At 34.7% G+C, this 72,089-nt stretch overlaps 1 protein-coding gene and 1 pseudogene across 1 annotated transcript; one reads left to right on the top strand and one right to left on the bottom strand.

Annotated features, from left to right (window-relative positions):
* Positions 1 to 29,538: 29,538 nt before the first annotated feature.
* LOC143861418 (uncharacterized) lies at positions 29,539 to 34,048 on the top strand (annotated as a pseudogene).
* Positions 34,049 to 39,506: 5,458 nt separating this feature from the next.
* On the bottom strand, positions 39,507 to 41,041 carry LOC143861417 (uncharacterized). The gene is made up of 2 exons (XM_077372345.1): positions 40,909 to 41,041; positions 39,507 to 40,846 (listed from the first exon to the last, which is right to left on the bottom strand). Exons 1-2 carry the CDS (start codon positions 41,039 to 41,041, stop codon positions 39,507 to 39,509), a joined length of 1,473 nt encoding a protein of 490 aa, XP_077228460.1.
* Positions 41,042 to 72,089: the final 31,048 nt, after the last annotated feature.

The raw sequence follows: 72,089 nt of genomic DNA, 5'->3' as shown, positions 1-72,089 counted from the left end.
TTAGTGTAAATAATTAGAAACAAAAAGAAAATGTCAAACCAAAAGTTAATAATGGAAATGCAAGACAAGAAAGAACACACCGATGTATAGTGGTTCGGGCAAAGCCCTACTCCACTCTTCTTAAGATCGTCCTTAAGGATTTCCACTATTGGAGACCTCCACGATGCCCGGCTCCGAGGCGGTTACACTTCCAAGGGATATTAAATGAGGATGCCCTTACACCTTTACAAAGACTCTCCTTCTCCGCCGAGTTCTAAGCGGTTGCTCTCTAGGGAATTAAAATAAGGAATGCCCTAGCCACCTATACAAGAAATGAAGATTGAATAGCTTGGCTTCTTCTTGAAAGCTTGATGCTCTTTGTAGATCCTTGATTGCTTTTCAATGATGGTTGCAAGTGAAAGCTCTAAAATCCCAACTCAAATAGATTTCCAAGTTGCAAGGCAAGTTTGGGGAAAACAAAATCTCAAGCAATAATAGGTTGCAAGTTTTCTTTGATGCTCAAAGATGTTTTCAAATGATCAAGAGAGAGAGAAAAACTTCTCTACATATTGTATTTATAGCCTCTCCAAAGAATATGACCGTTTGGGGGTGGAAATATCAAAAAAACAAGAATTAATTCAAATCCCAACGGCTATATTCTGAGCTGTCGCAGGGTTCTTGGAGTTCCGAGACAACGGCCAGAAAATGGAATTTTTCTACTGGACCTTTTCTCGGAGTTCCGAGAAAATGTCCGGACACTACTGGACCTTTTCTCGGAGTTCCGAGCTCGGAGCTCCGAGAAAAATCTCGGAGTTCCGAGAAGCCTAAAAATCCACATATTTTGAGATTTTATTTCTTGTGTGATTTTTGGCTTTTGGAACTCATCTCCTATGATTATTTTGGAATGTTTATGAGGGTCCCAACATGTTGGTCCACCACATAACCATTCACTAATCCATTTTAAGTTCTTAAGTGTTCTTTGAAAAACATTTTGAAAACACTTTGCCTTGACTTGGAAATCTAAAGAGAAAGGATGTACAATGATACCTATGTAGCTTTCAACTTCTCTTTAGTCTTGGTCTTCAATTGATCTTCCATCTTGTGTATGCTTGCTTGAGAGATGAGGTGAGCTTCACTTAGCTCCTTTGACTCTTGTATGGGATATCTCCAAGCATGACCCATGTTGTGTGTTGGTTTCTTCAATGATCAATCCTATCTCAAACACAACACTTCAAAGCAAATTGATTAGTATTCAAAAACACAATCAATTATGTTTAGAATCATCAAAACAAGATAGGAGAGTAGACCCTTGGGCTTACATATACAATTGCTATTTGGCGGATCTTCGATCTATTGGTCACTCTCTTTCCTGGAATAATCGCGCCACTAAGAGTGAAAGAAAATATGCAAGATTAAATAGAGCCCTTGTCAATGACCTATGGCTGCAAGACTTCCCTCTTGGCTTTGCTGAGTATAGGCCTCCTGGAATCTCGGACCATAGCCCCTTTATTGTGAGTCTAAAAAATCACACTAGTTTGGGCCCAAAACCGTTCAAATTCATGAACATGTGGTTCGATGATGTCTCTGTTTATCCTGTTGTTGAAAGAGCTTGGGCTATCAAGTGCATCGGGAATCCTATGTATAGGTTAGTGCACAAACTTAAAGAAGTTAAAAGACAGCTTGTTTCATGGAACAAGGACATTTTTGGTAGAATTGATGTGATGCTTCCTTTAGCTCGCCTCAAACTGGACGACATTCAGATCAAACTTGCAAATAACCCTGCGGATCAGAGAATCAATGAGGCCGAAATTGAAGCCAGAAATGAATTTTGTACGGTCGCTAGGAGGGAAGGGGCGCTTTACAAGCAGAAATCAAGAATTGAGTGGCTGTGCCATGGTGATTCTAATACAAAATTCTTTCATGCTGCTGTTAGAACCAGAAATCATTCCAATCACATTATGGCTATGGAAAGAGAAGACAAATCCATCTCTTATGATCCTGATGAGATATCTAGTATCTTGGTCAATTTCTATCACAAGCTCTTAAACAGGACCCAAGATCAGAATTCCCACACCCCCAGGCCTAATAAAATTCTTACCTTGGAGGAAGCAAATCATTTATCCCGTGAGGTGACCAAGGAGGAGGTTAGAGAGGCTGTGTTTATGGCCGATGGAGACAAAGCGCCTGGACCTGATGGGTTTAATGGCTCCTTCTTTCAAAAGTTTTGGTATCTTGTTGAAAAAGATTTCACAGATGTGATTCTCAATTTCTTTTCGAAAGCAAAGCTCTTGAAGGAAATCAATAACACCTTCATTTCTCTCATTCCTAAGGTCCCTGACGCGTCTTCGCCCTCCAAGTTCAGACCTATACCCTTGTGCAACTTCATCTACAAGACGATTACCAAGATTCTTGCGCAGAGATTGAAATTGGTGATAGACAAATTGGTTAACCCTGCCCAATCTGCTTTCATCAGAGGTAGGGAGATACAAGATAATATCTTGTTAACTCATGACATCCTACACAAATTCCACCTCCCCTCTGCAAATGCGGCTATGTGTCTTAAAATTGATCTTGCAAAGGCCTTTGACAATGTTAAGAGAGAAGCACTTCTTCAATTTATGGTGGATCAGGGATTCAGTAAACTTTGATGTAAGTGGGTGGGAGAATGTATTCAGTCTCCCTCCTTTTCTGTTTTGATAAATGGGTCTCCCTCTTCATCCAACGGAATTCGCCAAGGAGATCCCCTATCCCCTTTGCTGTTCTGTTTAACTATGGAAATGCTCTCCAGGACCCTTGAAGATTCTCAGTTGAAAGGTAATCTCCAATCCCCCTTTACTCATGGAAATGTCTCCATAACACACTTACTTTTTGCGGATGATCTTATGATCTTCGTGGAAGGTTCTGTCAAGTCAGCAAAAGAAATTCTAGCTTGTTTACAAGAATTCTACAGATTCTCTGGCCTCCAACCAAATTTTTCGAAATGTGAGGTCTTCTTTTCTGGAATTAGTTGCAGAGAAAGAAAGGCAATCTCAAAAATTCTGCTCATCCCTGAAGGAAAACTGCCAATCAAATACCTTGGCCTCCCCTTGACCTCTTCAAGACTTTCTTCAAATGATTGTTCCCGATCATCTCGAAGGTCACTCAAAAAATAAATGGATGGAGTAGTCGTTTTCTCTCCGCTGCTGGAAGGATTGAGTTGGTGAAATCTGTCCTTCACTCTTATCAAGTCTTTTGGTCCTCCTCTTTTAATCTCAACTATAGACAAGCTTGAACGGCTTTGTAGAGATTTTGTTTGGGCTGGAAGTGAAAATTCTAAGAAAGTTCATACGGTGGCTTGGGAATCTATATGCAAGCCTAAGAAAGAAGGTGGCCTGGGTATCTGTAATCTGAGAGACATTAACTCGGCTCTCCAATGCAAATTACTGTGGAGACTAATTCAGGGAAATAATTCTTTGTGGCGCCAATGGATATTTGCCAAATACATTCAAAACAAGAACATTTGGTCCATGAAGGTTCCCTCCAGACCGTCTTGGGCTTTCCGGAGCATTCTTCGAGCTCGAGATACCCTCAAAGATAAGATTTGTTACTTAGTTGGGATCGAAGCTGAAATTGATCTATGGACTCAACCTTGGCATCCGGATGGAGTCCTGAATCAAATCATTTCGAAATCAGTGACTGATTATTCCCTCTCCTCGATGAAAAGTCTGGCTGAGATACATTCAAAGGAAGGCTGGAATCCAATCATAAATAAAACATCTCTCATACAGGAAAAAGCTATTTTGCAAAAGTCTCTCTTTCAGGAGGACGATGAAAACAGAGTAATCTGGAAGCCTATTACTGATGGCTATTTCTCTGTTAATAGTGCTTGGAACGCTATCAGGAAGCATCAGGTGGATATCCCATGGGCTCCTTCAGTATGGTTTACAGGTCACATACCAAGGCAAGCGTTATCTGCTTGGAAAGCTCTTCACAAGAAACTGCTTACTAGAGATCACCAGATATTCAGGAATAGAGTGATGGATGAAGGGTGTCCTCTCTGTAAATCAGAAAAGGAGACAATTAATCACTTATTCTTCAGGTGTGGATTCTCAGCTTGGGTATGGAGGTCCATTTTGTGGCGGTATGGATCTCGAAGAAAACCGAAGAAAACTATCCAGGAAGAAGAAGAGTGGTTACAAACTCATTGTAGAGGTAAGTCTCAAAGTTCCACGGCCATGAAAATTGCATTTGCTTCTGCCATCTACAGGTTATGGGGGGAGAGAAACCTGAGAATTTTTGAAAATAAATCAAATCATAAGATCAAAATCCTCCGTATGATTCTTGATGATGTAAAGGCAAGAGTTAACAGCCTCAATCTCAGGGACAGTAAAGAAGTGCACACGGCTGCTGTCGCACACCACTTTGGCTACACGATTTCTGTTCAGCAGAAAGATCTAAAATTCTGCTGTTGGGTTCCCCCTGCTGTGGGAGAATTCAAACTTAACACTGATGCTTCTTTAACTGATGATGGAGGAGGGATTGGAGGAATAATTAGAAACAATGATGGAGAAATAATCTAATTTTTCTCTAAAAATACTGATGGGGAAGAGATTTTCGCCTTGGAGATTCAAGCTATATGCGAAGGAGTGGCTGTTGCAAAAAGTCTGGGTATCACTTCTCCTTGGATAGAAGCTGACTCTACCTTTGCTGTAAACTCTTTTAACAAAATTTCCTCTCCTCCGTGGAGAAAAATCCCAGCTATCAATAGAGCCTGAAGTGAGCTGGCAGGAATGTCGTGGAGAATATACCACATCTGGAGAGAGGGAAATATGGCAGCGGACTTATTATGCAAGAGAGAATGCCCCTTTAAAGGACATTCCACCTTTCAGACGAGAGTTCCTGATGATCTCCTTGCTGTTGTCAAATCTGACAGAGAGCAAACCATGTACCAGAGAATGAAACACTGAACCCTGTTTCCAATGTTTGCCTGTTTAGGTTGTTTTTCTTGTTTTCCTTTTGCCATTATGTGGATAGCCTTTTGGGAGAATGTTCCCCCCTGGCTGGACTTTTGGCCCCCTTGATGTATCTTTTCCTTATTTTTAATGATATCTGGTAGGGGTCTTGCCTAACCCCAGCTTAACCAAAAAAAAAAAAAAAAAAAAAAAGCTATGTCTAAACGATGGATGTTATATAAACTTTCTATTTTTTCAATCTCCATCCTTTATCAACAAAATTCAAGATCCAATACCATCACATCCTCATATCAAAACTTGATTGAAAGCTCCTTAACACCATCTCTAGGATTTGCTATGTCTAAAAGATGGATATTTTATAAATTTCTAAAACAAGAAACTTTCTACTTTTTCAATCTCCATCTTCCATCAACTAAATCTAAGATTTAAAACCATCTCATCATCATCCCAAAACTTGGCTAAAAGCTCTTTGACACCATCTCCAGGGTCTCTTATGTCTAAAAGATGGATGTTTTAGAGTTTCTAAAATAAGAAACTTTCAATTTTTTAATTCAATATCCTCTATCAACTAAATCTAAGATTCAATACCATCTCATCCTCTTCTACAAACTTCGCTAAAAGCTTCTTTACACCACATCTAGGGTTTTCTATGTCTAAAAGATGGATGTTTTATAAAGTTTCTAAAATAAGAAACTTTGTAATTTTTCAATCTCCAACCTTCATCAACTAAATCTATGATTCAATACCATCTAATCCTCATCTCAAAACTTAGCTAAAAGCACTCCGACACCATATCTAGGGTTTACAAAAAGTAAAAGATTGATATTTATAAAGTTTCTAAAATAAGAAACTTTTAATTTCTTCAATCTCTATCCTTCAGTAACTAAATCTAAGATTCAATACCCTCTCATCCTAATCTTAAAACTTGGCAAAAAACTCCTTGACACCATCTCTAGGGTTTCTTATGTCCAAAAGATGGATGTTTTCTAAAGTTTCTAAAATAAGAGGCTTTCTATTTTTTCAATCTCCATCCTTCATCAGCTAAATCTAAGATTCAATACCCTCTGATTCTCAACCCAAAACATGGCTAGAAGTTGGTTGGCATCATCTCTAGGGTTTCAATACCATAAAAGGTGGTCATTCATCAACTAAATCTAAGTTTCAATACCATCTCATCCTCACCTCAAAACATGGCTGAAAGCTCCTTGACACCATCCATAGGGTCTCTTATGGCTAAAAATTGATGTTTTGAAAAGTTTCTGAAATAAGAAACTTTCTATTTTTTCAATCTTCTTACCTTATCAACTAAATCTAAGATTCAATACCATCTCGTCCTGATATCAAAACTTGGCAAAAAGCTTAATAACACTATCTCGAGGATTTCCCACGTCTAAAAGATTGATGTTTTATAAAGTTCCTAAAATAATAAACTTTCTATTTCTTTAATCTCCATCCTTCATCAACTAAATCTAAGATTCAATACCATCTAATCCTCATCTCAAAATGTTGCTAAAAAGCTCTTTGACAACATCTCTAGGGTTTACTAAGTATAAAAGTTTGATGTTTTATAAAGTTTCTAAAATAGGAAACTTTTTTTTCTTCTAATCTCCATCATTCAGCAACTAAATCTAAGATTCAGTACCCTCTCATTCTCATCTCAAAACTTTGCTAAAAGCTCCTTGACAGCATCTCTCGAGTTTCCAATGTCTAAAAGATGGATGTTTTTTAAAGTTTCTAAAATAAGAAACTTTCTGTTTTTTCAATCTCCATCCTTCATCAGCTAAATCTAAGATTCAATACCATCTCATAATCAATCCAAAACTTGGCTAAAAGCTCATTGACACCATCTCTAGGGTCAGCTATGTCTAAACGATGGATGTTATATAAACTTTCTATTTTTTCAATCTCCATCATTTATCAAAAAATCCAAGATCCAATACCATCACATCCTCATCTTAAAACTTAACTGAAAGCTCCTTAACACCATCTCTAGGATTTCCTTTATAAAGTTTGTAAAAAGAGAAACTCTCTATTTTTTCAATCTCCATCTTCCATCAACTAAATCTAAGATTTAAAACCATCTCATCATCATCCCAAAACTTGGCTAAAAGCTCTTGGACACCATCTTCAGGGTCTCTTATGTCTAAAAGATGGATGTTTTAGAGTTTCTAAAATAAGAAACTTTCAATTTTTTAATTCAATATCCTCTATCAACTAAATCTAAGATTCAATACCATCTCATCCTCTTCTACAAACGTGGCTAAAAGCTTCTTTACACCACATCTAGGGTTTTCTAAAAGATGGATGTTTTATAAACTTTCTAAAATAAGAAACTTTGTAATTTTTTAATCTCCATCCATCAACAACTAAATCTATAATTCAATACCACCTAATCCTCATCTAAAAACATAGCTGAAAGCACTTCGATACCATATGTAGGGTTTTGAAAAAGTAAAAGATTGATATTTATAAAGTTTCTAAAATAAGAAACTCTTTATTTCTTCAATCTCTATCCTTCAGCAACTAAATCTAAGATTCAATACCCTCGCATCCTAATCTTAAAACTTGGCAAAAAACTCCTTGACACCATCTCTACGGTTTCTTATGTCCAAAAGATGGATGTTTTATAAAGTTTCTAAAATAAGAAGCTTTCTATATTTTCAATCTCCATCCTTCGTCAGCTCAATCTAAGAATCAATACCCTCTGATTCTCAACCCGAAACGTCGCTAGAAGTTGGTTGACATCATCTCTAGGGTTTCAATACCGTAAAAGATGGTCCTTCATCAACTAAATCTAAGTTTCAATACCATCTCATCCTCACCTCAAAACATGGCTAAAAGATTCTTGACCCCATCTCTAGGGTCTCTTATTGCTAAAAATTGATGTTTTGAAATGTTTCTAAAATAAGAAACTTTCTATTTTTTCAATCTTCTTACTTTATCAACTAAATCTAAGATTCAATACCATCTCGTCCTGATTTAGAAACTTGGCAAAAAGCTTATTAACACTATCTCGAGGATTTCCCACGTCTAAAAGATGGATGTTTTATAAAGTTTCTAAAATAATAAACTTTCTATTTCTTCAATCTCCATCCTTCATCAACTAAATCTAAGATTCAATACCATCAAATCCTCATCTCAAAATGTTGCTAAAAAGCTCTTTGACACCATCTCTAGGGTTTACTAACTATAAAAGTTTGACGTTTTATAAAGTTTCTAAACTGGGAAACTTTTTTTTCTTTCAATCTCCGTCATTCAGCAACTAAATCTAAGATTCAGTACCCTCTCATTCTCATATCAAAACTTTGCTAAAAGCTCCTTGACACCATCTCTCGAGTTTCCAATGTCTCAAAGATGGATGTTTTATAAAGTTTCTAAAATAAGAAACTTTCTATTTTTTCAATCTCCATCCTTCATCAGCTAAATCTAAGATTCAATTCCATCTCATCATCAATCCAAAACTTGGCTGAAAGCTCATTGACACCATCTCTAGGGTCACCTATGTCTAAACGATGGATGTTATACAAACTTTCTATTTTTTCAATCTCCATCCTTTATCAACAAAATCCAAGATCCAATACCATCACATCCTCATCTCAAAACTTGACTGAAAGCTCCTTAACACCATCTCTAGGCTATGTCCAAAAGACGGATATTTTATAAAGTTTCTAAAACAAGAAACTTTCTACTTTTTCAATCTCCATCTTCCATCAACTAAATCTAAGATTTAAAACCATCTCATCATCATCCCAAAACTTGGCTAAAAGCCCTTTGACACCATCTCCGGGGTCTCTTATGTCTAAAAGATGGATGTTTTAGAGTTTCTAAAATAAGAAACTTTCTATTTTTTAATTCAATATCCTCTATCAACTAAATCTAAGATTCAATACCATCTCATCCTCTTCTACAAACTTGGCTAAAAGCTTCTTTACACCACATCTAGGGTTTTCTATTTCTAAAAGATATATGTTTTACAAAGTTTCTAAAATAAGAAACTTTGTAATTTTTCAATCTCCATCCTTCATCAACTAAATCTATGATTCAATCTCATCTCAAAACATAGCTAAAAGCACTTCGACACCATATTTAGGGTTTACAAAAAGTAAAATATTGATATTTATAAAGTTTCTAAAATAAGAAACTTTTTATTTCTTCAATCTCTATCCTTCAGCAACTAAATCTAAGATTCAATACCCTCTCATCCTAATCTTAAAACTTGGCAAAAAACACCTTGACACCATCTCTAGGTTTCTTATGTCCAAAAGATGGATGTTTTTTAAAGTTTTTAAAATAAGAAGCTTTCTATTTTTTCAATCTCCATCCTTCATCAGCTAAATCTAAGATTCAATACCCTATGATTCTCAACCCAAAACGTGGCTAGAAGTTGGTTGGCATCATCTCTAGAAGTTTCTAAAATAATAAAGTTTCTATTTCTTCAATCTCCATCTTTCATCAACTAAATCTAAGATTCAATACCATGTAATCCTCATCTCAAAATGTTGCTAAAAAGCTCTTTGACAACATCTCTAAGGTAAAACTAAGTATAAAAGTTTGATGTTTTATAAAGTTTCTAAAACAGGAAACTCTTTTTTCTTTCAATCTCCATCATTCAGCAACTAAATCTAAGATTCAGTACCCTCTCATTCTCATCTCAAAACTTTGCTAAAAGCTCCTTGACAGCATCTCTCGAGTTTCTAATGTCTAAAAGATGGATGTTTTATAAAGTTTCTAAAATAAGAAACTTTCTGTTTTTTCAATCTCCATCCTTCATAAGCTAAATCTAAGATTCAATAACATCTCATAATCAATCAAAAACTTGATTAAAAGGTCATTGACACCATCTCTAGGGTCAGCTATGTCTAAACGATGGATGTTATATAAACTTTCTATTTTTTCAATCTCCATCCTTTTATCAAAAAAATCCAAGATCCAATACCATCACATACTCATCTCAAAACTTAACTGAAAGCTCCTTAACACCATCTCTAGGATTTCCTTTATAAAGTTTCTAAAACAAGAAACTCTCTACTTTTTCAATCTCCATCTTTCATCAACTAAATCTAAGATTTAAAACCATCTCATCATCATCCCAAAACTTGGCTAAAAGCTCTTGGACACCATCTCCAGGGTCTCTTATGTCTAAAAGATGGATGTTTTAGAGTTTCTAAAATAAGAAACTTTCTATTTTTTAATCCAATATCCTCTATCAACTGAATCTAAGATTCAATGCCATCTCATCCTCTTCTACAAACTTGGCTAAAAGCTTCTTTACACCACATCTAGGGTTTTCTATGTCTAAAAGATAGATGTTTTATAAAGTTTCTAAAATAAGAAACTTTGTAATTTTTTAGTCTCCATCATTCAACAACTAAATCTATGATTCAATACCACCTAATCCTCATCTCAAAACGTAGCTGAAAGCACTTTGATACCATATCAAGGGTTTTGAAAAAGTAAAAGATTGATATTTATAAAGTTTCTAAAATAAGAAACTTTTTATTTCTTCAATCTCTATCCTTCAGCAACTAAATCTAAGATTCAATACCCTCTCATCCAAATCTTAAAACTTGGCAAAAAACTTCTCGACACCATCTCTAGGGTTTCTTATGTCCAAAAGATGGATGTTTTCTAAAGTTTCTAAAATAAGAAGCTTTCTATTTTTTCAATCTCCATCCTTCATCAGCTCAATCTAAGAATCAATACCCTCTGATTCTCAACCCGAAACGTGGCTAGAAGTTGGTTGACATCATCTCTGGGGTTTCAATACCGTAAAAGATGGTCCTTCATCAACTAAATCTAAGTTTCAATACCATCTCATCCTCACCTCAAAAGATGGCTAAAAGATTCTTGACCCCATCTCTTGGGTCTCTTATGGCTAAAAATTGATGTTTTGAAACGTTTCTAAAATAAGAAACTTTCTATTTTTTCAATCTTCTTACTTTATCAACTAAATCTAAGATTCAATACCATCTCGTCCTGATCTCAAAACTTGGCAAAAAGCTTATTAACACTATCTCGAGGATTTCCCACGTCTAAAAGATGGATGTTTTATAAAGTTTCTAAAATAATAAACTTTCTATTTCTTCAATCTCCATCTTTCATCAACTAAATCTAAGATTAAACACCATCTAATCCTCATCTAAAAATGTTGCTAAAAAGCTCTTTGACACCATCTCTAGGGTTTACTAACTATAAAAGTTTGATGTTTTATGAAGTTTCTAAAATGGGAAACTGTTTTTTCTTTCAATCTCCGTCATTCAGCAACTAAATCTAAGATTCAGTACCCTCTCATTCTCATATCAAAACTTTACTAAAAGCTCCTTGATACCATCTCTCGAGTTTCCAGTGTCTCAAAGATGGGTGTTTTATAAAGTTTCTAAAATAAGAAACTTTCTATTTTTTCAATCTGCATCCTTCATCAGCTAAATCTAAGATTCAATTCCATCTCATCATCAATCCAAAACTTGGCTAAAACCTCATTAACACCATCTCTAGGGTCAGCTATGTCTAAACGTTGGATGTTATATAAACTTTCTATTTTTTCAATATCCATCCTTTATCAACAAAATCCAAGATCCAATACCATCACATCCTCATCTCAAAACTTGACTGAAAGCTCCTTAACACCATCTCTAGGATTTCCTATGTCTAAAAGACGGATATTTTATAAAGTTTCTAAAACAAGAAACTTTCTACTTTTTCAATCTCCATCTTCCATCAACTAAATCTAAGATTTAAAACCATCTCATCATCATCCCAAAACTTGGCTAAAAGCCGTTTGACACCATCTCCAGGGTCTCTTATGTCTAAAAGATGGATGTTTTAGAGTTTCTAAAATAAGAAACTTTCTATTTTTTAATTCAATATCCTCTATCACCTATATCTAAGATTCAATACCATCTCATCCTCTTCTACAAACTTGGCTAAAAGCTTCTTTACCCCACATCTAAGGTTTTCTATGTCGATGTTTTATAAAGTTTCTAAAATAAGAAACTTTGTAATTTTTCAATCTCCATCCTTCATCAACTAAATCTATGATTCAATCTCATCTCAAAACATAGCTAAAAGCACATCGACACCATATTTAGGGTTTACAAAAAGTAAAAGATTGATATTTATAAAGTTTCTAAAATAAGAAACTTTTTATTTCTTCAATCTCTATCCTTCAGCAACTAAATCTAAGATTCAATACCCTCTCATCCTAATCTTAAAACTTGGCAAAAAACTCCTTGACACCATCTCTAGGGTTTCTTATGTCCAAAAGATGGATGTTTTCAAAAGTTTTTAAAATACGAAGCTTTCTATTTTGTCAATCTCCATCCTTCATCAGCTAAATCTAAGATTCAATACCCTCTGATTCTGAACCCAAAACGTGGCTAGAAGTTTGTTGGCATCATCTCTAGGGTTTCAATACCATAAAAGGTGGTCCTTCATCAACTAAATCTAAGTTTCAATACCATCTCATCCTCACCTCAAAACATGGCTAAAAGCTTCTTGACCCCATCTCTAGGGTCTCATATGGCTAAAAATTGATATTTTGAAACGTTTCTAAAATAAGAAACTTTCTATTTTTTCAATCTTCTTACTTTATCAACTAAGTCTAAGATTCAATACCATCTCGTCCTGATCTCAAAACTTGGCAAAAAGCTTATTAACACTATCTCGAGGATTTCCCACGTCTAAAAGATGGATGTTTTTTAAAGTTTCTAAAATAATAAAGTTTCTATTTCTTCAATCTCCATCTTTCATCAACTAAATCTAAGATTCAATACCATCTAATCCTTATCTCAAAATGTTGCTAAAAAGCACTTTGACACCATCTCTAGGGTTTACTAAGTATAAAAGTTTGATGTTTTATAAAGTTTCTAAAATAGGAAACTGTTTTTTCTTTCAATCTCCGTCATTCAGCAACTAAATCTAAGATTCAGTACCCTCTCATTCTCATCTCAAAACTTTGCTAAACGCTCCTTGACACCATCTCTCGAGTTTCCAATGTCTAAAAGATGGATGTTTTATAAAGTTTCTAAAATAAGAAACTTTTTATTTCTTCAATCTCTATCCTTCAGTAACTAAATCTATGATTCAATACCCTCTCAGCCTAATCTTAAAACTTGGCAAAAAACTCCTTTACACCATCTCTAGGGTTTCTTATGTCCGAAAGATGGATGTTTTCTAAAGTTTTCAAAATAAGAAGTTTTCTATTTTTTCAATCTCCATCCTTCATCAGCTAAATCTAAGATTCAATACCCTCTGATTCTCAACCCAAAACGTGGCTAGAAGTTGGTTGGCATCATCTCTAGCGTTTGAATAACATAAATGGCGGTCCTCCATCAACTAAATCTAAGTTTCAATACCATCTTATCCTCACCTCAAAACATGGCTAAAAGCTTCTTCACCCCATCTCTAGGGTCTCGTATGGCTAAAAATTGATATTTTGTAACGTTTCTAAAATAAGAAATTTTTATTTTTTCAATTTTCTTACTTTATCAACTAAATCTAAGATTCAATACCATCTCGTCCTGATCTCAAAACTTGGCAAAAAGCTTATTAACACTATCTCGAGGATTTCCCACGTCTAAAAGATAGATGTTTTATAAAGTTTCTAAAATAATAAATTTTCTATTTCTTCAATCTCCATCTTTCATCAACTAAATCTAAGATTCAATACCATCTAATCCTCATCTGAAAATGTTGCTAAAAAGCTCTTTGACACCATCTCTAGGGTTTACTAAGTATAAAAGTTTGATGTTTTATAAAGTTTCTAAAATAGGAAACTTTTTTTTCTTTCAATCTCCATCATTCAGCAACTAAATCTAAGATTAAGTACCTTCTCATTCTCATCTCAAAACTTTGGTAAAAGCTCCTTGACACCATCTCTCGAGTTTCCAATGTCTAAAAGATGGATGTTTTATAAAGTTTCTAAAATAAGAAACTTTCTATTTTTTCAATCTCCATCCTTCATCAGCTAAATATAAGATTCAATACCATCTCATCATCAATCCAAAACTTGGCTAAAAGCACATTGACACCATCTCTAGGGTCAGCTATGTCTAAACGATGGATGTTATATAAACTCTCTATTTTTTTCAATCTCCATCCTTTATCAACAAAATCCAAGCTCCAATACCATCACATCGTCGTCTCAAAACTTGACTGAATGCTCCTTAACACCATCTCTAGGATTTCCTATGTCTAAAAGATGGATATTTTATGAAGTTTCTAAAACAAGAAACTTTCTACTTTTTCAATCTCCATCTTCCATCAACAAAATCTAAGATTTAAAGCCATCTCATCATCATCCAAAACTTGGCTAAAAGCTCTTTGACACCATCTCCAGGGTCTCTTATGTCTAAAAGATGGATGTTTTAGAGTTTCTAAAATAAGAAACTTTCTATTTTTTAATTCAATATCCTCTATCAACTAAATCTAAGATTCATACCATCTCTTCCTCTTCTACAAACTTGGCTAAAAGCTTCTTTACACCACCTCTAGGGTTTTCTTCGTCTAAAAGATGTATGTTTTATAAAGTTTATAAAATAAGAAACTTTGTAATTTTTCAATCTCCATCCTTCATCAACTAAATCTATGATTCAATACCATCTAATCCTAATCTCAAAACTTAGCTAAAAGCACTTCGACACCATATCTAGGGTTCACAAAAAGTAAAAGACTGATATTTATAAAGTTTCTAAAATAAGAAACTTTTTATTTCTTCAATCTCTATCCTTCAGCAACTAAATCTAAGATTCAATCAATACCCTCTCATCCTAATCTTAAAACTTGGCAAAAAACTGCTTGACACAATCTCTAGGGTTTCTTATGTCCAAAAGATGGATGTTTTGTAAAGTTTCTAAAATAAGAAGCTTCCTATTTTTTCAATCTCCATCCTTCATCAGCTCAATCTAAGAATCAATACCCTCTGATTCTCAACCCGAAACGTGGCTAGAAGTTGGTTGACATCATCTCTGGGGTTTCAATACCGTAAAAGATGGTCCTTCATCAACTAAATCTAAGTTTCAATACCATCTCATCCTCACCTCAAAACATGGCTAAAAGATTCTTGACCCCATCTCTAGGCTCTCTTATGGCTAAAAATTGATGTTTTGAAACGTTTCTAAAATAAGAAACTTTCTATTTTTTCAATCTTCTTACTTTATCAACTAAATCTAAGATTCAATACCATCTCGTCCTGATCTCAAAACTTGGCAAAAAGCTTATTAACACTATCTCGAGGATTTCCCACGTCTAAAAGATGGATGTTTTATAAAGTTTCTAAAATAATAAACTTTAAAGTTCTTCAATCTCCATCCTTCATCAACTAAATCTAAGATTCAATACCTTCTAATCCTCATCTCAAAATATTGCTAAAAAGCTCTTTCACACCATCTCTAGGGTTTACTAACTATAAAAGTTTGATGTTTTATAGAGTTTCTAAAATGAGAAACTTTTTTTTCTTTCAATCTCCGTCATTCAGCAACTAAATCTTAGATTCAGTACCCTCTGATTCTCATATCAAAACTTTGCTAAAAGCTCCTTGACACCATCTCTCGAGTTTCCAGTGTCTCAAAGATGGATGTTTTATAAAATTTCTAAAATAAGAAACTTTCTATTTTTTCAATCTGCATCCTTCATTAGCTAAATATAAGATTCAATACCATCTCATCATCAACCCAAAACTTGGCTAAAAGCTCATTGACACCATCTCTAGGGTCAGCTATGTCTAAACGATGGATGTTATTTAAACTCTCTATTTTTTTCAATCTCCATCCTTTATCAACAAAATCCAAGATCCAATACCATCACATGCTCGTCTCAAAACTTGACTGAATGCTCCTTAACACCATCTCTAGGATTTCCTATGTCTAAAAGATGAATATTTTATAAAGTTTCTAAAACAAGAAACTTTCTACTTTTTCAATCTCCATCTTCCATCAACAAAATCTAAGATTTAAAGCCATCTCATCATCATCTCAAAGCTTGGCTAAAAGCTCTTTGACACCATCTCCAGGGGCTCTTAGGTCTAAAAGATGGATGTTTTAGAGTTTCTAAAATAAGAAAATTTAAATTTTTTAATTCAATATCCTCTATCAACTAAATCTAAGATTCAATACCATCTCTTCCTCTTCTAAAAACTTGGCTAAAAGCTTCTTTACACCACATCTAGGGTTTTCTATGTTTAAAAGATGTATGTTTTATAAAGTTTCTAAAATAAGAAACTTTGTAATTTTTCAATCTCCATCCTTCATCAACTAAATCTATGTTTCAATACCATCTAATCCTCATCTCAAAACTTAGCTAAAAGTACTTCGACACCATATCTAGGGTTTACAAAAAGTAAAAGACTGATATTTATAAAGTTTCTAAAATAAGAAACTTTTTATTTCTTCAATCTCTATCCTTCAGCAACTAAATCTAAGATTCAATCAATACCCTCTCATCCTAATCTTAAAACTTGGCAAAAAACTCCTTGACACAATCTCTAGGGTTTCTTATGTCCAAAAGATGGATATTTTGTAAAGTTTCTAAAATAAGAAGCTTTCTATTTTTTCAATCTCCATCCTTCATAAGCTCAATCTAAGAATCAATACCCTCTGATTCTCAACCCGAAACGTGGCTAGAAGTTGGTTGACATCATCTCTGGGGTTTCAATACCGTTAAAGATGGTCCTTCATCAACTAAATCTAAGTTTCATTACCATCTCATCCTCACCTCAAAACATGGCTAAAAGATTCTTGACCCCATCTCTAGGGTCTGTTATGGCTAAAAATTGATGTTTTGAAACATTTCTAAAATAAGAAACTTTCTATTTTTTCAATCTTCATACTTTATCAACTAAATCTAAGATTCAATACCATATCGTCCTAATCTCAAAACTTGGCAAAAAGCTTATTAACACTATCTCGAGGATTTTCCAAGTCTAAAAGATGGATGTTTTATAAAGTTTCTAAAATAATAAACTTTCAAGTTCTTAAATCTCCATCCTTCATCAACTAAATCTAAGATTCAATACCATCTAATCCTCATCTCAAAATATTGTTAAAAAGCTCTTTCACACCATCTCTAGGGTTTACTAACTATAAAAGTTTGATGTTTTATGAAGTTTCTAAAATGGGAAACTTTTTTTTCTTTCAATCTCCGTCATTCAGCAACTAAATCTAAGATTCAGTACCCTCTGATTCTCATATCAAAACTTTGCTAAAAGCTCCTTGACACCATCTCTCGAGTTTCCAGTGTCTCCAAGATGGATGTTTTATAAAGTTTCTAAAATAAGAAACTTTCTATTTTTTCAATCTGCATCCTTCATCAGCTAAATATAAGATTCAATACCATCTCATCATCAATCCAAAACTTGGCTAAAAGCACATTGACACCATCTCTAGGGTCTGCTATGTCTAAACGATGGATGTTATATAAACTCTCTATTTTTTTCAATCTCCATCCTTTATCAACAAAATCCAAGATCCAATACCATCACATCCTCGTCTCAAAACTAAACTGAATGCTCCTTAACACCATCTCTAAGATTTCCTATGACTAAAAGATGGATATTTAATAAAGTTTCTAAAACAAGAAACTTTCTACTTTTTCAATCTCCATCTTCCATCAACAAAATCTAAGATTTAAAGTCATCTCATCATCACCTCAAAGCTTGGCTAAAAGCTCTTTGACACCATCTCTAGGGTCTCTTAGGTCTAAAAGATGGATGTTTTAGAGTTTCTAAAATAAGAAACTTTCTATTTTTTAATTCAATATCCTCTATCAACTAAATCTAAGATTCAATACCATCTCTTCCTCTTTTACAAACTTGGCTAAAAGCTTCTTTACACCACATCTAGGGTTTTCAATGTCTAAAAGATGTATGTTTTATAAAGTTTCTAAAATAAGAAACTTTGTAATTTTTCAATCTCCATCCTTCATCAACTAAATCTATAATTCCATACCATCTAATCCTCATCTCAAAACTTAGTTTAAACCACTTCGACACCATATCTAGGGTTTACAAAAAGTAAAAGACTGATATTTATAAAGTTTCTAAAATAAGAAACTTCTTATTTCTTCAATCTCTATCTTTCAGCAACTAAATCTAAGATTCAATACCCTCTCATCCTAATCTTAAAACTTGGCAAAAAACTCCTTGACACCATCTCTAGGGTTTCTTATGTCCAAAAGATGGATGTTTTCTAAAGTTTCTAAAATAAGAAGCTTTCTATTTTTTCAATCTCAATCCTTCATAAGCTAAATCTAAGATTCAATACCCTCTGATTCTCAACCCAAAACGTGGATAGAAGTTGGTTGGCATCATCTCTAGGGATTCAATACCATAAAAGGTGGTCCTTCATCAACTAAATCTAAGTTTCAATACCATCTCATCCTCACCTCAAAACATGGCTAAAAGTGCCTTCACACCATCTCTAGGGTCTCCTATGGCTAAAAATTGTTGTTTTGAATAGTTTCTAAAGTAAGAAACTTTCTATTTTTTCAATCTTCATACTTTATCAACTAAATCTAAGATTCAATACCATCTCGTCCTGATCTCAAAACTTGGCAAAACGCTTATTAACACTATCTCGAGGATTTTCCACGTCTAAAAGATGGATGTTTTATAAAGTTTCTAAATTAATAAACTTTCTATTTCGTCAATCTCCATCCTTCACCAGCTAAATCTAAGATTCAATACCATCTAATCCTCATCCCAAAATGTTGCTAAAAAGCTATTTGACACCATCTCTAGTGTTTACTAAGTATAAAAGGTTGATGTTTTATAAAGTTTCTAAAATAGGAAACTTTTTTTTCTTTCAATCTCCATCATTCAGCAACTAAATCTAAGATTTAGTACCCTCTCATTCTCATCTCAAAACTTTACTAAAAGCTCTTTGACACCATCTCTCGAGTTTCTAATGTCTAAAAGATGGATGTTTTATAAACTTTCTAAAATAAGAAACTTTCTATTTTTTCAATCTCCATCCTTCATCAGCTAAATCTGAGATTCAATACCATCTCATCATCAATCCAAAACTTGGATAAAAGCTCATTGACACCATCTCTAGGGTCAGCTATGTCTAAACGATGGATGTTATATAAACTTTCTATTTTTCTCAATCTCCATCCTTTATCAACAAAATCCAAGATCCAATACCATCACTTCCTCATCTCAAAATTTGACTGAAAGCTCCTTAACACTATCTCTAGGATTTCCTATTTCTAAAAGATGGATATTTTATAAAGTTTCTAAAACAAGAAACTTTCTACTTTTTCAATCTCCATCTTCTATCAACAAAATCTAAGATTTAAAGCCATCTCATCATCATCCCAAAACTTGGCTAAAATCTCTTTGACACCATCTCCAGGGTCTCTTACGTCTAAAAGATGGATGTTTTAGAGTTTCTAAAATAAGAAACTTTCTATTTTTTAATTCAATATCCTCTATCAACTAAATCTAAGATTCAATACCATCTCTTTCTCTTTTTACAAACTTGGCTAAAAGCTTCTTTACACTACATCTAGAGTTTTCTATGTCTAAAAGATGTATGTTTTATAAAGTTTCTAAAATAAGAAACTTTGTAATTTTTCAATTTTTATACCACTTCGACACTTAGTTTAAACCACTTCGACACCATATCTGGGGTTTACAAAAAGTAAAAGACTAATATTTATAAAGTTTCTAAAATAAGAAACTTCTTATTTCTTCAATCTCTATCCTTCAGCAACTAAATCTAAGATACAATACCCTCTCATCCTAATCTTAAAACTTGGCAAAAAACTCCTTGACACCATCTCTAGGGTTTCTTATGTCCAAAAGATGGATGTTTTCTAAAGTTTCTAAAATAAGAAGCTTTCTATTTGTTCAATCTCAATCCTTCATCATCTAAATCTAAGATTCAATACCCTCTGATTCTCAACCCAAAACGTGGATAGAAGTTGGTTGGCACCATCTCTAGGGATTCAATACCATAAAAGGTGGTCCTTCATCAACTAAATCTAAGTTTAAATACCATCTCATCCTCACCACAAAATATGGCTAAAAGCGCCTTCACACCATCTCTAGGGTCTCTTATGGCTAAAAATTGTTGTCTTGAATAGTTTCTAAAATAAGAAACTTTCTATTTTTTCAATCTTCTTACTTTATCAACTAAATCTAAGATTCAATACCATCTCGTCCTGATCTCCAAACTTGGCAAAAAGCTTATTAACACTATCTCGAGGATTTCCCACGTCTAAAAGATGGATGTTTTATAAAGTTTCTAAAATAATAAACTTTCTATTTCTTCAATCTCCATCTTTCATCAACTAAATCTAAGATTCAATACCATCTAATCCTCATCTCAAAATGTTGCTAAAAAGCTCTTTGACACCATCTCTAGGGTTTACTAATTTTAAAAGTTTGATGTTTTATAAAGTTTCTAAAATAGGAAACTTTATTTTATTTCCATCTCCATCATTCAGCAACTAAATCTAAGATTTAGTACCCTCTCATTCTCATCTCAAAACTTTGCTAAAAGCTCATTGACACCATCTCTCGAGTTTCCAATTTCTAAAAGATGGATGTTTAATAAAGTTTCTAAAATAAGAAACTTTCTATTTTTTTAATCTCCATCCTTCATCATCTAAATCTAAGATTCAATACCATCTCATCATCAATCCAAAACTTGGCCAAAAGCTCATTGACACCATCTCTAGGGTCAGCTATGTCTAAACGATTGATGTTATATAAACTTTCTAATTTTTTCAATCTCCATCCTTTATCAACAAAATCCAAGATCCAATACCGTCACATCCTCATCTCAAAACTTGACTGAAAGCTCATTAACACCGTCTCTAGAATTTCCTATCTCTAAAAGATGGATATTTTATAAAGTTTCTAAAACAAGAAACTTTATACTTTTTCAATCTCCATCTTCCATCAACTAAATCTAATATTTAAAACCATCTCATCATCCCAAAACTTGGCTAAAAGCTCTTTGACACCATCTCCAGGGTCTCTAACGTCTAAAAGATGGATGCTTTAGAGTTTCTAAAATAAGAAACTTTCTATTTCTTAATTCAATATCCTCTATCAACTAAATCTAAGATTCAATACCATCTCATCCTCTTCTACACACTTGGCTAAAAGCTTCTTTACACCACATCTAGGGTTTTCTATGTCTAAAAGATGTATCTTTTATAAAGTTTCTAAAATAAGAAACTTTGTAATTTTTCAATCTTCATCCTTCATCAACTAAATCTATGATTCAATACCATCTAATCCTTATCTCAAAACATAGCTAAAAGCACTTCGACACCATATCTATGGTTTACAAAAAGTAAAAGACTGATATTTATAAAGTTTCTAAAATAAGAAACTTCTTATTTCTTCAATCTCTATCCTTCAGCAACTAAATCTAAGATTCAATACCCTCTCATCCTAATCTTAAAACTTGGCAAACAACTCCTTGACACCATCTCTAGGGTTTCTTATGTCCAAAAGATGGATGTTTTCTAAAGTTTCTAAAATAAGAAGCTTTCTATTTTTTCAATCTCAGTACTTCATCAGCTAAATCTAAGATTCAATACCCTCTGATTCTCAACCCAAAACGTGGATAGAAGTTGGTTGGCATCATCTCTAGGGATTCAATACCATAAAAGGTGGTCCTTCATCAACTAAATCTAAGTTTCAATACCATCTGATCCTCACCTCAAAACATGGCTAAAAGCGCCTTGACACCATCTCTAGGGTCTCCTATGGCTAAAAATTGTTGTTTTGAATAGTTTCTAAAATAAGAAACTTTCTATTTTTTCAATCTTCTTACTTTATCAACTAAATCTAAGATTCAATACCATCTAATCCTCATCTCAAAATGTTGCTAAAAAGCTCTTTGACACCATCTCTAGGGTTTACTAGGTATAAAAGGATGATGTTTTATAAAGTTTCTAAAATAGGAAACTTTTTTTTCTTTCAATCTCCATCATTCAGCAACTAAATCTAAGATTCAGTACCCTCTCATTCTCATCTCAAAACTTTGCTAAAAGCTCTTTGACACAATCTCTCGAGTTTCCAATGTCTAAAAGATGGATGTTTTATAAAGTTTCTAAAATAAGAAACTTTCTATTTTTTCAATCTCCATCCTTCATCAGCTAAATCTGAGATTCAATACCATCTCATCAACAATCCAAAACTTGGCTAAAAGCTCATTGACACCATCTCTAGGGTCAGCTATGTCTAAACGATGGATGTTATATAAACTTTGTATTTTATTCAATCTCCATCCTTTATCAACAAAATCCAAGATCCAATACCATCACATCCTCATCTCAAAACTTGACTGAAAGCTCCTTAACACCATCTCTAGGATTTCCTATGTCTAAAAGATGGATATTTTATAAAGTTTCTAAAACAAAAAACTTTCTACTATTTCAACCTCCATCTTCCTTCAACTAAATCTAAGATTTAAAGCCATCTCATTATCATCCCAAAACTTGGCTAAAAGGTCTTTGACACCATCTCCAGGGTCTCTAACGTCTAAAATATTGATGTCTTAGAGTTTCTAAAATAAGAAACTTTCTATTTTTTAATTCAATATCCTCTATCAACTAACAAATATTCAATATTATCTAATCCTCATCTCAAAAATTAGCTAGAAGCACTTCGACACCATATCTAGGGTTTATAAAAAGTAAAAGATTGATATTTAAAAAGTTTCTAAAATAAGAAAGTTTTTATTTCTTCAATCTCTATCCTTCAGCAACTAAATCTAAGATTCAATACCCTCTCATCCTAATCTTAAAACTTGGCAAAAAACTCCTCGACACCATCTCTAGGGTTTCTTAAGTCCAAAAGATAGATGTTTTCTAAAGTTTCTAAAATAAGAAGCTTTCTATTTTTTCAATCTCCATCCTTCATTAGCTAAATCTAAGATTCAATACCCTCTGATTCTGAACCCAAAACGTGGCTAGAAGTTGGTTGGAATCATCTCTAGAATTTCAATACCATAAAAGGTGGTCCTTCATCAACTAAATCTAAGTTTCAATACCACCTCATCCTCACCTCGAAACATGGCTAAAAGCTCCTTGACACCATCTCTAGGGTCTCCTATGGCTAAAAATTGATGTTTTGAAAAGTTTATAAAATAATAAACTTTCTATTTTTTCAATCTTCTTACTTTATCAACTTAATCTAAGATTTAATACCATCTCGTCTTGATATCAAAACTTGGCAAAAAGCTTATTAACACTATCTCGAGGATTTCCCACGTCTAAAAGATGGATGTTTTCTAAAGTTTCTAAAATAAGAAGCTTTCTATTTTTTCAATCTCAGTCCTTCATCAGCTAAATCTAAGATTCAATACCCTCTGATTCTCAACCCAAAACGTTGATAGAAGTTGGTTGGCATCATCTCTAGGGATTCAATACCATAAAAGGTGGTCCTTCATCAACTAAATCTAAGTTTCAATACCATCTGATCCTCACCTCAAAACATGGCTAAAAGCGCCTTGACACCATCTCTAAGGTCTCCTATGGCTAAAAATTGTTGTTTTGAATAGTTTCTAAAATAAGAAACTTTCTATTTTTTCAATCTTCTTACTTTATCAACTAAATCTAAGATTCAATACCATCTAATCCTCATCTCAAAATGTTGCTAAAAAGCTCTTTGACACCATCTCTAGGGTTTACTAGGTATAAAAGGATGATGTTTTATAAAGTTTCTAAAATAGGAAACTTTTTTTCTTTCAATCTCCATCATTCAGCAACTAAATCTAAGATTCAGTACCCTCTCATTCTCATCTCAAAACTTTGCTAAAAGCGCTTTGACACCATCTCTCGAGTTTCCAATGTCTAAAAGATGGATGTTTTATAAAGTTTCTAAAATAAGAAACTTTCTATTTTTTCAATCTCCATCCTTCATCAGCTAAATCTGAGATTCAATACCATCTCATCAACAATCCAAAACTTGGCTAAAAGCTCATTGACACCATCTCTAGGGTCAGCTATGTCTAAACGATGGATGTTATATAAACTTTGTATTTTATTCAATCTCCATCCTTTATCAACAAAATCCAAGATCCAATACCATCACATCCTCATCTCAAAACTTGACTGAAAGCTCCTTAACAGCATCTCTAGGATTTCCTATGTCTAAAAGATGGATATTTTATAAAGTTTCTAAAACAAAAAACTTTCTACTATTTCAACCTCCATCTTCCTTCAACTAAATCTAAGATTTAAAGCCATCTCATCATCATCCCAAAACTTGGCTAAAAGGTCTTTGACACCATCTCCAAGGTCTCTAACGTCTAAAATATTGATGTCTTAGAGTTTCTAAAATAAGAAACTTTCTATTTTTTAATTCAATATCCTCTATCAACTAACAAATATTCAATATCATCTAATCCTCATCTCAAAAATTAGTTAGAAGCACTTCGACACCATATCTAGGGTTTATAAAAAGTAAAAGATTGATATTTATAAAGATTCTAAAATAAGAAAGTTTTTATTTCTTCAATCTCTATCCTTCAGCAACTAAATCTAAGATTCAATACCCTCTCATCCTAATCTTAAAACTTGGCAAAAAACTCCTCGACACCATCTCTAGGGTTTCTTATGTTTAAAAGATAGATGTTTTCTAAAGTTTCTAAAATAAGAAGCTTTCTATTTTTTCAATCTCCATCCTTCATTAGCTAAATCTAAGATTCAATACCCTCTGATTCTGAACCCAAAACGTGGCTAGAAGTTGGTTGGAATCATCTCTAGGGTTTCAATACCATAAAAGGTGGTCCTTCATCAACTAAATCTAAGTTTCAATACCATCTCATCCTCACCTCGAAACATGGCTAAAAGCTCCTTGACACCATCTCTAGGGTCTCTTATGGCTAAAAATTGATGTTTTGAAAAGTTTATAAAATAATAAACTTTCTATTTTTTCAATCTTCTTACTTTATCAACTTAATCTAAGATTTAATACCATCTCGTCTTGATATCAAAACTTGGCAAAAAGCTTATTAACACTATCTCGAGGATTTCCCACGTCTAAAAGATGGATGTTTTATAAAGTTTCTAAAATAATAAACTTTCTATTTCATCAATCTCCATCCTTCATCAACTAAATCTAAGATTCAATACCATCTAATCCTCATCTCAAAATGTTGCTAAAAAGCTCTTTGACACCATCTCTAGGGTTTACTAGGTATAAAAGTTTGATGTTTTATAAAGTTTCTAAAATAGAAAACTCTTTTTTCTTTCAATCTCCATCATTCAGCAACTAAATCTAAGATTCAATACCCTCTCATCCTAATCTTAAAACTTGGCAAAAAACTCCATGACACCATCTCTAGGGTTTCTTATGTCCCATAGATTGATGTTTTATAAAGTTTCTAAAATAAGAAGCTTTCTATTTTTTCAATCTCCATCCTTCATTAGCTAAATCTAAGATTCAATACCTTCTGATTCTCAACCCAAAACGTAGCTAGAAGTTGGTTGGCATCATCTCTAGGGTTTCAATACCATAAAAGGTGGTCCTTCATCAACTAAATCTAAGTTTCAATACCATCTCATCCTCACCTCAAAACATGGCTAAATTCTCCTTGACACCATCTCTAGGGTCTCCTATTGCTAAAAATTGATGTTTTCAAAAGTTTCTAAAATAAGAAACTTTCTATTTTTTCAATTTTCTTACTTTATCAACTTAATCTAAGATTCAATACCATCTCGTCTTGATCTCAAAACTTGGCAAAAAACTTGTTAACACTATCTCGAGGATTTCCCACGTCTAAAAGATGGATGTTTTATAAAGTTTTAAAAATAATAAACTTTCTATTTCTTCAATCTCCATCCTTCATCAACTAAATCTAAGATTCAATACCATCTAATCCTCATCTCAAAATGTTGCTAAAAAGCTCTTTGACACCATCTTTAGGGTTTACTAAGTATAAAAGTTTGATGTTTTATAAAGTTTCTAAAATAGGAAACTTTTTTTCTTTCAATCTCCATCATTCAGCAACTAAATCTAAGATTCAGTACCCTCTCATTCTCATCTCAAAACTTTGCTAAAAGCTCCTTGACACCATCTCTCGAGTTTCCAATGTCTAAAAGATGGATGTTTTATAAAGTTTCTAAAATAAGAAACTTTCTATTTTTTTAATCTCCATCCTTCATCAGCTAAATCTAAGATTCAATACCATCTCATCATCAATCCAAAACTTGGCTAAAAGCTCATTAACACCATCTCTAGGGTCAGCTATGTCTAAACGATGGATGTTATATAAACTTTCTATTTTTTTCAATCTCCATCCTTTATCAACTAAATCCAAGATCCAATACCATCAAATCCTCATCTCAAAACTTGACTGAAAGCTCCTTAACACCATCTCTAGGATTTCCTATCTCTAAAAGATGGATATTTTATAAAGTTTCTAAAACAAGAAACTTTCTACTTTTTCAATCTCCATCTTCCATCAACTAAATCTAATATTTAAAACCATCTCATAATCCCAAAACTTGGCTAAAACACTTTGACACCATCTCCAGGGTCTCTTATGTCTAAAAGATGGATGTTTTAGAGTTTCTAAATAAGAAACTTTCAATTTTTTAATTCAATATCCTCTATCAACTAAATCTAAGATTCAATACCATCTCATCCTCTTCTACAAACTTGGCTAAAAGCTTCTTTACACCACATCTAGGGTTTTCTATGTCTAAAAGATGGATGTTTTATAAAGTTTCTAAAATAAGAAACTTTGTAATTTTTCAATCTCCATCCTTCATCAACTAAATCTATGATTCAATACCATCTAATCCTCATCTCAAAACTTAGCTAAAAGCACTTCGACACCATATCTAGGGTTTACAAAAAGTAAAAGATTGATATTTATAAAGTTTCTAAAATAAGAAACATTTTATTTCTTCAATCTCTATCCTTCAGCAACTAAATCTAAGATTCAATACCCTCTCATCCTAATCTTAAAACTTGGCAAAAAACTAATTGACACCATCTTTAGGGTTTCTTATGTCTAATAGATGGATGTTTTATAAAGTTTCTAAAATAAGAAGCTTTCTATTTTTTCAATCTCCATCCTTCATCAGCGAAATCTAATTTAGAAACTCTAAAACATCGAGCGAGTCCACCTCCGGTCCTGGTTCTGGAGATCTTCGAGCAAGCTTTCTTCCTCCTTGGGATCCTCTGGGTCCTGGTAAACCTCCGGTTGAAGAGATTAGAGGACGATTTTGGTCTTCGCCCTCCATTTCTCCCCTTTCTGAGATTTCCTCCTCCCTCCTTGGAAAAGTGCGCCTCGATCCTTTGGGCCTTGAGGAGGAATTTGGCTTTGATAAGCTTAAGGGTACGGATTCCCTGCAGGTAGTATCTGAAGGTTGGCCGATGCTAGCTTCTCCGGTTCCAAGCTTCCCTAAGTCTTCCGCTTCCTCTGGCGATTACCCGCCTCTTGCTGGTCGACATCTTGACATGGAGTTTTCCCCCTCCCGCTCGGCCCTCCCCCTTCTTCCTCCAGTTCCCCCCCCTGCAAAAAGACCTTCCCTTTTTTCCCCCTCAGACTTTGAGTTTGCCATCCCCACTCATGCCAAAAAGGGTACCCGCACTCACAAAATCTTTCCTAAATCTCCTCGCTTGGCCCCCCTAGCAGAAAAAAAGAAGAAAGTCTACCTGCTTCATTGGGAAAGCCTCCCATCCCTCATGATCCAAAACTTCTGATTGAATTCAAACCTCCCCCACCGCCTTCCCTAGGCCATTTCCTCCCCCCTGTTACCTCTCTCTGCCCCAATAGAGAAGAAGACTTCCCTTCTAATTTTCCTCTTTTGGAAATTCGAAATATCCCCTTTGAATCCGTAACTACAAATGGTAATCTCGGTTCGTCCTCCTACCCTTCGGTCCTTAACCAGGAAAAAGACTCTTCCTTTCCTATCCTGTCAGCTGAAAGGTCTCCATCAACTCTGAAAAGTCAGGACTTTCCCCTTCTACGTCTATCTTCTGCCCCCCTGCATCCTTTGGGTCATAGCCCGCCTCAAAGCCCGAGTCCCCCTCTTAATCTCAAACTTGCAGCAGCGGGAAAAGTTGAAAAATATCTTGGCCCCTCTCTGAAAATTCAAAATTCAAACTCCGTCTGTCTCAAACAAACGGGACCCGCCTCCTCTCTTGCAGTCTCTTCCTTGAAGCCCCCCTCATTTCAAATTTCAATTTCGGAATCTCCCGATCTTACTGCCCTCCACCCCATTGATGGCCCATTCTTATGCCCTCAACCCCTTCAAGAAGCTTCAACCCCTTCTCAGGCAATCCCGCCAACCACTTCCCAAAGCCCCTTTCCAGAAAACTGTGACAGCCTTAAGAGCTGGAGAGGTCTTTTCAATGAGAATAAATCCTCGAAATTAGCTGAAAGCACTGAGCTCGACCATTTTCCAGAATGTCTCTCTGAAGATCCTAATTACACGAAAGTTCACCTCCAGGAAGACGACCTTCAAGAAGCAAAATCAAAATGGACGAATTGCCTTCTAGGCTACCTCTTGAGAAAAAAACCGTACTTCAAAGCTCTCTATGATCATCTCGTCAGAAGCTGGAAAATAAAAGGCTTCCTCCACATCCTTCCCATGGCAAAAAATTTCTTCCTCATCAAGTTCTCCTCTGCAGAAGACTGTAAAAATGCTCTTGAAAGTCAGGTTATGAATGTAAGTGGTAGACCCCTAATCCTTCAGAAATGGGTTCCTGGATGTTCTCTGGAGAAGCTCAAACTCTCAAATATACCTCTCTGGATTAAGCTCCCAGGTCTCCAACTTCAATTCTGGTCCAGAAGAGGTCTCAGTAAAATCGTAAGTTCTATAGGGAAACCCCTCTACATGGATTCCAAAACAGCCGAAGGGACAAGACTGGGCTTTGCCAGAGTATGTGTGGAAGTTGATGCAGCGACGAAGCTCCCTGATTTTATCCATATTCACACCCCCCTAGATTCCTATCCCCAACTGGTGGAATACGATTGGAAGCCGATAGCCTGCCAAGCCTGCAAAGATTATTCTCACTCCCCTGATAGATGTCCGATTGTCCACCTAGCCCCTGGTCATATTCCGCCCCCATTGATCTCTCAGAAACCTCCGGCGAAAAGATGGGTTACTAAACTCACCCCTTCTGCAGTCCTTCCAGAAACCCAAGATAATCCCATTCCTTCTGAACCTGAAATCTTAGATCCCTCTTCAGTTGTTAATGCAACCTTATCCATTGATTCTTCATTTCCTCGAACCTCCGCCCCCTTCCCTGCTGCTAACTCAGATCCTCCCATAGTTGCCCTCTCTCCTTCATCACCTTTATCCCCCTCTCCATCAAATTCATCCAATTCAATTACCCTTGATCTTTCTTTGATTCCCACAAATAACAAATTTTCAGTCTTAGAATTTGACTCTGATCCCCCTCCTATAGAAGCTGATATAGATTCCATAACCATTGATACTTCTGATATTGATTCTGTTGCTTCATTATTATCCCCAGACCCTGGTCTCTCAGCTCGAAATTCAGATTCCCTTCCTCAGATTTTACTGGAATCCTTATCAGAAACCCATTCTAAACCCCTTCCTCTCCCTAGAACTACTGTGGATGTAGGCCCTGTTTCTCCTTCCATCTTGTCAAATGATTAAACTTGGTATGTGGAATATAAGAGGCCTTGGAACCTCAAACAAGAGAAAAGAGGTTCGAGAATTGATTCAAAAAGAAAATTTGCCTTTCTTAGGCCTCATTGAAACCCATGCCCCTGAGAACAAAATGCAGAAATATGTTAATGAGATCTGTGAAGGCTGGGAACATTTTTCCAACTATTCCTCTTCCATCAGAGGAAGAATTTGGATTCTTTGGAATCCGCAGTTGATCCAGGTTACAATTCTTCAGGAAAACGAGCAATTTGTCCTCTCTCAAATAGCTTCGATCATTTCGCACCCCTTGCTCTTATTTGGACATTTCAATATCATTCGATATGAAGAGGAAAAATGGGGCGGGGTTGGGCCCTCCAGAAGTGATGTGGAAGACTTCAACCGTTGTATAGATGATAACTCCCTTTCCGACCTGAGATCCTTTGGCCAGCCCTTATCCTGGAACAATAAATCCTTAACTGGAAATCTGAAACTTAGGAGGCTGGATAGAGCTTTAGTGAATGAAGAATGGTTATTCAACTTCCCTGCTTCTTTTGTTACTTACCTTCTCCCTGGCCTCTCTGATCATGCCCCAATTGTTGCCCAACTCTTTAGACCAACTCCAAACCTGAAAAAACCTTTCAAATTCTTTTCGATGTGGCTTGAAGATCTATCCTTATATCCAGTGGTGGAAAATGCCTGGAAAAAGGAGGTTGATGGTACCCCCCTTTACAGAGTTACCCAAAAACTCAAAGAAGTCAAAGCTTGTATCAAAATATGGAATCAAAATGTCTTTGGAAGGATTGATATCCAAGCCCCTATGATGAGGCAGAAACTAGCTTCTATTCAATCCCTTATTGCAGCCTCTCCTATGGATCTATCTCTCCGAAATGTAGAACATCTCCTGAAAGATGAATATGTCAAGACAGCTAACAAAGAGGAGCAATTTTACAGGCAGAAATCCAGAAATAGCTGGCTGAATTTGGGTGACTCCAATACCTCCTACTTTCATTCCGTAGTAAAAGCTAGATTCAATAAGCTTAGTATCCAAGGTTCTACCTATCCTGATGGGAGTACCACCACCAATCCGGATGAAGTTGCTCGTCTCATGACTGCATTCTTTGATAATCTGCTCAATAATCAAAATTGCTCGAGAATCACCGATCCTGACCAGATTCCCAATCCTCTCAGAGTTCTTTCCCAAGATGAAGCTTCTTCCTTAACCAGAGAGTGTTCCCCTGAGGAAATTTGGCAGACTATCAATAAAGCTGATGGTAATAAGGCCCCCGGCCCTGATGGATTTAATGGAGACTTCTTCAAAGCTTTCTGGTACTTAGTAGGTAATGATGTTACATCTGCAATCCAATCTTTTTTCCATAAAGATAAATTCTTCCGCAGCTCAACACCACCTTCATATGTCTAATCCCGAAATGCCCCGAAGCCTCCACCCCGGAAAATTACAGGCCCATAGCCCTCTGCAATTTTCTTTATAAAACCATCACCAAAATCATGGCTAATAGACTCAAACCCCTTATGAACTCTCTCATTTCCCCTTTCCAATCAGCCTTCATCTCTGGTAGGAGCATTCAAGATAACATTCTCATAGCTCATGACTTATGCCACAATTTCCATAGGAAGAATCCAGTAAAAGCAATGTGCATCAAAATGGATCTGAAAAAAGCTTTTGATAGTGTAAACCATTCCTCCCTTCTCCTCTTTATGGAAAAAATGGGATTTCCTAGTAAATGGTGTAAATGGGTCCATCAGTGCATCTCTACTGCATCTTTTTCTGTCATCTTAAATGGCTCTCCCCATGGCTTCTTTAAATCCACTAATGGTCTCCGACAAGGAGACCCCCTTTCTCCCCTTCTGTTCTATTTTGTCATGGATATGCTCTCCTCTCTCATTCAATCCCATCTTGCCCAATGCTCTATTTCCTCTCCTTTCTCTAAGGGAGACTTATCCATCTCTCACACTTTCTTTGCTGACGATGTCATGATATATGCTAACCCAAACCCTAGCTCTGCCACAGGTATTTTGAAGTGTCTGGAGTCATTCAAACTCTGTTCGGGGCTGGAATTCAACCCAACCAAAAGTGAAGTGTTCTTTGCAGGGGTTCAGAATAGTGTGAGAAGAGCCATCTGCAACATCTTACATATTGAAGAAGGAACCCTCCCTATCAAATATTTGGGCCTCCCTTTGATTACATCAAGGCTTAATTCTCATGATTGTCAGCCAATCATAGACAAAATAAAAAAGAGGATTTCCAGCTGGACGAATCGTAATCTATCCAGAGTGGGAAGAGTAGAATTAGTAAAAACAGTTCTTTCATCTTTTCAGGTTTATTGGTCTACTGCTTTCCATCTGCCCTCTGCTGTTCTCCTCTCCATTGAAAAAGTGTTTAGAGATTTCATCTGGTCGGGTCAAAACCTGGAAAGAAAGCATCATCCTATCTCCTGGGATAGTATTTGTAAGCCTATATCTGAAGGGGGGCTTGGAATTCGAAGACTTAAAGACCTCAACATTGCTGCTCAAATCAAACAACTTTGGAAAATTGTGTCTGATCAGAACAGCCCTTGGGTCACCTGGTTCCACCGAAAGTATCTTCGAAACAGAAGTTTTTGGTTCTCTCCTATGCCTAGCAATCCTTCTTGGGCCGTTAGAAGCATTTTCAAGGCTAGAGAGGTTGCGAAGAAACACATTTGCTACATTGTTGGTCCGGATTCTTCTCTTCTGTTTTGGAAGGACCCTTGGGATCCCAAAGGCCCTCTTGAATCCCAATCCTCCCTCGGATCCTTTTCCATCTTCATCCCCTCGCTTGCCTCTATTCGAGGCTCCATCCAAGATGGAGGTTGGGATGAAATCCTTGAGCTCCCTCTCTTCCAGGAGTTGAAACCAATATTAAATTCTGGACTTTTTTCATCTTTATCTCCTTCGTATCCCATTTGGAAACCTCAACCAGATGGTATTTGCTCGTTTAAAAGTGTTTGGAATGCTGTTAGAGTAAAAGATTCGCCCCCCTGTTGGGTCTCCTCCATTTGGTTCCCGGGCCATATCCCAAAATTCAGTTTCTCTGCTTGGTTGGCCATTCAAAACCATCTTTCCACCAAAGATAACATCCATTTCCTTGGTCCCTCGGTTGATAAATCTTGTCTCCTTTGTAGCTGCGAGACTGAGAGTGTTAACCATCTCTTCTTCTCTTGTTCCTTCTCGGCTTGGATATGGAGGACGATTCTCAAGAATATCTCAGATAGGAAAAAGCAGAAGAATTCAGTGGGGGAGGAGGAGCTATGGATTCGTCGAAAATTTAATCTCAAAGGTCAGTCGAGCATCCTCGCAAGACTCCTTTTTACTGCTTCTATCTTCTTTATCTGGTCCGAACGAAATAGCAGACTTCACAACCAGGTAAAAACCCATAAAAGAATTATTCTTAACAGAATTATTTGTGCTGCAAGAAACCAAGCTATATTCCTGAAGCTGGATGATGATCATAATGAAGATAATGCCCGGATAGCCCGGATATGGAACCTTTCTCTCTTTCGTTCTGCCCCAGCGCTTAAATATTGTGTCTGGATTCCCCCGCAGCCCAACGAAGTCAAACTTAATATTGATGCCTCGCTGTCCAGTGATTCCGCTTCCATCGGAGGCATTCTCAGAGGCAGCTGTGGAGATGCCCGTTTTATGTTTTCCATTGATGTCGATCGTGGGCCCATTTCAGACCTTGAATTAGAAGCAATCATCCAAGGAGTCCATTTGCTTGACAAAGCCGCCAATCCAAAGCTATGGATTGAATCTGATTCCCTCCAGGCAGTGAATATAATTAAAAAAGAATGGCCTTGCCCTTGGAAGCAAATGCCCGCATTAGAGAACCTTCTCATCGTTCTCAATAGATTGGAATCTTGGAAAATTTCTCACATTTGGAGAGAGGGTAATAGAGCTGCTGATTACCTCTCAAAAAGCAACTGTTTATGTAAAGGGAACCCGATCCCTCTTAACCTCTTGCCTTTTGATCTTTCTGTGATTCTCTCCGAGGATTTTTCCGGAAAATCCTACCTTCGGTTGTAATCTTCCTCTTGTTTGCCCTCCAGCTACTATTCAGGAACTGGAAATTGACGCCACCTACAAAGGATTAGTTCTGGCTCAGAAGAAGAACATTTTAAATCTATGGATAGAATCCGTTTCCCTCCTTGCAGTCAACATTATAAAAGGTCATTCCAATTGCCCCTTGAGAAGAAAACATATCCTTCATAGGATAAAAGAACAGCTTCAATCTCTTTCTCAATGGAAGATATCCCACACATGGGGAGAAGCAATCAGAGGTGCAGATTTCATATCAAATCATGACAGTCTGATGAAAGGAGAGGACATCCCCCTACACTACTTGCCACAGGATCTGGTCGCAATCGCTTCCGAGGACTCCTCGGGTAAAATTTATACTAGGAAATGAAGAATTTAGCTTCTTTTGTTCACTGGGTATTGTTCATTTTCTTTTGTCTCTTCCAGGCTGTGGATTGCCCCCTCTTTTGTAGCCCCACCATCGCTGATGGGTGCTTATATGTAATTCCAAGGGAGTTTGTTCCCTGTGGTGTGGCCTTCGAGCCCCCCTAACTTTGTAATCTTTTTCCTTTTATGATATCTGGTTGGGGTCCTGCCTAACCCTATCTTACCAATCAAAAAAAAAAAAAAAAAAAAAAGATTCAATACCCTCTGATTCTTAACCCAAAACGTGGCTAGAAGTTGGTTGGCATCATCTCTAGGGTTTCAATACCATAAAAGGTGGTCCTTCATCAACTAAATCTAAGTTTCAATACCATCTCATCCTCACCTCAAAACATGGCTAAATTCTCCTTGACACCATCTCTATGGTCTCCTATGGCTAAAAATTGATGTTTTGAAAAGTTTCTAAAATAAGAAACTTTCTATTGCCTATTGGTGTTCCAAAAGTACCTTTTCGGAGTCCTGGAGAGGAAGATGCAGTTTGGGTTGACGTATAGTGCGACTTGTCAGACATATTGGGTCATATGGGATTTCCCCGTTCTCTCCCCCGATCGAGATATCCTCTGTTTCACAAAAGCATAGAGATTTCTTGGGTTATCAAATAATACATAGTGCGATACGGTGTTTAGGGGGCTTGACTTGCCAACTGAACTTACTAGATAGGGCTAATCAGAGAGGGGGGGCATAGGCCCCCCCTCCCCCCTAAACGTAGTCAGGCCTATCACATTTTCAATCTTCTTACTTTATCAACTTAATCTAAGATTCAATACCATCTCGTCTTGATATCAAAACTTGGCAAAAAGCTTATTAACACTATCTCGAGGATTTCCCACGTCTGAAAGATTGATGTTTTATAAAGTTTCTAAAATAATAAACGTTCTATTTCTTCAATCTCCATCCTTCATCAACTAAATCTAAGATTCAATACCATCTAATCCTCATCTCAAAATGTTGCTAAAAAGCTCTTTGACACCATCTCTAGGGTTTACTAAGTATAAAAGTTTGATGTTTTATAAAGTTTCTAAAATAGGAAACTTTTTTTTCTTTCAATCTCCATCATTCAGCAACTAAATCTAAGATTCAGTACCCTCTCATTCTCATCTCAAAACTTTGCTAAAAGCTCCTTGACACCATCTCTCGAGTTTCCAATGTCTAAAAGATGGATGTTTTATAAAGTTTCTAAAATAATAAACTTTCTATTTTTTCAATCTCCATCCTTCATCAGCTAAATCTAAGATTCAATACCATCTCATCATCAATCCAAAACTTGGCCAAAAGCTCATTGACACCATCTCTAGGATCAGCTATGTCTAAACGATTGACGTTATATAAACTTTCTATTTTTTTCAATCTCCATCCTTTATCAACCAAATCCAAGATCCAATACTATCAAATCCTCATCTCAAAACTTGACTGAAAGCTCCTTAACACCATCTCTAGGATTTCGTATGTCTAAAAGATGGATATTTTATAAAGTTTCTAAAACAAGAAACTTTCTACTTTTTCAATCTCCATCTTCCATCAACTAAATCTAAGATTTAAAGCCATCTCATCATCATCCCAAAACTTGGCTAAACGCTCTTTGACACCATCTCCAGGGTCTCTTATGTCTAAAAGATGGATGTTTTAGAGTTTCTAAAATAAGAAACTTTCTATTTTTTAATTCAATATCTTCTATCAACTAAATCTAAGATTCAATACCATCTCATCCTCTTTGACAAACTTGGCTAAAAGCTTCTTTACACCACATCTAGGGTTTTCTATGTCTAAAAGATGGATGTTTTATAAAGTTTCTAAAATAAGAAACTTTGTAATTTTTCAATCTCCATCATTCATCAACTAAATCTATGATTCAATACCATCTAATCCTCATCTCAAAACTTAGCTAAAAGCACTTCGACACCATATCTAGGGTTTACAAAAAGTAAAAGATTGATATTTTAAAGTTTCTAAAATAAGAAACTTTTTATTTCTTCAATCTCTATCCTTCAGCAACTAAATCTAAGATTCAATGCCCTCTCATCCTAATCTTAAAACTTGGCAAAAAACTCCTTCACACCATCTCTAGGGTTTCTTATGTCCAAAAGATGGATGTTTTCTAAAGTTTCTAAAATAAGAAGCTTTATATTTTTTAAATCTCCATCCTTCATCAGCTAAATATAAGATTCAATACCCTCTGATTCTCAACCCAAAACGTGGCTAGAAGTTGGTTGGAATCATCTCTAGGGTTTCAATACCATAAAAGGTGGTCCTTCATCAATTAAATCAAAGTTTCAATACCATCTCATCCTCACCTCAAAACATGGCTAAAAGCTCCTTGACGCCATCTCTAGGGTCTCCTATGGCTAAAAATTGATGTTTTGAAAAGTTTCTAAAATAAGAAACTTTCTATTTTTTCAATCTTCTTACTTTATCAACTAAATCTAAGATTTAATACCATCTTGTCCTGATCCCAAAACTTGGCGAAAAGCTTTTTTTTTTTTTTTTGATTGGTAAGCTGAGGTTAGGCGGACCCCGACCAGATATATTAAAACCAATGACAAGGATTACAGAGGGGGGCCACAAGGGCAACAAAGGCACCTACCCAAAAAGAAAATCAAAGAGGGCTGCTGAAATAAGCCACAAGGGGGGCTACAGATCTCACCACAACACCAGCAGCTAAACACAACACTGGCCTCCAACACGAATCTTTGGGACATTAAACTAATATTACAAGCGAGGGTACATATGGCCAGCTGCATCCAGCGCCAAAATATCCCTAAGTTTTGGGGGGAGAATAGAAGGCGAGATGACGGGCCCCTCGCAACAGCAGTCCGGCTTCGACAAAAAGTCCGCGGCTCCGTTCGCTTCTCTCCAAATGTGGGTCAATTTCCAGCTCTGAAATTGTAAGAGAGCGTCTGGAATTTCTTCTACTATTGGAATAGCTTTCCAAGGACACTCCCACTTCTTTGAGATCACATTCACAGCAGTCAAAGAGTCGGATTCGATCCAGATGGAATCGTGCCCCCCCATGAGAGCTAGCCTGATTCCATGAAGGATTGCTTTCATTTCCAGAAGATGGATCTCTTCACAGCCCAACCGAATAGAAAACATGACTTTTACCTCCCCAGCGGAATTACGAATTAGACCTCCAATTCCACCCTTCCCATTCTGAACTGCTGCATCTGTATTTACCTTTATGAATCTTTGCTCCGGCCTGGCCCATGAGCAGAATTCAGCATCGATCTTCACTTGAAAACTTGGTAATCCAAAATTTGCAGCAGTGGCAACATTTTTCCTGTTCTCGACGTCTCCAAGTTGAAGATAAGCGAGTCTAGAGTGGACAGCCCTGATGCTACGTTGGAGGATACTGTTTTTGTGGCAAGGTGATTTACCATGCAGGCGGCTGTTCCTTTCTCTCCAGATCTCGTACACCACCACACAGAAGCTAATCCTCATAATCAAAGTGGCCTGGCCATCTCCTTTACATTTTTCCCAAATCCACATTTCTTCCTGTAAGAGGGTCTGAAGCGATTTTCTCCTGTACCCACATCTCCAAAGAATGGACCTCCAAATCCAGGCCGAGTAGGAGCAGGGGAAAAAAAGATGATTCACAGATTCAGGCTCAGCTTTACAGAGGAGACACTTTATATCTCTGTTTGAGCCTAGGAAGAATAGCCTATCCCGCGTACTTAGCCTGTTTAGCATTGCTTGCCAGGTAATGAAGCTGTGCCTAGGGATGTGACCTTTATTCCAGACCGTCTTGAACCAAGGAACCTCAGCGCATCTAATTCTACTTTGATTCCAAGCTGATCTGAGGGAAAACTTCCCATTTGGGTTGTCCTTCCACATGATTCTGTCAGCATCGTTGATGGAGTAGAGCCCTGTTCTCATAATCTTATTGAGTTGGGGCAAATGAGGCTGCTGAGTTATGTGATCCCAACTTCCATCCTGTTTCATTCTTTCGATAGATATCTTCTTTGTTATGCAGAAAAGCTCTCCTTCAGATGTTAGAGTTTTGACGAGCCCATCCGGATGCCAAGGTTCGGTCCAGAAGTCTATGTCTCTGCCTTTTCCCACACAGTAGCACAGATGAGGCTTTGCCAAGTCTCTGCAGTTAAATATACTTCTCACCCCCCAGGGCGGATTGGGCGGCATTGGTCTATTCCAGAAGTTACTTTTCTTTAAATATTTGACTTTAAACCATCGAACCCACAGGGATCTCCTGTTATCAACAATGTGCCAGAGGAATTTCATCTGGGAGGCTTTGTTGATGTCAACTACTCTGTGAATGCCCACACCACCTTCTGTTTTAGGTCTACATACCGATTCCCAAGCAATTGGATGGTACTTTTTCTGATGGTCAGTTCCCCCCCAAAGGAAGTTCCGAAATATTTTCTCAATCTCGAGCAAAATTTCCATGGGAATGTTGTAGGTGGCAGACCAATATATCTGGAAGGAGTTGAGGACAGATTTGATCAGTTCCATTCTCCCAGCCCTGGAAAGCTTTTTGTTATTCCACATGCCCAATCTACGACGAATTTTGGTAAGCAGAGGTTGACAATCCTGGCTGGACAGCCTCTTAGTTATCAGGGGGAGCCCCGGGTATTTAATTGGGAGCGTTCCAGCATTAATGCAGAGGGAGGTGCAGATCTGAGCCTTTAGGTGGTCAGGAACTCCAGATAGGAACACTTCACTTTTCTGAATATTGACAGCAAGACCTGAAATGAGTTGGAAGGAATGGAGACAATCTTTTATACCTGCAATAGATTCGATGTCTGGGGTGATAAAAATCATCACATCATCAGCATACATGACATGGTTAATATGGAGATTTCCTTTGGAAAAAGGCGTTTTAATTTTACCCATGACATGAGCCGTATTCAGCATGCAGGAGAAGATTTCCATTACGAGGCAGAATAGCAGCGGGGACAGGGGGTCCCCTTGTCTTAGCCCATTTGTAGACTGAAAGAATCCCTTCGGGGATCCATTGAGAAGAACGGAGAAGGATGCTGAGGCAATGCACTTAGAAATCCAGGTGCACCACATAGGAGGGAACCCAATCTTGCTCATGAAACCAAGGAGAGCTCCATGGATAACATAATCATAAGCTTTTTTCAGGTCAAGCTTGATACACAGGGCTTTAGTGTTGGAGAGCTTGTGGAAGTTGTGACATAGATCATGAGTGAGGAGAACATTATCTTGGATTAACCGATCCTTGATGAAGGCAGACTGGTGAGGGCTGACAATCTGGTTCATAATTTTACTAAGTCTATAGGCCATAAGCTTGGTTATGATTTTATAGAAGAAGTCGCACAAGGAGATGGGCCTGAATTGGTTTGGGGAGGAGGCTCCACTACATTTGGGGATCAGAGCTATAAAGGTGGTATTGAAAGCCGGAAGAAGATTGCCAGATCGAAAGAAATACTGGATAGCTTTAGTAACCTCTCCCCCAATTAAATACCAGAATTGCTTAAAGAAAGCCCCATTAAAACCATCAGGTCCGGGGGCTCAATTCCCATCACAGTTGAACACCACCACTTTTATCTCCTCAGCCCCGAAAGGCTTAACGAGATCATGGGCCTCATCAGAGGACAGCTTGTACTGTGGTTCGGGAAGATCTCCAATCATAGAGATATTGTGGTTAAGCAGGCAAGAAAAATGATTTACCAGAATGTCAGCAATTCCTTGGGGTTCAGTACAGAGCTCTCCGTTCTGGTTTTCAATCGCCTGAATCTGATTCTGATTTCTTCGCATGGACATGGCAGAGTGAAAAAACTCGGTATTTGAGTCACCAAGATTTAACCAGTTGACGCGGGATTTTTGATGAAACAAGCTCTCCTCCTGCTTGGCTATCGGGATGAACTTCAACCGAATGGCTTTTTCCTCATCTCTGAGGCAACTGTTCCTCGGATCTACCGCGACCTTTGTTTGGATCTCATCCAAGGTTTTCCTGATTTGAGGTGCTAGGATGTCCACCCTCCCGAAACTATTTCGATTCCAATCTTTTATAGCTCTCTTGGTCCCTTGGAGTTTCTTGAAAATTATGAAAATAGGGTTCCCACGGATCTTTGAGTTCCAAGCTCTTTCAACAACCTCATAGAGGGAAGTGTCAGATAGCCACATATTATGAAATTTGAAAGGTTTCCCGCCTGTATTATGCACAGGAGAAGTGAGGACAATGATAGGGGAGTGATCGGACAAGCCAGGATTCTTGTATTGAACATAAGAGGTGGGAAATACTTGCAGCCATTCCTCATTTACTAAAGCTCTGTCAAGTCTACGAAGTTTAAGGTTACCAGTACAAGATCTGTTATTCCAAGAAAGGATTTGACCAACTGATCTCAAGTCTAAAAGGGAGCAGTCCTCAATACAATCATTAAAATCATTCATGTCTGAGAGATTAGGATCAGCTCCTCCCCATCTTTCATCAGCGAATCTAGTGATATTAAAATCCCCCAAAGCAATCCAAGGCTGCTGAATCGCAGAAGTAATCCCCACTAAAGAAGACCAGAGGTGCCTGCGTTCAATAGCATCAGTTGAGGCATAGATAGCAGAAATCGTTATTGATTGGCCAGCTAGAATGGCGTGACATTCCCCATGTATTATTTGGGAAGTCTTATAGAGGACTTGGAATTGTACCATCTTTGGGTCCCAAAGGACCCAGATTCTGCCTTTGACACAAAAATCATAATTTGTTTGGGACTCCCAATTTTCACATATTGCGGAAGTGATCTGCTGCAGATCATCTTTCTTTGCTTTGGTTTGGTTTCCGTTAGGCAAATAAGGGAGAGGTTGTTCTCTTGAATAAATCTCTTTATTTCCCCCTTTTAGTTTCGGAGCATAGGCCCCTAACATTCCATGCTCCCATAACTACCATCAGGACAGGTTGTGGTGATGTTGGTGGGCCTACCTGATGGAGACAATTTGCATTCCTGAGTTAGGGAGCTAGCAGTGCCATTCAGGTCCTGTATCTCCTGGTTTTGACCTGTAACCTTGGCATTACATTTATCAAGAGCTGTATCATTAAGAATCTTGAGAGCCATGTAGCTGTTCTGCACCGTAAGGCCGGGGCTACGGAGGAGCGATTGACCAGGAGATGAGCCCTTGCTTAGTTCATTTTGCTCAACCCGATCCTGACTTACATCCACCACTTGAAATTCATGTCCTTCATCTTCAGCCAGGGCTTCAAAGCTATTTTGGATCTAAATTGCTTTCTCTGCCACCCGAGAGCTGATGCCATGTTGTTTACTACTCTGCTTAACAACTTGGGGGGGTTTTGTGAGGATGTTTTGCTCAGACCTTTCCTCCCCATCCCCATCTTGAGTGGCTTCTTGTTGGGGGTTCTTTGAAGGGGGTTTAACTGGCCTCCATTCCTGTTTATAATTTTGCTGGGTTAGCTGAACATTCTTGGGGCATGCCTCAGAGGTATGGCTGAAATTTAGGCAGGTTGTGCATGCTGATGGTTTCCAGTCATATTGCACACTTTGGAGGTGAATCCCATAGGGGGTATGTATGGGTATGGTATCGGGAAATTCGGCCCCTGCGTCCACTTCCACACACATACGAGCATAACTGAGCCTTGTTTCTTCAGCAGTCCTTGAGTCCATGTACAGAGGATTCCCAATGAAACTAGCAATTTTACTTAATCCTTTAGCACTCCAGAACTCGAGAGGCAAGCCTGGAAAGCGAACCCACACAGGGATTGAGGTCAGGTTTAGTTTCTCAAGGGGTGTCCCAGGTTTCCACTTTCTTAGAATCCAAGGTCTCCCAGCATAGGAGTGCTCCCCTGATTCCAGCACTGAGTCACAATCTTCCAAACAAGTGAACTGAAATAAGTAAAATCCATTATTAAGAGAAAAAATCTGCAAGTCCCCCTTAAGTGTCCACTTTCTCGAGAGGTTTTCTCTTAGGTTCATGAAATAGGGTCTCCTCCCAATAAAATAGCCCACCAAAGAAGTTCTCCATTTACATCCAGTCTCTTCTAGCTCCTCTTTTTCGAAAGAGATCCTCTTCTTCCCCGAATCAGCCAAAACAGGGTTCACAAACTCAAGTTTTGAAAGCCCCTTGGTTGACGGCTTTTCAAAGAGGGATCTCCAAGGGCCAGGTGATCCCTGGATTGTAGTAGCGTCTTTCTCTAGATTTGGGCCTGTATCAACAGAATTTGAAGTATTTGAAATTTTGGGTGGGAGGGAAAGATGGGATCTAGTGGTCTCATGGGAATGGGCGCTGAAAGGGGGGCTGTTTTGGTTTGAAATGTCTAGTGGGCGGGAATAATTCCCAGGGGTATAAGGGAAAGAGCTGGAGAAAAGTGGGCCATGGTTGATTTTCTCCACTTTAGCAGCTGCAATTAGCTTTTGGTTGAGGATAGGGCTGTGACCTGGGGTTAAAGGACTGGGGACAGATAAGATTGGGACAGAGGAGACAGCAGAGGGTAGGTGTTGACTGACAGGGGTCACAGAACAGACTGCTGGACAAAGCCCCTTTCCCTGAAAGTGGTGGTTTGTTCCCTGGTTTTCTGGATCAAAGGAGGAGCTGCCAAATAAGGAAGGTTTCTCTCCATCACTCTCATCTTCTCCATTTTGCCATGCCAAAGGTAGAAAGTTGTTAAGGGTGGATGGGGGTGGAGCACAATGGATGGCTTGAGGGATATGGAATTTTCGAGGAGGAGGGGTTTTGGAAGATAGTCCAGACGACTTCTTTGATTTTTTAAGAGAGATAGAAGACTGAGTTGGGTTTTTTGTGAACCTTTTGTGCATTCGAGTACCTCGCTTGAAGTGAGTTGAGGGATCATGTTCATTTCCAGAGGGATCACCAAGAGGAAACAAGTTCTTTAGGTATGCAATACGCTGGGCAGAGTTTACACCTTTTACAGAGAGAGAAGAATCCTTTGGTTCAACATGGATGGGGAGCGTTTCAAACTCATGGGTATCCTCCAGCTCACTATCTGCTGGAGACTCATTTCCATGGGAAGAGGGGGAGCTCTTACCTGGTTCGAAGAGAGGTGATAGCTGGGGTTCAACCATAGAAGAGAGCCCATCGAAATGATAGATTGCCTCAAGCTCACGAGCTGTTTGAGGCACAGATCCATGGGATGAACGAGGGGTGCAATAACCAGCAGGTTTTGAACTTACCCAGAAAGGGCCTTTGCCTGGGTCAGGAGGAATCTCCATGGCCTGGAAACCCTCCAAACCACCCAAAAAACCGGAAAAAATTAAAAAGAAATTAGCTCCCCAGGAGGGAGGAAGGAAAGAGAAGGGTTTGGGACCTTGGCATCCACTTGGAAGGCCGGAGGAAGAAGATGACCTCCTCGAAGAGGAAGTTTCTCTCACTAGAAATCTCAGAGTTTCCTCTCACTAGAAATCTTTAATTTTTTCTTGGAGATTAGAATGAGAGGGTATTTGGCAAAAAGCTTATTAACACTATCTCGAGGATTTCCCACGTCTAAAAGATGGATGTTTTATAAAGTTTCTAAAATAATAAACTTTCTATTTCTTCAATCTCCATCCTTCATCAACTAAATCTTAGATTCAATACCATCTAATCCTCATCTCAAATTGTTGCTAAAAAGCTCTTTGGCACCATCCTTAGGGTTTACTAAGTATAAAAGTCTGATGTTTTATAAAGTTTCTAAAATAGGAAACATTTTTTTATTTCAATCTCCATCATTCAGCAACTAAATCTAAGATTCAGTACCCTCTCATTCTCATCTCAAAACTTTGCTAAAAGCTCATTGACACCATCTCTCGAGTTTCCAATTTCTAAAAGATGGATGTTTAATAAAGTTTCTAAAATAAGAAACTTTCTATTTTTTCAATCTCCATCCTTCATCATCTAAATCTAAGATTCAATACCATCTCATCATCAATCCAAAACTTGGCTAAAAGCTCATTGACACAATCTCTAGGGTCAGCAATATCTAAACGATGGATGTTATTTAAACTTTCTATTTTTTTCAATCTCCATCCTTTATCAACAAAATCCAAGATCCAATACCATCACATCCTCATCTCAAAACTTGACTGAAAGTTCCTTAACACCATCTCCAGGATTTCCTATGTCTAAAAGATGGATATTTTATAAAGTTTCTAAAACAAGAAACTTTCTACTTTTTCAATCTCCATCTTCCTTCAACTAAATCTAAGATTTAAAGCCATCTCATCATCATCCCAAAACTTGGCTAAAACCTCTTTGACACCATCTCCAGGGTCTCTAACGTCTAAAAGATGGATGTTTTAGAGTTTCTAAAATAAGAAACTTTCTATTTCTTAATTCAATATCCCCTATCAACTAAATCTAAGATTCAATACCATCTCATCCTCTTCTACAAACTTGGCTAAAAGCTTCTTTACACCACATCTAGGGTTTTCTATGTCTAAAAGATGGATGTTTTTATAAAGTTTCTAAAATAAGAAACTTTGTAATTTTTTAATCTCCATCCTTCATCAACTAAATCTATGATTCAATACCATCTAATCCTAATCTCAAAACTTAGCTAAAACAACTTCGACACCATATCTAGGGTTTACAAAAAGTAAACGATTGATATTTATAAAGTTTATAAAATAAGAAACTTTTTATTTCTTCAATCTCTATCCTTCAGCAACTAAATCTAAGATTCAATACCCTCTCATCCTAATTTAAAACTTGGCAAAAAACTCCTTAACACCATCTCTAGGGTTTCTTATGTCCAAAAGATGGATGTTTTCTAAAGTTTCTAAATTAAGAAGCTTTCAATTTTTTCAATCTCCATCCTTCATCAGCTAAATCAAAGATTCAATACCCTCTGATTCTCAACCCAAAACGTGGCTAGAAGTTGGTTGGCATCATCTCTAGGGTTTCAATACCATAAAAGGTGGTACTTCATCAACTAAATCTAAGTTTCAATACCATCTCATCCTTACCTCAAAACATGGCTAAAAGCTCATTGACACCATCTCTAGGGTCTCCTATGGCTAAAAATTAATATTTTGAAAAGGTTCTAAAATAAGAAACTTTCTATTTTTTCAATCTTCTTACTTTATCAACTAAATCTAAGATTCAATACCATCTCGTCCTGATCTCAAAACTTGACACAAAGCTTATTAACACTATCTCGAGGATTTCTCACGTCTAAAAGATGGATGTTTTATAAAGTTTCTAAAATAATACACTTTCTATTTCTTCAATCTCCATCCTTCATCAACTAAATCTTAGATTCAATACCATGTAATCCTCATCTGAAAATGTTGCTAAAAAGCTCTTTGGCACCATCCCTAAGGTTTACTAAGTATAAAAGTTTGATGTTTTATAAAGTTTCTAAAATATGAAACTTTTTTTTTATTTCAATCTCCATCATTCAGCAACTAAATCTAGGATTCAGTACCCTCTCATTCTCATCTCAAAACTTTGCTAAAAGCTCCTTATCACCATCTCTCGAGTTTCCAATGTCTCAAAGATTGATGTTTTATAAAGTTTCTAAAATAAGAAACTTTCTATTTTTTCAATCTCCATCCTTCATCAGGTAAATCTAAGATTCAATACCATCTCATCATCAATCCAAAACTTGGCTAAAAGCTCAATAACACCATCTCTAGGGTCAGCTATGTCTAAACGATGGATGTTATTTAAACTTTCTATTTTTTCAATCTCCATCATTTATCAACAAAATCCAAGATCCAATACCATCACATCTCCATCTCAAAACTTGACTGAAAGCTCCTTAACACAATCTCTAGGATTACTTATGTCTAAAAGATGGATATTTTATAAAGTTTCTAAAACAAGAAACTTTCTATTTTTTGAATCTCCATCTTCCATAAACTAAATCTAAGATTTAAAACCATCTCATCAACATCCCAAAACTTGGCTAAAAGCACTTTGACACCATCTTCAGGGTCTCTTATGTCTAAAAGATGATGTTTTAGAGTTTATAAAATAAGAAACTTTCTATTTTGTAATTCAATACCCTCTATCAACTAAATCTAAGATTCAATACCATCTCATCCTCTTCTACAAACTTGGCTAAAAGCTTCTTTACACCACCTCTAGGGTTTTCTATGTCCAAAAGATGGATGTTTTATAAAGTTTCTAAAATAAGAAACTTTGTAATTTTTCAATCTCCATCCTTCATCAACTAAATCTATGATTCAATACCACCAAATCCTCATCTCAAAACTTAGCTAAAAGCACTTCGACATCATATCTAGGGTTTACAAAAAGTAAAAGATTGATATTTAAAAAGTTTTTATTTCTTCAATCTCTATCCTTCAGCAACTAAATCTAAGATTCAATACCCTCTCATCCTAATCTTAAAACTTGGAAAAAAACTCCTTGACACCATCTCTAGGAATTCTTATGTCCAAAAGACGGATGTTTTATAAAGTTTCTAGAATAAGAAGCTTTCTATTTTTTCAATCTCCATCCTTCATCAGCTAAATCTAAGATTCAATACCCTCTGATTCTCGACCCAAAACGTGGCTAGAAGTTGGTTGACATCATCTCTAGGGTTTAAATACCATAAAAGGTGGTCCTTCATCAACTAAATCTAAGTTTCAATACCATCTCATCCTCACCTCAAAACATGGCTAAAAGCTCCTTCACCCCATCTCTAGGGCCTCCTATGGCTAAAAATTGATATTTTGAAAAGTTTCTAAAATAAGAAACTTTCTATTTTTTCAATGCTCTTACTTTATCAAGTAAATCTAAGATTTCATACCATCTCGTCCTGATCTCAAAACTTAGCAAAAAGCTTATTAACATTATCTCGAGGATTTCCCACGTCTAAAAGATGGATGTTTTATAAAGTTTTTAAAATAATAAACTTTCTATTTCTTCAATCTCCATCCTTTATCAACTAAATATAAGATTCAATACCATCTAATCCTTATCTCAAAATGTTTCTAAAAGGTTCTTTGACACAATCTCTAGGGTTTACAAAGTATAAAAGTTTGATGTTTTATAGAGTTTCTAAAATAGGAAACTTTTTTTCTTTCAATCTCCATCATTCAGCAACTAAATCTAAGATTCAGTACCCTCTCATTCTCATCCCAAAACTTTGCTAAAAGCTCCTTGACACCATCTCTCGAGTTTCCAATGTCTAAAAGATGGATGTTTTATAAAGTTTCTAAAATAAGAAACTTTCTATTTTTTCAATCTCCATCCTTCATTAGCTAAATCTAAGATTCAATACCATCTCATCATCAATCCAAAACTTGGGTAAAAGCTCATTGACATCATCTCTAGGGTCATCTATGTCTAAACAATGGATGTTATATAAACTTTCTATTATTTTCAATCTCCATCCTTTATCAACAAAATTCAAGATCCAATACCATCACATCCTCATCTCAAAACTTGATTGAAAGCTCCTTAACACCATCTCTAGGATTTCTTATGTCTAAAAGATGGATATTTTATAAAGTTTCTAAAACAAGAAACTTTCTACTTTGTCAATCTCCATCTTCCATCAACTAAATCTAAGATTTAAAGCCATCTCATCATCATCCCAGAACTTGGCTAAAAACGCTTTGACACCATCTCCAAGGTCTCTTATGTCTAAAAGATGGATGTTTTAGAGTTTCTAAAAAAAGAAACTGTCTATTTTTTAATTCAATATCCTCTATCAACTAAATCTAAGATTGAATACCATCTAATCCTCTTCTACAAACTTGACTAAAAGCTTCTTTACACCACATCTAGGGTTTTCTATGTCTAAAAGATGGATGTTTTATAAAGTTTCTAAAATAACAAACTACTTAATTTTTCAATCTCCATCCTTCATCAACTAAATCTATGATTCAAAACCATCTAATCCTCATATCAAAACTTAGCTAAAAGCACTTCGACACCATATCTAGGGTTTACAAAAAGTAAAAAATTGATATTTATAAAGTTTCTAAAATAAGAAACTTTTTATTACTTCAATCTCTATCCTTCAGCAACTAAATCTAAGATTCAATACCCTCTCATCCTAATCTTAAAACTTAGCAAAATACTCCTTGACACCATCTCTAGGGTTTCTTATGTCCCAAAGATGGATATTTTCTAAAGTTTCTAAAATAAGAAGCTTTCTAATTTTTCAATCTCCATCCTTCACCAGCTAAATCTAAGATTCATTACCCTCTAATTCTCAACCCAAAACATGGCTAGAAGTTGGTTGGCATCATCTCTAGGGTTTCAATACTATAAAAGGTGGTCCTTCATCAACTAAATCTAAGTTTCAATACCATCTCATCCTCACCTCAAAACATGGCTAAAAGCTCCTTGACACCATCTCTAGGGTCTCCTATGGCTAAAAATTGATATTTTGAAAAGTTTTTAAAATAAGAAACTTTCTACTTTTTTCAATCTTCATACTTTATCAACTATATCTAAGATTCAATACCATCTTGTCCTGATTTCAAAACTTAGGAAAAAGCTTATTAATACTATCTCGAGGATTTCCCACGTCTAAAAGATGGATGTTTTATAAAGTTTCTAAAATAATAAACTTTCTATTTCTTCAATCTCCATCCTTCATTAACTAAATATAAGATTCAATACCATCTAATCCTCATATCAAAATTTTGCTAAAAAGCTCTTTTACACCATCTCTAGGGTTTACTAAGTATAAAATTTTGATGTTTTATACAGTTTCTAAAATAGGAAACTTTTTTTTCTTTCAATCTCCATCATTCAGCAACTAAATCTAAGATTCAATACCCTCTCATTCTCATCTCAAAACTTTGCTAAAAGCTTCTTGACACCATCTCTCGAGTTTCCAATGTCTAAGAGATGGATGTTTTATAAAGTTTCTTAAATAAGAAACTTTCTATTTTTTCACTCTCCATCCTTCATCAGCTAAATCTAAGATTCAATACCATCTCATCATCGATCCAAAACTTGGCTAAAAGCTCATTGACACCATCTCTAGGGTCAGCTATGTCTAAACGATGGATGTTATATAAACTTTCTATTTTTTTCAATCTTCATCATTTATCAACAAAATTCAAGATCCAATACCATCACATCCTTATCTCAAAACTTGACTGAAAGCTCCTTAACACCATCTCTAGGATTTCCTACGTCTAAAAGATGGATATTTTATAAAGTTTCTAAAACAAGAAACGTTCTACTTTTTCAAGCTCCATCTTCCATCAACTAAATCTAAGATTTAAAGCCATCTCATCATTATCCCAAAATTTGGCTAAAAGCTCTTTGACATCATCTCCAGGGTCTCTTATGTCTAAAAGATGGATGTTTTAGAGTTTCTAAAATAAGAAACTTTAAATTTTTTAATTCAATATCCTCTATCAACTAAATCTAAGATTCAATACCATCTCATCCTCTTCTACAAACTTGGCTAAAAGCTTCTTTACAGCACATCTACGGTTTTCTATGTCTAAAAGATGGATGTTTTTTAAAGTTTCTAAAATAAGAAACTTTGTAATTTTTCAATCTCCATCCTTCATCAACTAAATCTATGATTCAATACCATCTAATCCTCATCTCAAAATTTAGCTAAAAGCAATTCGACACCATATCTAGGGTTTACAAAAAGTAAAAGATTGATATTTATAAAGTTTCTAAAATAAGAAACTTTTTATTTCTTCAATCTCTATCCTTCAGCAACTAAATCTAAGATTCAATACCCTCTCATCAAAATCTTAAAACTTGGCAAAAAACTCCTTAACACCATCTCTAGGGTTTCTTATGTCCAAAAGATGGATGTTTTATATAGTTTCTAGAATAACAAGCTTTCTGTTTTGTCAATCTCCATCCGTCATCAGCTAAATCTAAGATTCAATACCCTCTGATTCACAACCCAAAATGTGGTAGAAGTTGGTGGACATCATCTCTAGGGTTTCAATACCATAAAAGGTGGTCCTTCATCAACTAAATCTAAGTTTCAATACCATCTCATCCTCACCTCAAAACATGGCTAAAAGCTCCTTCACACTATCTCTAGGGTCTCCTATGGCTAAAAATTGATGTTTTGAAAAGTTTCTAAAATAAGAAACTTTCTATTTCTTCAATCTTCCTACTTTATCAAGTAAATCTATGAGTCAATACCATCTCGTCCTGATCTCAAAACTTGGCAAAAAGCTTATTAACACTATCTCGAGGATTTACCACGTCTAAAAGATGGATGTTTTATAAAGTTTCTAAAGATATAAACTTTCTATTTCTTCAATCTCCATCCTTCATCAACTAAATATAAGATTCAATACCATCTAATCCTCATCTCAAAATGTTGCTAAAAAGCTCTTTGACACCATCTCTAGGGTTTACTAAGTATAAAAGTTTGATGTTTTATAGAGTTTCTAAAATAGGAAACTTTTTTTTCTTTCAATGTCTATCATTCAGCAACTAAATCTAAGATTCAGTACCCTCTCATTCTCATCCCAAAACTTTGCTAAAAGCTCCTTGACACCATCTCTCGAGTTTCCAATGTCTAAAAGATGGATGTTTTATAAAGTTTCTAAAATAAGAAACTTTCTATTTTTTCAATCTCCATCCTTCATTAGCTAAATCTAAGATTCAATACCATCTCATCATCAATCCAAAACTTGGGTAAAAGCTCATTGACATCATCTCTAGGGTCAGCTATGTCTAAACAATGGATGTTTTATAAACTTTCTATTATTTTCAATCTCCATCCTTTATCAACAAAATCCAAGATCCAATACCATCACATCCTCATCTCAAAACTTGATTGAAAGCTCCTTAACACCAGCTCTAGGATTTCTTATGTCTAAAAGATGGATATTTTATAAAGTTTCTAAAACAAGAAACTTTCTACTTTTTCAATCTCCATCTTCCATCAACTAAATCTAAGATTTAAAGCCATCTCATCATCATCCCAGAACTTGGCTAAAAACGCTTTGACACCATCTCCAGGGTCTCTTATGTCTAAAAGATTGATGTTTTAGAGTTTCTAAAAAATGAACTGTGTATTTTTTAATTCAATATCCTCAATCAACTAAATCTAAGATCCAATACCATCTAATCCTCTTCTACAAACTTGGCTAAAAGCTTCTTTACACCACATCTAGGGTTTTCTATGTCTAAAAGATGGATGTTTTATAAAGTTTCTAAAATAAGAAACTTCTTAATTTTTCAATCTCCATTCTTCATCAACTAAATCTATGATTCAATACTATCTAATCCTTATATCAAAACTTAGGTAAAAGCACTTCGACACCATATCTGGGGTTTACAAAAAGTAAAAAATTGATATTTATAAAGTTTCTAAAATAAGAAACTTTTTATTACTTCAATCTCTATTCTTCAGCAACTAAATCTAAGATTCAATACCCTCTCATCCTAATCTTAAAACTTAGCAAAAAACTCCTTGACACCATCTCTAGGGTTTCTTATGTCCCAAAGATGGATATTTTCTAAAGTTTCTAAAATAAGAAGCTTTCTATTTTTTCATTCTCCATCCTTCATCAGCTAAATCTAAGATTCAATACCCTCTGATTCTCAACTCAAAACGTGGCTAGAAGTTGGTTGGCATCATCTCTAGGGTTTCAATACCATAAAAGGTGGTCCTTCATCAACTAAATCTAAGTTTCAGTACCATCTCATCCTTACTTCAAAACATGGCTAAAAGCTCCTTGACCCCATCTCTTGGGCCTCCTATGGCTAAAAATTGATGTTTTATAAAGTTTCTAAAATAAGAAACTTTCTATTTTTTCAATGCTCTTACTTTATCAAGTAAATCTAAGATATAATACCATCTCGTCCTGATTTTAAAACTTGGCAAAAAGCTTATTAACACTATCTCGAGGATTTCCCACGTCTAAAAGATGGATGTTTTATAAAGTTTCTAAAATAATAAACTTTCTATTTCTTCAATCTCAATCCTTCATCAACTAAATATAAGATTCAATACCATCTAATCCTTATCTCAAAATGTTTCTAAAAAGCTCTTTGACACCATCTCTAAGGTTTACTAAGTATAAAAGTTTGATGTTCTATAGAGTTTCTAAAATAGGAAACTTTTTTTTCTTTCAATCTCCATCATTCAGCAACTAAATCTAAGATTCAGTACCCTCTCATTCTCATCCCAAAACTTTGCTAAAAGCTCCTTGACACCATCTCTCGAGTTTCCAATGTCTAAAAGATGGATGTTTTATAAAGTTTCTAAAATAAGAAACTTTCTATTTTTTCAATCTCCATCCTTCATCAGCTAAATCTAAGATTCAATACCATCTCATCATCAATCCAAAACTTGGTTAAAAGCTCAATGACACCATCTCTAGGGTTAGCTACGTCTAAACGATGGATGTTATTTAAACTTTCTATTTTTTCAATCTCCATCCTTTATCAATCAAATTTCAGATTCAATACCATCACATCTTCATCTCAAAACTTGACTGAAAGCTCCTTAACACAATCTCTAGGATTTCTTATGTCTAAAAGATGGATATTTTATAAAGTTTCTAAAACAAGAAACTTTCTATTTTTTCAATCTCAATCTTCCATAAACTAAATCTAAGATTTAAAACCATCTCATCATCATCCCAAAACTTAGCTAAAAGCACTTTGACACCATCTTCAGGGTCTCTTATGTCTAAAAGATAAATGTTTTAGAGTTTATAAAATAAGAAACTTTCTATTTTGTAATTCAAAACCCTCTATCAACTAAATCTAAGATTCAATACCATCTCATCCTCTTCTACAAACTTTGCTAAAAACTTCTTTACACCACATCTAGGGTTTTCTATGTCCAAAAGATGGATGTTTTATAAAGTTTCTAAAATAAGAAACTTTGTAATTTTTCAATCTCCATCCTTCATCAACTAAATCTATGATTCTATTCCTAATCCTCATCTCAACACTTAGCTAAAAGTACTTCGACACCATATCTAGGGTTTACAAAAAGTAAAAGATTGATATTTATAAAGTTTCTAAAATAAGAAACTTTTTATTTCTTGAATCTCTATCCTTCAGCAACTAAATCTAAGATTCAAAACCCTCTCATCCTAATCTTAAAAGTTGGAAAAAAACTCCTTGACACCATCTCTAGGAATTCTTATGTCCAAAAGACGGATGTTTTATAAAGTTTCTAGAATAAGAAGCTTTCTATTTTTTCAATCTCCATCCTTCATCAGCTAAATCTAAGATTCAATACCCTTTGATTCTCAAACCAAAACGTGGCTAGAAGTTGGTTAACATCATCTCTGGGGTTTCAATACCATAAAAGGTGGTCCTTCATCAACTAAATTTAAGTTTCAATACTATCTCATCCTCACCTCAAAACATGGCTAAAAGCTCCTTGACCCCATCTCTAGGGCCTCCTATGGCTAAAAATTGATGTTTTGAAAAGTTTCTAAAATAAGAAACTTTCTATTTTTTCAATGCTCTTACTTTATCAAGTAAATCTAAGATTTAATACCATCTCGTCCTGATCTCAAAACTTGGCAAAAAGCTTATTAACACTATCTCGAGGATTTCCCACGTCTAAAAGATGGATGTTTTGTAAAGTTTCTAAAATAATAAACTTTCTATTTCTTCAATCTCAATCCTTCATCAACTAAATATAAGATTCAATACCATCTAATCCTTATCTCAAAATGTTTCTAAAAAGCTCTTTGACACCATCTCTAAGATTTACTAAGTATAAAAGTTTGATGTTCTATAGAGTTTCTAAAATAGGAAACTTTTTTTTCTTTCAATCTCCATCATTCAGCAACTAAATCTAAGATTCAGTACCCTCTCATTCTCATCCCAAAACTTTGCTAAAAGCTCCTTGACACCATCTCTCGAGTTTCCAATGTCTAAAAGATGGATGTTTTATAAAGTTTCTAAAATAAGAAACTTTCTATTTTTTCAATCTCCATCCTTCATTAGCTAAATCTAAGATTCAATACCATCTCATCATCAATCCAAAACTTGGGTAAAAGCTCATTGACATCATCTCTAGGGTCAGCTATGTCTAAACAATGGATGTTATATAAACTTTCTATTATTTTCAATCTCCATCCTTTATCAACAAAATCCAAGATCCAATACCATCACATCCTCATCTCAAAACTTGATTGAAAGCTCCTTAACACCATCTCTAGGATTTCTTATGTCTAAAAGATGTATATTTTATAAAGTTTCTAAAACAAGAAACTTTCTACTTTTTCAATCTCCATCTTCCATCAACTAAATCTAAGATTTAAAGCCATCGCATCATCATCCCAGAACTTGGCTAAAAACGCTTTGACACCATCTCCAGGGTTTCTTATGTCTAAAAGATGGATGTTTTAGAGTTTCTAAAAAAAGAAACTGTCTATTTTTTAATTCAATATCCCCTATCAACTAAATCTAAGATTCAATACCATCTAATCCTCTTCTACAAACTTGGCTAAAAGCTTCTTTACACCACATCTAGGGTTTTCTATGTCTAAAAGATGGATGTTTTATAAAGTTTTTAAAATAAGAAACTTCTTAATTTTTCAATCTCCATCCTTCATCAGCTAAATCTATGATTCAAAACCATCTAATCCTCATATCAAAACTTAGCTAAAAGCACTTCGACACCATATCTAGGGTTTAGAAAAAGTAAAAAATTGATATTTATAAAGTTTCTAAAATAAGAAACTTTTTATTACTTCAATCTCTATCCTTCAGCAACTAAATCTAAGATTCAATACCCTCTCATCCTAATCTTAAAACTTAGCAAAATAATCCTTGACACCATCTCTAGGGTTTCTTATGTCCCAAAGATGGATATTTTCTAAAGTTTTTAAAATAAGAAGCTTTCTAATTTTTCAATCTCCATCCTTCACTAGCTAAATCTAAGATTCATTACCCTCTGATTCTCAACCCAAAACATGGATAGAAGTTGGTTGGCATCATCTCTAGGGTTTCAATACCATAAAAGGTGGTCCTTCATCAACTAAATCTAAGTTTCAATACCATCTCAACCTCACCTCAAAACATGGCTAAAAGCTCCTTGACACCATCTCTAGGGTCTCCTACAGCTAAAAATTGATATTTTGAAAAGTTTCTAAAATAAGAAACTTTCTATTTCTTCAATCTTCATACTTTATCAACTAAATCTAAGATTTAATATCATCTCGTCCTGATTTCAAAACTAAGCAAAAAGCTTATTAATACTCTCTCGAGGATTTCCCACGTCTAAAAGATGGATGTTTTATAAAGTTTCTAAAACAATAAACTTTCTATTTCTTCAATCTCCATCCTTCATTAACTAAATATAAGATTCAATACCATCTAATCCTCATATCAAAATTTTGCTAAAAAGCTTTTTTACACAATCTCTAGGGTGTACTAAGTATAAAAGTTTGATGTTTTATAAAGTTTCTAAAATAGGAAACTTTTTTTTCTTTCAATCTCCATCATTCAGCAACTAAATCTAAGATTCAATACCCTCTCATTCTCATCTAAAAATTTGCTAAAAGCTCCTTGACACCATCTCTCGAGTTTCCAATGTCTAAGAGATGGATGTTTTATAAAGTTTCTTAAATAAGAAACTTTCTATTTTTTCACTCTCCATCCTTCATCAGCTAAATCTAAGATTCAATACCATCTCATCATCGATCCAAAACTTGGCTAAAATCTCATTGACAGCATCTCTAGGGTCACCTATGTCTAAACGATGGATGTTATATAAACTTTCTATTTTTTTCAATCTCCATCATTTATCAACAAAATTCAAGATCCAATACCATCACATTCTTATCTCAAAACTTGACTGAAAGCTCCTTAACACCATCTCAAGGATTTCCTACGTCTAAAAGATGGATATTTTATAAAGTTTCTAAAACAAGAAACGTTCTACTTTTTCAAGCTCCATCTTCCATCAACTAAATCTAAGATTTAAAGCCATCTCATCATTATCCCAAAATTTGGCTAAAAGCTCTTTGACATCATCTCTAGGGTCTCTTATGTCTAAAAGATGGATGTTTTAGAGTTTCTAAAATAAGAAACTTTAAATTTTTTAATTCAATATCCTCTATCAACTAAATCTAAGATTCAATACCATCTCATCCTCTTCTACAAACTTGGCTAAAAGCTTCTTTACAGCACATCTACGGTTTTCTATGTCTAAAAGATGGATGTTTTTTAAAGTTTCTAAAATAAGAAACTTTGTAATTTTTCAATATCCATCCTTCATCAACTAAATCTATGATTCAATACCATCTAATCCTCATCTCAAAATTTAGCTAAAAGCAATTCGACACCATATCTAGGGTTTACAAAAAGTAAAAGATTGATATTTATAAAGTTTCTAAAATAAGAAACTTTTTATTTCTTCAATCTCTATCCTTCAGCAACTAAATCTAAGATTCAATACCCTCTCATCAAAATCTTAAAACTTGGCAAAAAACTCCTTAACACCATCTGTAGGGTTTCTTATGTCCAAAAGATGGATGTTTTATAAAGTTTCTAGAATAAGAAGCTTTCTAATTTTTCAATCTCCATCCTTCACCAGCTAAATCTAAGATTCATTACCCTCTGATTCTCAACCCAAAACATGGCTAGAAGTTGGTTGGCATCATCTCTAGGGTTTCAATACTATAAAAGGTGGTCCTTCATCAACTAAATTTAAGTTTCAATACCATCTCATCATCACCTCAAAACATGGCTAAAAGCTCCTTGACACCATCTCTAGGGTCTCCTATGGCTAAAAATTGATATTTTGAAAAGTTTCTAAAATAAGAAACTTTCTACTTTTTTCAATCTTCATACTTTATCAACTAAATCTAAGATTCAATACCATCTTGTCCTGATTTCAAAACTTAGGAAAAAGCTTATTAATACTATCTCGAGGATTTCCCACGTCTAAAAGATGGATGTTTTATAAAGTTTCTAAAATAATAAACTTTCTATTTCTTCAATCTCCATCCTTCATTAACTAAATATAAGATTCAATACCATCTAATCCTCATATCAAAATTTTGCTAAAAAGCTCTTTTACACCATCTCTAGGGTTTACTAAGTATAAAATTTTGATGTTTTATAAAGTTTCTAAAATAGGAAACTTTTTTTTCTTTCAATCTCCATCATTCAGCAACTAAATCTAAGATTCAATACCCTCTCATTCTCATCTCAAAACTTTGCTAAAAGCTCTTTGACACCATCTCTCGAGTTTCCAATGTCTAAGAGATGGATGTTTTATAAAGTTTCTTAAATAAGAAACTTTCTATTTTTTCACTCTCCATCCTTCATCAGCTAAATCTAAGATTCAATACCATCTCATCATCGATCCAAAACTTGGCTAAAAGCTCATTGACACCATCTCTAGGGTCAGCTATGTCTAAACGATGGATGTTATATAAACTTTCTATTTTTTTCAATCTTCATCATTTATCAACAAAATTCAAGATCCAATACCATCACATCCTTATCTCAAAACTTGACTGAAAGCTCCTTAACACCATCTCTAGGATTTCCTACGTCTAAAAGATGGATATTTTATAAAGTTTCTAAAACAAGAAACGTTCTACTTTTTCAAGCTCCATCTTCCATCAACTAAATCTAAGATTTAAAGCCATCTCATCATTATCCCAAAATTTGGCTAAAAGCTCTTTGACATCATCTCCAGGGTCTCTTATGTCTAAAAGATGGATGTTTTAGAGTTTCTAAAATAAGAAACTTTAAATTTTTTAATTCAATATCCTCTATCAACTAAATCTAAGATTCAATACCATCTCATCCTCTTCTACAAACTTGGCTAAAAGCTTCTTTACAGCACATCTACGGTTTTCTATGTCTAAAAGATGGATGTTTTTTAAAGTTTCTAAAATAAGAAACTTTGTAATTTTTCAATCTCCATCCTTCATCAACTAAATCTATGATTCAATACCATCTAATCCTCATCTCAAAATTTAGCTAAAAGCAATTCGACACCATATCTAGGGTTTACAAAAAGTAAAAGATTGATATTTATAAAGTTTCTAAAATAAGAAACTTTTTATTTCTTCAATCTCTATCCTTCAGCAACTAAATCTAAGATTCAATACCCTCTCATCAAAATCTTAAAACTTGGCAAAAAACTCCTTAACACCATCTCTAGGGTTTCTTATGTCCAAAAGATGGATGTTTTATATAGTTTCTAGAATAACAAGCTTTCTGTTTTGTCAATCTCCATCCGTCATCAGCTAAATCTAAGATTCAATACCCTCTGATTCACAACCCAAAATGTGGTAGAAGTTGGTGGACATCATCTCTAGGGTTTCAATACCATAAAAGGTGGTCCTTCATCAACTAAATCTAAGTTTCAATACCATCTCATCCTCACCTCAAAACATGGCTAAAAGCTCCTTCACACTATCTCTAGGGTCTCCTATGGCTAAAAATTGATGTTTTGAAAAGTTTCTAAAATAAGAAACTTTCTATTTCTTCAATCTTCCTACTTTATCAAGTAAATCTATGAGTCAATACCATCTCGTCCTGATCTCAAAACTTGGCAAAAAGCTTATTAACACTATCTCGAGGATTTACCACGTCTAAAAGATGGATGTTTTATAAAGTTTCTAAAGATATAAACTTTCTATTTCTTCAATCTCCATCCTTCATCAACTAAATATAAGATTCAATACCATCTAATCCTCATCTCAAAATGTTGCTAAAAAGCTCTTTGACACCATCTCTAGGGTTTACTAAGTATAAAAGTTTGATGTTTTATAGAGTTTCTAAAATAGGAAACTTTTTTTTCTTTCAATGTCTATCATTCAGCAACTAAATCTAAGATTCAGTACCCTCTCATTCTCATCCCAAAACTTTGCTAAAAGCTCCTTGACACCATCTCTCGAGTTTCCAATGTCTAAAAGATGGATGTTTTATAAAGTTTCTAAAATAAGAAACTTTCTATTTTTTCAATCTCCATCCTTCATTAGCTAAATCTAAGATTCAATACCATCTCATCATCAATCCAAAACTTGGGTAAAAGCTCATTGACATCATCTCTAGGGTCAGCTATGTCTAAACAATGGATGTTTTATAAACTTTCTATTATTTTCAATCTCCATCCTTTATCAACAAAATCCAAGATCCAATACCATCACATCCTCATCTCAAAACTTGATTGAAAGCTCCTTAACACCAGCTCTAGGATTTCTTATGTCTAAAAGATGGATATTTTATAAAGTTTCTAAAACAAGAAACTTTCTACTTTTTCAATCTCCATCTTCCATCAACTAAATCTAAGATTTAAAGCCATCTCATCATCATCCCAGAACTTGGCTAAAAACGCTTTGACACCATCTCCAGGGTCTCTTATGTCTAAAAGATTGATGTTTTAGAGTTTCTAAAAAATGAACTGTGTATTTTTTAATTCAATATCCTCTATCAACTAAATCTAAGATCCAATACCATCTAATCCTCTTCTACAAACTTGGCTAAAAGCTTCTTTACACCACATCTACGGTTTTCTATGTCTAAAAGATGGATGTTTTATAAAGTTTCTAAAATAAGAAACTTCTTAATTTTTCAATCTCCATTCTTCATCAACTAAATCTATGATTCAATACTATCTAATCCTTATATCAAAACTTAGGTAAAAGCACTTCGACACCATATCTGGGGTTTACAAAAAGTAAAAAATTGATATTTATAAAGTTTCTAAAATAAGAAACTTTTTATTACTTCAATCTCTATTCTTCAGCAACTAAATCTAAGATTCAATACCCTCTCATCCTAATCTTAAAACTTAGCAAAAAACTCCTTGACACCATCTCTAGGGTTTCTTATGTCCCAAAGATGGATATTTTCTAAAGTTTCTAAAATAAGAAGCTTTCTATTTTTTCATTCTCCATCCTTCATCAGCTAAATCTAAGATTCAATACCCTCTGATTCTCAACCCAAAACGTGGCTAGAAGTTGGTTGGCATCATCTCTAGGGTTTCAATACCATAAAAGGTGGTCCTTCATCAACTAAATCTAAGTTTCAGTACCATCTCATCCTTACTTCAAAACATGGCTAAAAGCTCCTTGACCCCATCTCTTGGGCCTCCTATGGCTAAAAATTGATGTTTTAAAAAGTTTCTAAAATAAGAAACTTTCTATTTTTTCAATGCTCTTACTTTATCAAGTAAATCTAAGATATAATACCATCTCGTCCTGATTTTAAAACTTGGCAAAAAGCTTATTAACACTATCTCGAGGATTTCCCACGTCTAAAAGATGGATGTTTTATAAAGTTTCTAAAATAATAAACTTTCTATTTCTTCAATCTCAATCCTTCATCAACTAAATATAAGATTCAATACCATCTAATCCTTATCTCAAAATGTTTCTAAAAAGCTCTTTGACACCATCTCTAAGGTTTAATAAGTATAAAAGTTTGATGTTCTATAGAGTTTCTAAAATAGGAAACTTTTTTTTCTTTCAATCTCCATCATTCAGCAACTAAATCTAAGATTCAGTACCCTCTCATTCTCATCCCAAAACTTTGCTAAAAGCTCCTTGACACCATCTCTCGAGTTTCCAATGTCTAAAAGATGGATGTTTTATAAAGTTTCTAAAATAAGAAACTTTCTATTTTTTCAATCTCCATCCTTCATCAGCTAAATCTAAGATTCAATACCATCTCATCATCAATCCAAAACTTGGTTAAAAGCTCAATGACACCATCTCTAGGGTTAGCTACGTCTAAACGATGGATGTTATTTAAACTTTCTATTTTTTCAATCTCCATCCTTTATCAATCAAATTTCAGATTCAATACCATCACATCTTCATCTCAAAACTTGACTGAAAGCTCCTTAACACAATCTCTAGGATTTCTTATGTCTAAAAGATGGATATTTTATAAAGTTTCTAAAACAAGAAACTTTCTATTTTTTCAATCTCAATCTTCCATAAACTAAATCTAAGATTTAAAACCATCTCATCATCATCCCAAAACTTAGCTAAAAGCACTTTGACACCATCTTCAGGGTCTCTTATGTCTAAAAGATAAATGTTTTAGAGTTTATAAAATAAGAAACTTTCTATTTTGTAATTCAAAACCCTCTATCAACTAAATCTAAGATTCAATACCATCTCATCCTCTTCTACAAACTTTGCTAAAAACTTCTTTACACCACATCTAGGGTTTTCTATGTCCAAAAGATGGATGTTTTATAAAGTTTCTAAAATAAGAAACTTTGTAATTTTTCAATCTCCATCCTTCATCAACTAAATCTATGATTCTATTCCTAATCCTCATCTCAACACTTAGCTAAAAGTACTTCGACACCATATCTAGGGTTTACAATAAGTAAAAGATTCATATTTATAAAGTTTCTAAAATAAGAAACTTTTTATTTCTTGAATCTCTATCCTTCAGCAACTAAATCTAAGATTCAAAACCCTCTCATCCTAATCTTAAAAGTTGGAAAAAAACTCCTTGACACCATCTCTAGGAATTCTTATGTCCAAAAGACGGATGTTTTATAAAGTTTCTAGAATAAGAAGCTTTCTATTTTTTCAATCTCCATCCTTCATCAGCTAAATCTAAGATTCAATACCCTTTGATTCTCAAACCAAAACGTGGCTAGAAGTTGGTTAACATCATCTCTGGGGTTTCAATACCATAAAAGGTGGTCCTTCATCAACTAAATTTAAGTTTCAATACTATCTCATCCTCACCTCAAAACATGGCTAAAAGCTCCTTGACCCCATCTCTAGGGCCTCCTATGGCTAAAAATTGATGTTTTGAAAAGTTTCTAAAATAAGAAACTTTCTATTTTTTCAATGCTCTTACTTTATCAAGTAAATCTAAGATTTAATACCATCTCGTCCTGATCTCAAAACTTGGCAAAAAGCTTATTAACACTATCTCGAGGATTTCCCACGTCTAAAAGATGGATGTTTTGTAAAGTTTCTAAAATAATAAACTTTCTATTTCTTCAATCTCAATCCTTCATCAACTAAATATAAGATTCAATACCATCTAATCCTTATCTCAAAATGTTTCTAAAAAGCTCTTTGACACCATCTCTAAGGTTTACTAAGTATAAAAGTTTGATGTTCTATAGAGTTTCTAAAATAGGAAACTTTTTTTTCTTTCAATCTCCATCATTCAAAAACTAAATCTAAGATTCAGTACCCTCTCATTCTCATCCCAAAACTTTGCTAAAAGCTCCTTGACACCATCTCTCGAGTTTCCAATGTCTAAAAGATGGATGTTTTATAAAGTTTCTAAAATAAGAAATTTTCTATTTTTTCAATCTCCATCCTTCATTAGCTAAATCTAAGATTCAATACCATCTCATCATCAATCCAAAACTTGGGTAAAAGCTCATTGACATCATCTCTAGGGTCAGCTATGTCTAAACAATGGATGTTATATAAACTTTCTATTATTTTCAATCTCCATCCTTTATCAACAAAATCCAAGATCCAATACCATCACATCCTCATCTCAAAACTTGATTGAAAGCTCCTTAACACCATCTCTAGGATTTCTTATGTCTAAAAGATGTATATTTTATAAAGTTTCTAAAACAAGAAACTTTCTACTTTTTCAATCTCCATCTTCAATCAACTAAATCTAAGATTTAAAGCCATCGCATCATCATCCCAGAACTTGGCTAAAAACGCTTTGACACCATCTCCAGGGTTTCTTATGTCTAAAAGATGGATGTTTTAGAGTTTCTAAAAAAAGAAACTGTCTATTTTTTAATTCAATATCCCCTATCAACTAAATCTAAGATTCAATACCATCTAATCCTCTTCTACAAACTTGGCTAAAAGCTTCTTTACACCACATCTAGGGTTTTCTATGTCTAAAAGATGGATGTTTTATAAAGTTTTTAAAATAAGAAACTTCTTAATTTTTCAATCTCCATCCTTCATCAGCTAAATCTATGATTCAAAACCATCTAATCCTCATATCAAAACTTAGCTAAAAGCACTTCGACACCATATCTAGGGTTTAGAAAAAGTAAAAAATTGATATTTATAAAGTTTCTAAAATAAGAAACTTTTTATTACTTCAATCTCTATTCTTCAGCAACTAAATCTAAGATTCAATACCCTCTCATCCTAATCTTAAAACTTAGCAAAAAACTCCTTGACACCATCTCTAGGGTTTCTTATGTCCCAAAGATGGATATTTTCTAAAGTTTCTAAAATAAGAAGCTTTCTATTTTTTCATTCTCCATCCTTCATCAGCTAAATCTAAGATTCAATACCCTCTGATTCTCAACCCAAAACGTGGCTAGAAGTTGGTTGGCATCATCTCTAGGGTTTCAATACCATAAAAGGTGGTCCTTCATCAACTAAATCTAAGTTTCAGTACCATCTCATCCTTACTTCAAAACATGGCTAAAAGCTCCTTGACCCCATCTCTTGGGCCTCCTATGGCTAAAAATTGATGTTTTAAAAAGTTTCTAAAATAAGAAACTTTCTATTTTTTCAATGCTCTTACTTTATCAAGTAAATCTAAGATATAATACCATCTCGTCCTGATTTTAAAACTTGGCAAAAAGCTTATTAACACTATCTCGAGGATTTCCCACGTCTAAAAGATGGATGTTTTATAAAGTTTCTAAAATAATAAACTTTCTATTTCTTCAATCTCAATCCTTCATCAACTAAATATAAGATTCAATACCATCTAATCCTTATCTCAAAATGTTTCTAAAAAGCTCTTTGACACCATCTCTAAGGTTTACTAAGTATAAAAGTTTGATGTTCTATAGAGTTTCTAAAATAGGAAACTTTTTTTTCTTTCAATCTCCATCATTCAGCAACTAAATCTAAGATTCAGTACCCTCTCATTCTCATCCCAAAACTTTGCTAAAAGCTCCTTGACACCATCTCTCGAGTTTCCAATGTCTAAAAGATGGATGTTTTATAAAGTTTCTAAAATAAGAAACTTTCTATTTTTTCAATCTCCATCCTTCATCAGCTAAATCTAAGATTCAATACCATCTCATCATCAATCCAAAACTTGGTTAAAAGCTCAATGACACCATCTCTAGGGTTAGCTACGTCTAAACGATGGATGTTATTTAAACTTTCTATTTTTTCAATCTCCATCCTTTATCAATCAAATTTCAGATTCAATACCATCACATCTTCATCTCAAAACTTGACTGAAAGCTCCTTAACACAATCTCTAGGATTTCTTATGTCTAAAAGATGGATATTTTATAAAGTTTATAAAACAAGAAACTTTCTATTTTTTCAATCTCAATCTTCCATAAACTAAATCTAAGATTTAAAACCATCTCATCATCATCCCAAAACTTAGCTAAAAGCACTTTGACACCATCTTCAGGGTCTCTTATGTCTAAAAGATAAATGTTTTAGAGTTTATAAAATAAGAAACTTTCTATTTTGTAATTCAAAACCCTCTATCAACTAAATCTAAGATTCAATACCATCTCATCCTCTTCTACAAACTTTGCTAAAAACTTCTTTACACCACATCTAGGGTTTTCTATGTCCAAAAGATGGATGTTTTATAAAGTTTCTAAAATAAGAAACTTTGTAATTTTTCAATCTCCATCCTTCATCAACTAAATCTATGATTCTATTCCTAATCCTCATCTCAACACTTAGCTAAAAGTACTTCGACACCATATCTAGGGTTTACAAAAAGTAAAAGATTGATATTTATAAAGTTTCTAAAATAAGAAACTTTTTATTTCTTGAATCTCTATCCTTCAGCAACTAAATCTACGATTCAATACCCTATCATCCTAATCTTAAAACTTGGAAAAAATCTCCTTGACACCATCTCTAGGGTTTCTTATGTCCAAAAGATGGATGTTTTATAAAGTTTCTAGAGAGTTTCTAAAATAGGAAACTTTTTTTTCTTTCAATGTCCATCATTCAGCAACTAAATCTAAGATTCAGTACCCTCTCATTCTCATCCCAAAACTTTGCTAAAAGCTCCTTGACACCATCTCTCGAGTTTCCAATGTCTAAATGATGGATGTTTTATAAAGTTTCTAAAATAAGAAACTTTCTATTTTTTCAATCTCCATCCTTAATTAGCTAAATCTAAGATTCAATACCATCTCATCATCAATCCAAAACTTGGGTAAAAGCTCATTGACATCATCTCTAGGGTCAGCTATGTCTAAACAATGGATGTTTTATAAACTTTCTATTATTTTCATTCTCCATCCTTTATCAACAAAATCCAAGATCCAATACCATCACATCCTCATCTCAAAACTTGATTGAAAGCTCCTTAACACCAGCTCTAGGATTTCTTATGTCTAAAAGGTGGATATTTTATAAAGTTTCTAAAACAAGAAACGTTCTACTTTTTCAAGCTCCATCTTCCATCAACTAAATCTAAGATTTAAAGCCATCTCATCATTATCCCAAAATTTGGCTAAAACCTCTTTGACATCATCTCCAGGGTCTCTTATGTCTAAAAGATTGATGTTTTAGAGTTTCTAAAAAATGAACTGTCTATTTTTTAATTCAATATCCTCTATCAACTAAATCTAAGATTCAATACCATCTAATCCTCTTCTACAAACTTGGCTAAAAGCTTCTTTACACCACATCTAGCGTTTTCTATGTCTAAAAGATGGATGTTTTATAAAGTTTCTAAAATAAGAAACTTCTTAATTTTTCAATCTCCATCCTTCATCAACTAAATCTATGATTCAATACCATCTAATCCTTATATCAAAACTTAGGTAAAAGCACTTCGACACCATATCTAGGGTTTACAAAAAGTAAAAAATTGATATTTATAAAGTTTCTAAAATAAGAAACTTTTTATTACTTCAATCTCTATTCTTCAGCAACTAAATCTAAGATTCAATACCCTCTCATCCTAATCTTAAAACTTAGCAAAAAACTCCTTGACACCATCTCTAGGGTTTCTTATGTCCCAAAGATGGATATTTTCTAAAGTTTCTAAAATAAGAAGCTTTCTATTTTTTCATTCTCCATCCTTCATCAGCTAAATCTAAGATTCAATACCCTCTGATTCTCAACCCAAAACGTGGCTAGAAGTTGGTTGGCATCATCTCTAGGGTTTCAATACCATAAAAGGTGGTCGTTCATCAACTAAATCTAAGTTTCAGTACCATCTCATCCTTACCTCCAAACATGGCTAAAAGCTCATTGACACCATCTCTAGGGTCTCTTATGTCTAAAAATTAATGTTTTGAAAAGTTTCTAAAATAAGAAACTTTCTATTTTTTCAATTTTCTTACTTTATCAACTAAATCTAAGAATCAATACCATCTCGTCCTGATCTCAAAACTTGGCACAAAGCTTATTAACACTATCTCGAGGATTTCTCACGTCTAAAAGAAGGATGATTTATAAAGTTTCTAAAATAATACACTTTCTATTTCTTCAATCTCCATCCTTCATCAACTAAATCTTAGATTCAATAGCATGTAATCCTCATCTGAAAATGTTGTTAAAAAGCTCTTTGGCACCATCCCTAAGGTTTACTAAGTATAAAAGTTTGATGTTTTATAAAGTTTCTAAAATAGGAAACTTTTTTTTATTTCAATCTCCATCATTCAGCAACTAAATCTAGGATTCAGTACCCTCTCATTCTCATCTCAAAACTTTGCTAAACGCTCCTTGACACCATCTCTCGAGTTTCCAATGTCTCAAAGATTGATGTTTTATAAAGTTTCTAAAATAAGAAACTTTCTATTTTTTCAATCTCCATCCTTCATCAGCTAAATCTAAGATTCAATACCATCTCATCATCAATCCAAAACTTGGTTAAAAGCTCAATGACACCACTCTAGGGTCAGCTACGTCTAAACGATGGATGTTTTTTAAACTTTCTATTTTTTCAATCTCCATCCTTTATCAATCAAATTTCAGATCCAATACCATCACATCTTCATCTCAAAACTTGACTGAAAGCTCCTTAACACAATCTCTAGGATTTCTTATGTCTAAAAGATGGATATTTTATAAAGTTTCTAAAACAAGAAACTTTCTATTTTTTCAATCTCAATCTTTAATAAACTAAATCTAAGATTTAAAACCATCTCATCATCATCCCAAAACTTGGCTAAAAGCACTTTGACACCATCTTCAGGGTCTCTTATGTCTAAAAGATGGATGTTTTAGAGTTTATAAAATAAGAAACTTTCTATTTTGTAATTCAAAACCCTCTATCAACTAAATCTAAGATTCAATACCATCTCATCCTCTTCTACAAACTTGGCTCAAAACTTCTTTACACCACATCTAGGGTTTTCTATGTCCAAAAGATGGATGTTTTATAAAGTTTCTAAAATAAGAAACTTTGTAATTTTTCAATCTCCATCCTTCATCAACTAAATCTATGATTCTATTCCTAATCCTCATCTCAAAACTTAGCTAAAAGCACTTCGACACCATATCTAGGGTTTACAAAAAGTAAAAGATTGATATTTATAAAGTTTCTAAAATAAGAAACTTTTTATTTCTTGAATCTCTATCCTTCAGCAACTAAATCTAAGATTCAATACCCTCTCATCCTAATCTTAAAAGTTGGAAAAAAACTCCTTGGCATCATCTCTAGGGTTTCAATACCATAAAAGGTCGTCCTTCATCAACTAAATCTAAGTTTCAATACCCTCTCAACCTCACCTCAAAACATGGCTAAAAGCTCCTTGACACCATCTCTAGGGTCTCCTATAGCTAAAAATTGTTATTTTGAAAAGTTTCTAAAATAAGAAACTTTCTATTTCTTCAATCTTCATACTTTATCAACTAAATCTAAGATTCAATACCATCTCGTCCTGATTTCAAAACTTAGCAAAAAGCTTATTAATACTATCTCGAGGATTTCCCATGTCTAAAAGATGGATGTTTTATAAAGTTTCTTAAATAATAAACTTTCTATTTCTTCAATCTCCATCCTTCATTAACTAAATATAAGATTCAATACCATCTAATCCTCATATCAAAATTTTGCTAAAAAGCTTTTTTACACCATCTCTAGGGTTTACTAAGTATAAAAGTTTGATGTTTTATAAAGTTTCTAAAATAGGAAACTTTTTTTTCTTTCAATCTCCATCATTCAGCAACTAAATCTAAGATTCAATACCCTCTCATTCTCATCTCAAAACTTTGCTAAAAGCTCCTTGACACCATCTCTCGAGTTTCCAATGTCTAAGAGATGGATGTTTTATAAAGTTTCTTAAATAAGAAACTTTCTATTTTTTCACTCTCCATCCTTCATCAGCTAAATCTAAGATTCAATACCATCTCATCATCGATCCAAAACTTGGCTAAAAGCTCATTGACACCATCTCTAGGGTCAGCTATGTCTAAACGATGGATGTTATATAAACTTTCTATTTTTTTCAATCTCCATCCTTTATCAACAAAATTCAAGATCCAATACCATAACATCATCATCTCAAAACTTGACTGAAAGCTCCTTAACACCATCTCTAGGATTTCCTACGTCTAAAAGGTGGATATTTTATAAAGTTTCTAAAACAAGAAACGTTCTACTTTTTCAAGCTCCATCTTCCATCAACTAAATCTAAGATTTAAAGCCATCTCATCATTATCCCAAAATTTGGCTAAAAGCTCTTTGACATCATCTCCAGGGTCTCTTATGTCTAAAAGATGGATGTTTTAGAGTTTCTAAAATAAGAAACTTTAAATTTTTTAATTCAATATCCTCTATCAACTAAATCTAAGATTCAATATCATCTCATCCTCTTCTGCAAACTTGGCTAAAAGCTTCTTTACAGCACATCTACGGTTTTCTATGTCCAAAAGATGGATGTTTTATAAAGTTTCTAAAATAAGAAACTTTGTAATTTTTCAATCTCCATCCTTCATCAACTAAATCTATGATTCAATAATACCACCTAATCCTCATCTCAAAACTTAGCTAAAAGCACTTCGACACCATATCTAGGGTTTACAAAAAGTAAAAGATTGATATTTATAAAGTTTCTAAAATAAGAAACTTTTTATTTCTTCAATCTCTATCCTTCAGCAACTAAATCTAAGATTCAATACCCTCTCATCATTATTTTAAAACTTGGAAAAAAACTCCTTGACACCATCTCTAGGAATTCTTATGTCCAAAAGACGGATGTTTTATAAAGTTTCTAGAATAAGAAGCTTTCTATTTTTTCAATCTCCATCCTTCATCAGCTAAATCTAAGATTCAATACCCTTTGATTCTCAACCCAAAACGTGGCTAGAAGTTGGTTCACATCATCTCTGGGGTTTCAATACCATAAAAGGTGGTCCTTCATCAACTAAATCTAAGTTTCAATACCATCTCATCCTCACCTCAAAACATGGCTAAAAGCTCATTGACCCCATCTCTAGGGCCTCCTATGGCTAAAAATTAATGTTTTGAAAAGTTTCTAAAATAAGAAACTTTCTATTTTTTCAATGCTCTTACTTTATCAAGTAAATCTAAGATTTAATACCATCTCGTCCTGATCTCAAAACTTGGCAAAAAGCTTATTAACACTATCTCGAGGATTTCCCACGTCTAAAAGATGGATGTTTTATAAAGTTTCTAAAATAATAAACTTTCTATTTCTTCAATCTCCATCCTTCATCAACTAAATATAAGATTCAATACCATCTAATCCTTATCTCAAAATGTTTCTAAAAAGCTCTTTGACACCATCTCTAAGGTTTACTAAGTATAAAAGTTTGATGTTTTATAGAGTTTCTAAAATAGGAAACTTTTTTTTCTTTCAATCTCTATCATTCAGCAACTAAATCTAAGATTCAGTACCCTCTCATTCTCATCCCAAAACTTTGCTAAAAGCTCCTTCACACCATCTCTCGCGTTTCCAATGTCTAAAAGATGGATGTTTTTAATGTTTCTAAAATAAGAAACTTTCTATTTTTTCAATCTCCATCCTTCATTAGCTAAATCTAAGATTCAATACCATCTCATCATCAATCCAAAACTTGGGTAAAAGCTCATTGACATCATCTCTAGGGTCAGCTACGTCTAAACAATGGATGTTATATAAACGATCTATTATTTTCAATCTCCATCCTTTATCAACAAAATCCAAGATCCAATACCATCACATCCTCATCTCAAAACTTGATTGAAAGCTCCTTAACACCATCTCTAGGATTTCTTATGTCTAAAAGATGGATATTTTATAAAGTTTCTAAAACAAGAAACTTTCTACTTTTTCAATCTCCATCTTCCATCAACTAAATCTAAGATTTAAAGCCATCTCATCATTATCCCAAAATTTGGCTAAAACCTCTTTGACATCATCTCCAGGGTCTCTTATGTCTAAAAGATTGATGTTTTAGAGTTTCTAAAAAATGAACTGTCTATTTTTTAATTCAATATCCTCTATCAACTAAATCTAAGATTCAATACCATCTAATCCTCTTCTACAAACTTGGCTAAAAGCTTATTTACACCACATCTAGGGTTTTCTATGTCTAAAAGATGGATGTTTTATAAAGTTTCTAAAATAAGAAACTTCTTAATTTTTCAATATCCATCCTTCATCAACTAAATCTATGATTCAATACCATCTAATCCTTATATCAAAACTTAGGTAAAAGCACTTCGACACCATATCTAGGGTTTACAAAAAGTAAAAAATTGATATTTATAAAGTTTCTAAAATAAGAAACTTTTTATTACTTCAATCTCTATTCTTCAGCAACTAAATCTAAGATTCAATACCCTCTCATCCTAATCTTAAAACTTAGCAAAAAACTCCTTGACACCATCTCTAGGGTTTCTTATGTCCCAAAGATGGATATTTTCTAAAGTTTCTAAAATAAGAAGCTTTCTATTTTTTTCAATCTCCATCCTTCATCAGCTAAATCTAAGATTCAATACCCTCTGATTCTCAACCCAAAACGTGGCTAGAAGTTGGTTGGCATCATCTCTAGGGTTTCAATACCATAAAAGGTGGTCCTTCATCAACTAAATCTAAGTTTCAGTACCATCTCATCCTTACCTCAAAACATGGCTAAAAGCTCATTGACACCATCTCTAGGGTCTCTTATGTCTAAAAATTAATGTTTTGAAAAGTTTCTAAAATAAGAAACTTTCTATTTTTTGAATTTTCTTACTTTATCAACTAAATCTAAGATTCAATACCATCTCGTCCTGATCTCAAAACTTGGCACAAAGCTTATTAACACTACTCCAGGATTTCTCACGTCTAAAAGATGGATGATTTATAAAGTTTCTAAAATAATACACTTTCTATTTCTTCAATCTCCATCCTTCATCAACAAAATCTTAGATTCAATACCATGTAATCCTCATCTGAAAATGTTGCTAAAAAGCTCTTTGGCACCATCCCTAAGGTTTACTAAGTATAAAAGTTTGATGTTTTATAAAGTTTCTAAAATAGGAAACTTTTTTTTATTTCAATCTCCATCATTCAGCAACTAAATCTAGGATTCAGTACCCTGTCATTCTCATCTCAAAACTTTGCTAAAAGCTCCTTGACACCATCTCTCAAGTTTCCAATGTCTCAAAGATTGATGTTTTATAAAGTTTCTAAAATAAGAAACTTTCTATTTTTTCAATCTCCATCCTTCATCAGCTAAATCTAAGATTCAATACCATCTCATCATCAATCCAAAACTTGGTTAAAAGCTCAATGACACCATCTCTAGGGTCAGCTACGTCTAAACGATGGATGTTATTTAAACTTTCTATTTTTTCAATCTCCATCCTTTATCAACAAAATCCAAGATCCAATACCATCACATCTTCATCTCAAAACTTGACTGAAAGCTCCTTAACACAATCTCTAAGATTTCTTATGTCTAAAAGATGGATATTTTATAAAGTTTCTAAAACAAGAAACTTTCTATTTTTTCAATCTCCATCTTCCATAAACTAAATCTAAGATTTAAAACCATCTCATCAACATCCCAAAACTTGGCTAAAAGCACTTTGACACCATCTTCAGGGTCTCTTATGTCTAAAAGATGGATGTTATAGAGTTTATAAAATAAGAAACTTTCTATTTTGTAATTCAAAACCCTCTATCAACTAAATCTAAGATTCAATACCATCTCATCCTCTTCTACAAACTTGGCTAAAAACTTCTTTACACCACATCTAGGGTTTTCTATGTCCAAAAGATGGATGTTTTATAAAGTTTCTAAAATAAGAAACTTTGTAATTTTTCAATCTCCATCCTTCATCAACTAAATCTATGATTCTATTCCTAATCCTCATCTCAAAACTTAGCTAAAATCACTTCGA

Source organism: Tasmannia lanceolata, unplaced genomic scaffold (assembly GCF_043159265.1).
Source record: "Tasmannia lanceolata isolate RefF3 unplaced genomic scaffold, GAP_Taslan_0.1 ptg000037l, whole genome shotgun sequence".
In the NCBI taxonomy this organism is placed as follows: domain Eukaryota; kingdom Viridiplantae; phylum Streptophyta; class Magnoliopsida; order Canellales; family Winteraceae; genus Tasmannia; species Tasmannia lanceolata.
The sequence above is the reverse complement of the archived record's forward strand: the minus strand, read 5'-3'. Positions and strand labels throughout refer to the sequence as shown.

Coding starts and splice junctions, on each gene's coding strand:
- LOC143861417 (XM_077372345.1), bottom strand. CDS start 41,041: ATGGCTCTCAAGATTCTTAATGATACAGCTCTTGATAAATGTAATGCC. Junction 40,847..40,908: donor ATGCAAATTGTCTCCATCAG/GTAGGCCCACCA, acceptor ATGGAATGTTAG/GGGCCTATGCTCCGAAACTA.